General features: G+C 55.2%; 5 protein-coding genes and 1 long non-coding RNA gene across 9 annotated transcripts; 4 read left to right on the forward strand and 2 right to left on the reverse strand.

Annotated features, from left to right (window-relative positions):
• The first annotated feature begins 2,959 nt into the window (after window positions 1-2,959).
• On the forward strand, window positions 2,960-11,992 carry Ppp1r1b (protein phosphatase 1 regulatory inhibitor subunit 1B). Its single transcript, XM_016007206.3, has 7 exons — window positions 2,960-3,095; window positions 4,387-4,447; window positions 4,689-4,711; window positions 5,057-5,132; window positions 9,299-9,502; window positions 11,004-11,126; window positions 11,212-11,992. The coding sequence occupies exons 1-7, from the start codon at window positions 3,015-3,017 to the stop codon at window positions 11,247-11,249; spliced, it is 606 nt and encodes a 201-aa protein (XP_015862692.1). The 5' UTR covers window positions 2,960-3,014; the 3' UTR covers window positions 11,250-11,992.
• A 557-nt stretch (window positions 11,993-12,549) lies between these two features.
• Stard3 (StAR related lipid transfer domain containing 3) lies at window positions 12,550-37,175 on the forward strand. Of its 3 annotated transcripts, none has more exons than XM_076543296.1 (15): window positions 12,550-12,699; window positions 27,748-28,020; window positions 30,715-30,792; window positions 31,157-31,234; window positions 31,356-31,409; window positions 32,316-32,433; window positions 32,596-32,694; window positions 32,925-32,980; window positions 33,385-33,477; window positions 34,156-34,218; window positions 34,335-34,430; window positions 34,712-34,791; window positions 34,886-34,990; window positions 35,997-36,090; window positions 36,504-37,175. In XM_076543296.1, exons 2-15 carry the CDS (start codon window positions 27,799-27,801, stop codon window positions 36,606-36,608), a joined length of 1,341 nt encoding a protein of 446 aa, XP_076399411.1. In that variant the 5' UTR covers window positions 12,550-12,699; window positions 27,748-27,798; the 3' UTR covers window positions 36,609-37,175. The 3 variants fall into 3 exon arrangements, with proteins under 3 accessions (XP_076399411.1, XP_076399413.1, XP_076399412.1); XM_076543298.1 differs by having other exon boundaries at window positions 12,585-12,734; XM_076543297.1 differs by lacking the exon at window positions 12,550-12,699 and adding an exon at window positions 26,974-27,503.
• LOC143267007 (uncharacterized) lies at window positions 28,379-38,228 on the reverse strand. The gene is made up of 3 exons (XR_013041898.1): window positions 38,094-38,228; window positions 35,977-36,237; window positions 28,379-31,495 (listed from the first exon to the last, which is right to left on the reverse strand). It is a non-coding gene; the product is annotated as an uncharacterized LOC143267007 (long non-coding RNA).
• Window positions 38,229-39,066: 838 nt separating this feature from the next.
• On the forward strand, window positions 39,067-40,198 carry Tcap (titin-cap). The gene is made up of 2 exons (XM_006971840.4): window positions 39,067-39,199; window positions 39,372-40,198. The coding sequence occupies exons 1-2, from the start codon at window positions 39,090-39,092 to the stop codon at window positions 39,763-39,765; spliced, it is 504 nt and encodes a 167-aa protein (XP_006971902.1). The 5' UTR covers window positions 39,067-39,089; the 3' UTR covers window positions 39,766-40,198.
• A 1,422-nt stretch (window positions 40,199-41,620) lies between these two features.
• On the forward strand, window positions 41,621-43,555 carry Pnmt (phenylethanolamine N-methyltransferase). Its single transcript, XM_006971841.4, has 3 exons — window positions 41,621-42,116; window positions 42,725-42,932; window positions 43,039-43,555. The coding sequence occupies exons 1-3, from the start codon at window positions 41,912-41,914 to the stop codon at window positions 43,481-43,483; spliced, it is 858 nt and encodes a 285-aa protein (XP_006971903.1). The 5' UTR covers window positions 41,621-41,911; the 3' UTR covers window positions 43,484-43,555.
• Window positions 43,556-44,249: 694 nt separating this feature from the next.
• On the reverse strand, window positions 44,250-56,189 carry Pgap3 (post-GPI attachment to proteins phospholipase 3). 2 transcript variants are annotated; one of them, XM_006971842.4, is made up of 8 exons: window positions 55,571-55,927; window positions 54,316-54,413; window positions 53,288-53,440; window positions 47,257-47,319; window positions 46,670-46,731; window positions 46,273-46,409; window positions 45,950-46,154; window positions 44,250-45,769 (listed from the first exon to the last, which is right to left on the reverse strand). In XM_006971842.4, the coding sequence occupies exons 1-8, from the start codon at window positions 55,749-55,751 to the stop codon at window positions 45,706-45,708; spliced, it is 963 nt and encodes a 320-aa protein (XP_006971904.1). In that variant the 5' UTR covers window positions 55,752-55,927; the 3' UTR covers window positions 44,250-45,705. The 2 variants fall into 2 exon arrangements, with proteins under 2 accessions (XP_006971904.1, XP_015862675.1); XM_016007189.3 differs by lacking the exon at window positions 53,288-53,440 and having other exon boundaries at window positions 55,571-56,189.
• Window positions 56,190-62,254: the final 6,065 nt, after the last annotated feature.

The raw sequence follows: 62,254 nt of genomic DNA on the forward strand, positions 1-62,254 counted from the left end.
GGAAGGAAGTCAAACGAGGACTTGAAATTGTTCTTTGGACCTAACCGCCTGTGCTTCCAACTCAAGAATAATAACCCAGGAGTGACATATTATTTTTACATCTCATTTGCATATGATTAATTCCCAGCCGAAGTGAATGGAAGTCAGTCACGCTGGCTTCTCAGCCCTCCCACCTGTTTGTCCAGCCCCCCTCCTCTAACTCTTGCTGGGCTCCGCCGCCGCCCCCACCGTCCTGTCCTGTACCCACTCCTCGCCCCTGTCCCTCCCTCCCTCCCTCCCCAGTTCCCTGTTCCCTTCCTCTCTGTCACCCACGCAGCCTCCGCCACCTGGCCGCCCACCGGAAAAACTTTTCCCCAAGTTCCTGAGAAGTCGCGTAGGATCCAGGAGAGAAAAATCAAAGTAATAAAACCTCATTTAATTCCTAACGGAGGGCAGAGCTGTGAGCTGCAATTATCTTAATGCGGAGCTATTTTTACCCTCTCTCCATCTCTTCTGTCATGAGGCTTTCTCCTCTCGACTTCCCTTTGTCTCTTCCTGTCTCACATGGGTCCTCTCTCCTTTCCACTCTCTCCACGACCCCCTCCCCGGCCCTCCTAGCTCTGTGTCCCTCCCCTTCTGCCTGTCCCCCATGCACCTATCTCCCTACCTTCCATGGTTCCAGGATTGAGGAGCCAGAAGCATTACACCCAGGCACAGCTGGGCAAAGAGGTGAAGACCACTGCTGTCCCCAAGGACCCATCTTCTGGGAACAAACTGTGCTCTTGTCTCCCTACCCAGGCACCTTGGGAGGGGGACCCCTTCCTAACTGTTTAGGTCAAACCAATATGCCTCCATAAGTTTCCAATGGGCACTGAGCTATACTGGGGGGGGGGGCAGAGCCTCATCCCTGCCCTTGGGTCCCTTCACCACATACCCTTCCTCAAGTGCCCCAGCAGGGCGGCTCCAGTCTCTTCCGACTTTGGCCCAAAGGCTGCCCAGGTTGCTGTCTGGCCATGTACCTCTTTATCCTCCCAACACGCTGACAACTGACCTTTGTTGTTCTCCACCACACCCCCCATCTGGAAGAGGGGTCCTGGGCCAAGCTAGGGGCTGGCAGAGATGCCCATGTCCTGGGCCAGCAACCTAGCATGGGCTGCTTCCCAGAGAATATATGTCAACAAGCTGTGGCCAGGCTTGGGCTGGAGGACGTGGGGCCTGGCCACCAGGACATCCTATTCCCAAGAGCAAAGCTTGGCCCCTGGCACCTTCTCTCCCTCTCATCCCCCAGAGGGCACGGAGTCTGGGGCAGAACAGCATGCCTCTGACCTCATTTCCATAAGACTCCTCATTCCACCGGAGCCACAGCGCTGGGGCTGGGAGTGGAAAAGTTGCTGGCGGAGTTAGGGGTGTGGTGAGGGGGGCCCCTGCTGTTCCTGGCCCCGAGAGTGACCAGGAGAGAGGACAGCCAACACAAACAGAGCCCCAGGAGGGCACACACGGGCACAGGTCCACACACACCCCTTCTGGGCGCTACAGAGAGGCATTCAGTCTTTCTTGCCAGCCCCACAGAGGGTAGCGCCAGCTCCTGCAGAGACTCGAGGGCTTGGGCAGATAAACAGGGCCACTTAACCCACAAAGCAGCCCCTCTCTCTCTCCTCCATCACACACACACACACACACACACACACACACACACACACACACACACATCTGTAGAAGAGGCTGGCACCTCAGAATGATCACACACCCACCTCTCTCCCCCAGCTCTGCTCCCCAACGCTCCAAGCCCACACACGTGATGGCACGTGTACTGCCGAAGGCAGCCCCCCAACCCTGCCCCCTGGTTGGTTCTGTCCCCTCCCCCAGAAGATGGGGAGAAAAGGCAGGAGACACGTGAATGCTGGGTACGTGGTGGCGGGGACGCATCCCCCTCTCGCCTGGGGAATTAGCTCTCACATTCTCAGCCTCAAGCCCCTCTCCGGCACAGGCGCCCCGCGAGCTGGCACCCGCCTGCCCATCACCTTGACAGCCTCTAACATCCTCCTCCACACCCACACCCTCCCCCGCACACACGCGGTCCTCCCACACGCTGCCACTCACACCCGCGTCTTTGACACTCTGACACACTTACATAGACTCACACACTCACACCACGCCGACCCCCACCCTCCCCAGATGTAGCACTCCAGGCCTCTGGCACTCACTTGCACATACTCCCTACCACGATGACTGACAGGTGTCCTCCCCCGCACACCTCTCTCACACTCGCTTTCTAGGACACCCCCCATTCACAGCGTGACATGCTGGCACTCTCTTCTCGACCTCACAGGCCTCCCTTGAAACTCCACGTCCCGGGGGGCCCCCTCGAAGTGGTTAAGGCCAGAGTCCCAGATCCAGCTGCCCCCCCCCCCCCGTCCCTTCCCTTAGCCTCGCGGCTGGACTCCATCAATAATGCAACGCTGAGTTCTGGGGAGACGGCAGGGGGCCCCCCCAGGCCGCTCCCCCGGCCCTGGCTCGCTCTCTGCACCCTCCTCCCATCCCCGGGAGAACACGCTTCTCGATGCTCATTGGCCGCTTTCTCCTAAGCCCTCCCTCCGAGCGCCTAGGCGCCAGTCCCTGGCGGAGGGGACGGGCTGGGACCCCAGGGTTGGGACCTGTGGGGTGCAGCCAGCAGAGGCAGAGGCGCGGAGAGGAAGAAGGCAGAGGGAAGGTAGATAGAAGCTGGTGGAGCGAGGCCGAGGGCAGCCCACCGAGACCCGCGGGGAGCGCAGGCCAGGAGCCGGAACCCCGCGCTCCAGCCGGGTAGCGCGCAACCGAGGCGCGGGGACCGCGATCCCGGGGCAGGGGACGCCGAGCCCGGCGCCGCAGGCGAGCCCCGCGGTCCAGCCCTCCTGGCCCTAGAGCGCTTCCCTCGCGGGTCGCGGCGATTTTCCTGGGTGCGGGGACAGCGCTCCTTCTCCGCACAGCTCGCGCCCCCCGGCAGCTCCCGACAGCGGAGCAGGGATCAGCCCAACACCCTAGGTGTGCAGCCCGCCATGGACCCCAAGGACCGCAAGAAGATCCAATTCTCGGTGCCCGCGCCCCCCAGTCAGCTCGACCCCCGCCAGGTGGAGATGGTAAGGGGTTCGCGCCCCATCCGCGTAGCGCCCTCAGCACGCATCCCCCGCGCAGCCCAGCTGTTCTGCTGGACCGCGCCTGGGTCGCGGCCGGGCACCCCACAGGGCGGGAAGTTCGCTGGAGACTCTAAGCAACTTTTCCCCAGACCTCTGAGCCGATCTTGGGCAGGAGGATTCCGGCAGTGGGCGTCCGGAGACAGTCCGCTCGTGGGATTGCCCTCTTGGCCCTTACAAAGTCCCGCTAGGCTAGACCTTTTCCCACGGGGACCAAGTTACCGTGGCGGCACCCCCCGGGGACGCACACAGTTTAGGCGTCTGGGGCTGTCATTTCAACTTCATGGTCTAGTTGACCACAGTTTCATCCTATAGGCCTGGTCTGGGGTCCCCAGAACCTTGTTCTGACTACTTTTTGCTATCAGGACCTAGAGCCGCAACCCCAGGGAGGTGAACTGCCTCCCTTGGGGGTTGGGAGATCTACGAAGACGTGAGGGGGAGGTGGTGGAGGCAGAGGTCTGTACTCCACGACCTAGCAAGGACACTTGTTGCTGAGATGCCACAGGCTAGCTCTGAAGAGGGCCGTTTGAATTGGGCAAAACCCTGCTTGGGGTGTTTGGCTGGGGTGGGCTGAAGCCTGGGCCTAAGCAGCGTTTTTGGCAGCCGCTGTTTTAGCTTCAATTACCCGGTCCTTTCTGCATCTCCCTGGAGCTCCAAGGGGACCTAATTAACTGACGGTTGGTCTGATTGCCAAGCTAGGGGTGGGCAAGGAGAACGAGTTTACATTTTTTCATGAGAACTGGGTGAAGAATCCCACAGCTTGGGAAAGACTGTGCCAGGGGCCCAGACTCCAACCTCCCAAGACTCCAGCAGACCACTGGGTGGCTGCGGCCCCGATCCCTACAGCTGAGGCCGGCTGCTTTGGAGCCCCCAAGCTGACCTTTGGTGGGTAGAGCCATGGGTACCTCCTCCTTGAGAGGGTTCAAGGGGGCAGCGGGAGTGTAACCAGCTCTGGCTTCTGGAGAAGGTTCTGTAGCAGCTGTGCTGGGCCGTGGACCGTCTGGGCGTCCGTGGACGGCTTCTCCAGTCTTTTGGACCCGGGGTGCCATGTGACCTTGAACACATTGCTAGGCCTCTGGGTGCTTTTCATCCCTGGAAGATAAGCGAGTGAGTTGAGTGAGCTGCAGCTGCCTTTGATCCCCAGGCTCCCTGAGGACTCCAAAGCCTGGCCTCCAGCTGGCTCAGAGTGATGGTGAGGGACCCTATCCAGTGTTTATCCTGTCCTCCCTCTCCCTAGATCCGGCGTCGGAGACCAACCCCTGCCATGCTGTTCCGGCTCTCAGAGCACTCCTCTCCAGGTAGGTAGGGCCTGCTCCCGGCTCTCTGTCCCAACTCTGGTGCCTTTCATGAGAGGGGGACAGGCTGGAGGCTGGAGACTCTGCTGGGTTGGTTTATTGTCTTGACACCTGTCGGCACCAGGAGGGAGGGGCACACTTCTGTCCCAAAGACTGAGGCTTTGGGGAAAGTAACCTGATTCTTTTTCTCTTCCTCCTTTTCCTCCTCTGTCATGGTTGGTGTATGCCTGGTGACTTCTCTCAGAGGAGGAGGCCTCTCCACACCAGGTGAGTTTCCTGGGGTAGGTGGAAGGACACTTAGCTGAGCCATCTGGGGTGGGGTAGACTGATGCCTGCTGAGCCAGCCAGCCACCGGGGCCACCACAGGACGTGTTAGCACATCAGTTGCATTTCCCTGGAAAGATCCTGTTCTGAGGGTCACCCTTTCTCTGAGTTGGGTGGGGTGGGGGGTCCATGACTCTGGGTCCTGCTCCGAGTCAAGCCTCTGCCAATGGGGACGGGGCTTGGCCTAGGTGTCCCATGCTTGGTCATCTGTCAGAATGGTGCCATTGGAGGGAGGGGGGAGGGAAGGGGGTCTCTGGGAAGCCTGATTCAACTGCCTCTTCCCCATAGAGAACCTCTGGAGAGGGGCACCACCCGAAGTCGAAGAGACCCAACCCCTGTGCCTACACTCCCCCCTCGCTGAAAGGTACTAACCTCACCCCTGCATCTGTCTTGTGGTCTCCCGGAGTCCTGCAGCTGGGCTGACGTAGGGGAGGAAGAGGAAATGTAAGCTGGTGTCACCGTCACTGGGAAGGTCTGCCACCAAATCACTGCCTGACTTGGGAGACTAGTTCTTTCTTAGGCTCCCAGATGCAGGGAGAGGGCCGCCCTTGGCTTCACAGTAAGTTGAGGGGGCAGAAGGGAGAGCTGAGCTGGCCGGCCCCACAGGATGACAAGCACTGAAGAGAGACACTCTGGAGACGTCTCTGCTGGGCCAGTGCTCACCCCTCAGGTCCCACTCCCACGTGCAGGTCTGCGTCCTAGACTCCCCTTGACCGCTTTTCTGTCGAGATGAAAAGATGTCATTCCTGTCGCGTATACCAGGTCTCGTTGGTGGGAAAAATACGATGAGGAAGATCTGGGGGCTCACAGTGTAGCTCAGTGGCAGAGCACTGACATGCAGAGGTCAGGCCCGGGGTTACAGCCCTAATGCTGACGGACAGGCAGTGTGGTGGTGGCACACAGGTCTGTCAACTCAGCCTTTTGGAGACAGAGAGGCAGGTTTCTGTGAGTTCAAGGCAAAGCTGGTCTGTAGAGAGAGTGCCAGGGCCCACCAGAGTTGCATGGTGAGATCCTGTCTCAAAACACAAACAAACAAACAAACAAAAAAACCACTCAAAAATAAAATCCCCTACCATACTTGGTGGCTCATGCCTGTAATCCTTGCACTAAGGAGGCAGAGGCAGGAAAATTGCTATGGACATGAGGTCAGCCTGGGCTGAGCAGTGGCCGCCAGGCCAGCTAGGACAGCACAGCAAGACCATGTCTCACAAAAAAGTGAAAAATGGTCAGGCGGCAGCAGCGCACGCCTTTAATCCCAGGGGAGGCAGAGCCAGGCAGATCTCTGTGAGTTCAAGGCCAGCCTGGTCTACAGAGTGAGATCCAGGACAGGCACCAAAACTACACAGAAAAAGCCTGTCTCAGGGGAAAAAAAAAAAAAAGTGAAAAAGGAGGGACTTGTTCCCCGGTCCCGGGACCCTCGCCTCTAAGGGTCAGGGAGAGTTTGCCAAAGGGACAAGGCTAAGAAGGCTGGTGGAATCCAGGGGCCAGAAAAGACAGGCAGAGGAAGGAGGTGTGCAAGGGGCTGGGAGGAGTGAATCAGGATTTTCTGGACAGCTGGAGACTCGGTTTCTGGCCAGGGAGCTGTGGGGGATGTACCTGGAGGAGGAGCAGGTGCCAAGGGGCATGCCTAGGGTCTCTTCCTAACGAGGTGCCAGTTGCCTCCCACCCCCGCTGGAGGCCTTCCCGCCTAGCCTACCCCTTCTCCTCCGAGGGGGTGGGGGAAAGGTGTGCTGTGACCTCCCCCCCCCCCCGGGGGGGGGGGAGGTTAATATGGTTTCCCAGCACCGGCCAAGGTCAACAGGTGCACCTGGCAGCCCCGCCTGCCTGCCAAGCCCGGGGACAGAGGAGAGAAGCTGCGAGGCCAGGAGAACGGGACGACAGGAAAATGAAGGAAGGAAGCCACAGCGAGTGGCAGGGTGAAAGGACTTCCTGTGGGGACGCGTAGAAGGACCGAAGGCAGGCGTGAAGACAAGTGGCACATTTCCAAGACGGGGTACAGGAACTTGGCCTTGAGACTGGGGACGAGAGTGCTTGTATAGCACACACGAGGCCCTGGGTTCGATCCCCATCACCACATAAGCCAAGCGTGGTGACACACGCCTGTAAACCTAGCGCTCGGGAGGTAGAGGTTGGAGGATCAGAAGTTCGAGATCATGCTCAGTGAGTTTGAGATGAACTTGGGATCCATCAAGAGACTGCCTTTTTGTTTTGTTTTTCGAGACAGGGTTTCTCTGTGTAGTTTTGGTGCCTGTCCTGGATCTCGCTCTGTAGACCAGGCTGGCCTCGAACTCACAGAGATCTGCCTGGCTCTGCCTCCCGAGTGCTGGGATTAAAGGCGTGCGCCACCTCCGCCAGGCAAGACTCTGTCTTAAATGAAATAATCTGCTTGGTCTCCACTCTAGGCTGGGGGGAAAGCAGCCCCGCCCCCGAGTCTTTTGAGAAGGTGCTGGGGATGGAAGCCGGGGTCTTCCACACTGAGCACACAATGTAATGCTGAGCTACGCCCCCCCCACCCCACCCAGTTCAGTCCTCCCTGGCTTGGGTTATGCACTTTGGGAGTAGTGCTGAGGTAGGAGTTTAGGGCCAGGAAGTTTCTTGTGTACCAAAAGATGACCAAAGACGTACCTGTCCCAGCTTCTGGGTAGGGAGAGCAGGGATGCGGAAGGAGGAGTCAGGAGAGGGCTGTACTGGGGCTCTTGAATTTTGAAAAGGAAGACTTGGGGCAGGGGGATTTAGGGTCCCAGACATGGAGAGGTACAAGAAGGAGACAGTGTGGTAAGGAAAGAGTAGTCGATTCTAGAAGGCCCAGCGAGGCATGAGAGACTGAGTGAGGCGAACGGGAGCTCAGGGGGTGCCACACGGGTGCTGTACACACCTATCGTCACGGTGGATCACGAACCAACTCTCCTCCCCCGCCTGCCTGCCGCCTCCTCTCCCCCAGCCCAGAGGCCTTCTGTACCGAGATGGTTCTGTTTGGCAAGCTTAGCCCTTTCTGGGTAAGGGCAAGTGTCTGGCAGGGTTTGGGTTTTGTAGGGCAGGATTCAAGAGCCCTCCAGGAAGGGTGGACGGCGCTAAGCCTCAGGGGAGCGGGGATGGGGGGTTGGGGGGGTGTAAAGGGTGCTCCTAGGTCAGAGCTCTCTCAGTTGGATCAAGGTGAAACTTTGCCGGGTCCCCAAGGCCAGGGCAGGGCAATTTATTGCGATTTTATTGCCTGGGTAGCATGCCCACAGCCAGCGGGAAGAGGTAGGATTGGAGCTGGGGCCAGGGCGGGGCACTGGGCACACACAATGCGCCCTCTGTGCCTGTCCCTGAATTGGCAGGAGTGCAGGGGCCTGCTTGCTGCACCGGAGGTTTCCAGCTTACCCCCTGGGCTGTTAAGGGGAGGCGCCACTGTTGGATTAGGTAGCCAAGAAGCACTGACCACTGCAAAGAGTCTAGACTGGAGGCTGTGGACCGAGCGACTCACCTGCTCTAAAATCCTGATAGCCCCTGGTCCCTTGCTGATTCTGCTCTGGTGTCTTGTTTTGTTTGAGGGGGTTGTTTATGTAGCCCAAGCTTAGATTAGATCTCACTATGTAGCGGAGGATGCATTTGAACCCGGGATCCTCCTGCCTCTACCTTATGTGGGTGCTTTGATTGCAGGCCTCTGCTAGGGGCTCTCTGTACGTGCTAGGCAGGCGGTCTAACTGATCTGCATCCCCGCTCCCTCCATCCCAGTTTTAACCTAACAACGTTCCCCAGAACCCCCAGCCCATCCCTTCCTCCCCCTCCCCCCCCTTTCCATCTTGGGGAAGCCGCCCACACTGTTCCTTTCCTAGGTTGCATCTGAGCAGGTCTTCGTGGTGGTGGTGGTGGTGGTGGTGGTGGTGGGCTGTTGCTGCTTTCTGGGTCACCGCAGAGGGAGCTGGGAGATTAGGGATATGGGTCAAGACTGTGAGGGCTGCATCTGAATGGTCCATTTGCCCGGCAAGGACTGGACTGGCTGCAGAGTGCTGTGACCTCAGGCTCAGGATTGTCCCTGTTTTGGAAGCCTGGGGGAGAGGTGCAGTTTGGTGTCTAATGCTGGCAGTATTGGGCAGGGAAGCCCAGCAAGGTGGATCTTTGTGAACAGCGTCAGGGAAAATGGCTCTGGCCCATAGGCCTGACACTTTCTGTCCGGGGTTAGCCCTGGTAGACACTCTCCAGGCCTGGGCACCTGGCTGTGTAAGCTCCCTGGCCAGAGAATGTTAAGCTGCTGCCATGCTGGCCTGGTCTTGCCCAGCCAGGCGTCCTGTGGTGTGGGGGGGTTTTCTGGTGCCAGTTTCGGGGGGGGGGGAGGCACCCAGCATCTGGGAACAGCTTAAGAGCCAGTAAGATCAAATGTACCCCCTCTTGCTCCCACCTTGGTTTGGCTCCCCCAGTGAAGTGAACTGGGGCCCTTTACCCTTGACCTTGGGCTCCTTAGGGCATCGTCTCTGCTTCAGTTGCATGCGTGGGCTGCTCCCGCGGCTTGGCTGACCCTGGCCTCCCTGGGTCCCCTCCCCTCCCCAGCTGTGCAGCGCATCGCCGAGTCCCACCTGCAGACCATCAGCAACTTGAACGAGAACCAGGCCTCGGAGGAGGAGGATGAGTTGGGGGAGCTTCGGGAGCTGGGGTACCCAAGAGAAGATGATGAAGAAGACGAGGATGAGGATGAAGAGGAGGATGAAGAGGAAGACAGCCAGGCAGAAGTCCTGAAATTCAGCAGGGGAACTGGTAGGCTGAAGGGGCTGTGGTCTGTGGTTTCGCTCCCATGGCTCAGACATGGCTCTTCCAGAAGTAGCCCGTGATGTCCTTCTGTGGCCAGATTTGGGGAGACCTGGCATCCTCTAGCCTTGGTTAATCCTTCACCTGACTAGGTTTTTCCCACTGTTCATCTCTTTCTAAAAATTAAGGCAAGGCACATGACAGTTGAAGCTAGACTCAAAAAAGAACTTCCTATCCATAGAAGCAAACTGTGAGGAGGTTCAGGGATAGAGAGAGAGCCCAGCATTCCCTTTCCTGCATTTCTGAATCCCCCGCTGTGCTTCGGGAGGCCGGTTGGTTTGCCCTCTCCAGGACCCTTGAGACTTTTTCCTTCCTAGTATGGGTAGGGAGAGTGCCCTCTAGTGTCCAGATACAGAATCAAGGATTTAAGACCTGATCTGGTCAGCACCCCTTACCCTAACCTCAGCAGCCTGGAGATAGGGCGCCTAATGCCTGCACAGAAGGCTGCCGAGCCAGAACACCCACAGAAGACACCGACACCGAGACAATTGGGCAGAAAGACCTCACCTCTCCTATGGCTGTAGCTTCCAGGCCTGGCCACAGGAGGCTATGCTGTGTCTATCTCGCCTGGTGCGAATATCAAACGATTTGAACCCCTTTTTTGGACCTTTTTCTTTTTTTTCCCCACTGGGACAGGGTTTCTCTATGCAAAAGCTCTGGCTGTCCTAGAACTTGCTCTGTAAACCAAGCTGGCCTGGAACTCACAGAGATCCGCCTGCCTCTGCCTCTCCAGTGCTGGGATTAAAGGTGTGTGCCACCACCGCTTGACTTAGATCCATTATTTATGGGAATGACAAGCAGTCTCCCACTTAAAACTTTCAGCCCTTGGGCCCGGACAAGATGACTTGGGTCTCCTGTCTGCATCTCTGGCTGTGAGGGTGGGAGAGGGCTTCGTAGGCTGCCTGAGCTCCCTCTGGGATGCCACCAGAACAGGTGGAAAATTGATGAGAGATGCTTCCTTAGAAGGGGAAGAAGTCCCTGGGTCACATGACTGGACCACCAAGGATCAACATCAATTTCCAGCACTCCTGAGTGACTCTAGGGTACCACCAGTTCTGGGTCCTTGTTTGTTTGAGCTAGGGTCTCATTCTGCAATCTAGGTTGGCCTGAATCTTAACTATGTATCTCAGGCTGACCTTGAACTCAAAGCAATCCTCCTGCTTCAGCCTCTTGACTGCTGGCGTTACTGGTGTAAGTCTCCACACCCAGCTTCCCATCGGGTATAATCTTATCTAAGGTAATCTACATCTATCTTCTTATATAATATTTCCTTCAGAAAAGTGCCTATGAGTTAAGTCACATGGCCAGTCATAGGGAGAGTTGTCCAGTCCAGTGTTCGACTCATTATTTGATGATGCCTCAGAAACTTGGCTACAAGGCACCAGTCGTCACTCACGCTGCAGGGCACCAGATGGGCACTCAGTCTGTGTTTGTATGCCCTCTTTTCCAGTGGGGCAGAAGCTAACTTGTGGCCAGGGTCTGGAGGGACCCTGGGAGCGTCCGCCTCCTCTGGACGAGCCCCAGAGAGATGGAAACTCTGAGGACCAAGGGGAAGACAGAGCAGCACTAAGCGGTGAGCTTTGGAGTGTGGGGTGGGGAGGTGGGTGGGAACCTCGTGGACCGAGCCAGGCCTTGAGTCCTCTCTGCTTGTCTTTCAGAGCCCGGGGAGGAGCCTCAGCGCCCTACCCCCCCATGAGCCTGGTACATAAGCTCAGAGTCCTGCATCTCCAGGAGGAAGTGCTCCCCAGAAACCCACTCTGTCCCCACCCTACTTTGTACCCTTTCTTTTACCTGCTAGGGCTGCGGCTTCTGACTTCTAGAAGACTGAGGCTGATCTGTGTTTGCTTTGGCTGAAGCCCAGAGTCCCCGATGCCTCTCCCTGCCAGTCACTCTTCTATTTACCCGGTGGGAGGGGGAGGGGAGAGAGCCCACACTGGAAAATTCAGAAGACCAGAAACAAATATTCCCTCTTCACAATTCTCCTCTCTAGATCCACTCCGCTGGGCACAGGAGACCCACAGGGCAGGACTCTAAGGTCTGGGGAAAGGAGGTACCAGAGCCTGCAAGTGCCCTGAAATCTCCTCCTCCATCCCCTCTTCCTGTGTGTGTGTGGGGGGGGCTTTGAGTCCCTACCCCTCTCACCAGGGGTCCAGGTCTCAGACATTCTTTTCCACAGCCTCAACATTTTGAAAGTCTTCCCCTATTGTCCCATTCCTGCTGGGTGCCTGCAAGTTGGACTGGCAGAGGCTGCTTGTTGCGTTTCCTTTCGTTTGTGCTTTGGTGCCAGGAATGCCACTTAGTATCTATATGTCCTTAGAGGGGCCACACAGTGCGGGGAGCTTGGTTCTCCTTGTCCTCCAGCTGCTTGGCTCTCTTCCCCTTCTTCCCTGACTCCAGGCCTGAACTCCTCCTATGCTGTAATAAATCTTTGTAAATAACCGTCCTGAGACTCCTCTTTTAGGGGAGGGAGGAGAGACCGGGAAGTAATGGCATGTTCTGACAGGGAAAACGGTGGTTATCCAAGGGTCAAGATCTTGACCCTGGTGTCCAGGCCTCCCCAGGAGCTTTTCCTGCATATAACAGGCATTAAGCATGAGCGTTAAGCATACTAGCTCCTGAGGGAGATGGCTAAAAGCCGAGGAAGAACAGAAATCCTTTAAAAGTGTGTGATGGACGCGGTGGTGCACGTCTGTGATCCCAGCACTTGAAGGCTGAGGCGAGGAAAGAGGATTCTGAGTTCGAGGCCAACCTGAGACTCTGTCGCAAAAACCAAAAAATGTTATTTCTCCAAGGGATCTGTGCCCACAGACCGCCCCTCACGCAGTTCCCCTTTACTCCACAGTGCCAGGCCTGTACGGTCCAATAACCACGACACCCTAGAGTTCCTTGCCGTTCCTCCACGCTCAACAGCCTAACTTTGGCTGCCGCCCGACTTCCGGCTCTTGTCTCTGAGGCTCCGGGTGGAGAGGGGCGGGACTGGGGCGGAGCTGCAGATCCACACGATTCCCGGGTTGCTTTTGGGGGCGGGCTGAGCGGCGGAAGTTGCGCCGCTAGGAGATCTCCTTCCGCTCGGAGGAGTTTCCTGGGCCGTGGAGCGGGGCTGCAGCTGAGGCAGGAAGAGTGGGGGCCGTGGTGACATGAAGCAGGTGGGTCCTGCAGCGGTCGCTGGAACCGGGTGATGGTACGAGAGCTGTCCCTAGCCAACGGAATCCGCTTCCCTGCCCGGTGTCCGTCTCTGGTTCCGTCCGACCCTTCCCACGCCCCTCGCGCTCCGGGTTCCGCCCCCTTTCTCTCTGCCAGCTGCAGCTGCTCACGCGGGGTTGGGGAGGGGGTGTTTTCGTCCTTAACCACCCTCGAGGGCTTGGGAGACGTCTGTGGTCGCTTTCCTAAGCATTCGTCTTGATAGCGAGAGGAGAGGCGAGGGGTCGGTATCTAAGTATTATGGGGAAACGGTTGGGTGTGGGAAGGGGTCAGAATCAGAAGGAGAAAAACATACTTTGCAATAGTCTGTACCTCTGCCCTCCGCTGTTTTCTCTAACTTCGGTCGGAAACATTCGCGAATAACTTCCTAATGATATCAGAAAGGTTCTTTAAACTTTTCTTGGTTCCTCAGAAGTGCCTATTACCATTGACTCTAATTCCTGACATGCTCTCTCACCCTTTGACACTCCTATATTTCCTGGTTGTTTTCTTCCTGTCTCTCTGTCAAGAGGTCAGAAGTACCGCTTCACATTCCCTCTGGCCCAGCCAGCCTCTCTGCACTCATCCTGGATGGCCTCATCCCCTGTTGTAGCTTCAGGTCCACGTCCACTAACTATCCAGATTGACGATGCCAGCACATCCCTTTCCAGGGTCTCCAAAGTGTCTGACTGTCCAGATGCTTATGGGTACTTCCACTTCAGATGGAGCTCGTATGTTCAAACCTGAGCTGATCTTTTCTCTGTCAATTCATTCTTCCGCTTTTGTCTTATCCCAAAGACAAACTACAGAATTGCCTTGCATCCTTTACAAATCAGTTTGCTCAGAGCTGCCAGTATAGCTAACTCCCCCAGCCTTCTCGGTTACCATCCTTCTCACCAGTCCCAGCAGCTTGAGGTCCTAACGGCTTGCAGCCCAGTCTCCAAACTCTAGCTCTTGCAAACACTTAGATCACAAGTCTGATTGTGTCATTTCCTTCCTTAGGGCTCCCTGCTTGCTTCCCGTTGCCTGTGGGGAAAGGCTGAGTCCCTAGAATGAGGAAGGCGCACTATGATTGTGTTGCTCACTGTAAATCTCAACAGTATGGTCCTGTAGGACGTGCCTTACCACAAAGGGTTCTTCTTGTCTCCATGCTTCTGTACACATCAGCACCTCTTTCCTCTGTGATCTGCTGGGCTTCCTTCTAAATTGTGCTTCAGTATCCTGCTCAGACAGCACCATCTCCACACCCCCTACCTCTACCCCAAAGGTTGGATGCCCCTTTGTGTCCCCTGAATGCCCTTAGCATCATGGCTGAGGATATAGACCCCAGCACCAGACCCAGCTGGGTTCTGATACTGTTTTGAGATCTTGATGAAGTCAATACCTCACTTTCCTCATTTGGAAAGATGGAGATAGTAAATGTGTCTACCTTGTAGAGTTGTGAGGGTAAATGAAATAGTATATGCATAAAACATAAAACTACCAGGTCACCGGGTGGTGGTGGTGCATGCCTTTAACCCCAGCACTCAGGAGGCAGAGGTAGGCAGATCTCTGTGAGTTCCAGGCCAGCCTGGTCTACAGAGTGAGTTCCAGGACAGTCAGCTATACAGAGGGACCTTGTCTTAAAAAAACAAAGCAAACAAACAAAAAAACTTGAGGCCTATGAGTGCCCAATATGTACACATTAGTTAACGTGGCATATAAGAACACGCTAGTTCACTGGTTATGACTTTTAATTTCATACATTGCTTGAGAATGATTGATGTGGCTTACTTCTCATTCTGTCCCTGGGTCCTAAATGAAGTCTTGGACTGGAAGGTCCTGGGAACAGGATCTGGATTTACTACGTAAAGATTCAGGGGTGAAAAGAGCCCAAGTGTAGAGACCACAGTGGACTCAAGAGAAAGGAGAGCTGGGTCCTCCTCCGTGGAGTGATTCCTTTCCATGATTGGCTATGAGAAATGTCCCCTTGACTTAGGAGTGGGAAGGGTTGATACCATGAGGATGTCTGAAATGTTGGTGTTTGGGGTCGTTTTGGATGTATTAGTGCCAGGTCCTGACTTAGACCAATGTCTAGGCCTTTGTTCCCCACCCCCCCTTTTTGTTTTTCAAGACAAGGTTTCTCGGTGTAGTCTTGGTGCCTGTCCTGGATCTCGATCTGTAGATCAGGCTGGCTCGAACTCATAGAGATCCGCCTGGCTCTGCCTCCTGAATGCTGGGGTTAAAGGTGTGCGCCGCCGCCGCCGCCGCCGCCGCCGCCGCCGCCGCCGCCGCCGCCACCACCACCACCACCACCTGGCCACTTTTTTTTTTTTTTAAAGAATTTTTTTGTTTGGTTTGGTGTTTTAAAACAAATTTTTCCCGTGTGACCCTGGCTGTCCTGGAACTTGCTCTGTAGACCAAGCTGACCTTGAACTCAGATCCTCATGCCTCTGCCTCCAAAAGTGCTAGGATTAAAGGCGTGTGCAATCACGCCCAGCTTTTCTTTTTTCTTTCTTTCTTTCTTTTTTTTTTTTTAAAAGATTTTTAAAATTTTATTTTATGTGTATGAATGTTTTGTTTGCATGTAAGTCTGTACACCATGAGTCTGCCACATGCCCTTGGAGCTCAGAAGAGTGTTGGGTTATCTGGAACCGGCACTGTGGGTCCTGGGTCCTCTGCAAGAACGAGTGCTCCGGACCAGTGAACATCCCTCCACTCTGTTGCTGCCTTGCCTTAGGGATGCCCAGCCCCCTTCCCTCCTCCTGAGGCAGATTCTTCTAGGCCCGAGGTCAAGGTCGTGCCTCCTCCTTGTGGCTTCCTGACCTCTCAGCAGCCCCAGGCAGAGGCTTCCTTCTCTGGGAGATGCTCAGTTCTGAAAACGCTGGTCACCTCGGGCCAGCATGGATTTCTCTGTCAGTCTTCCTCCTTGAACCTGGTGACCCTGACAGACTGAGCCAGTGTGGGACACGCTGTGACACACCGCAGCTCTCCTGCGGCCTGCTGTAGCTCAGCCCTCACACACCTGGGCTTTCTGGAGGACGGCAGTGTCGGTATGACCGGAAGTCCTGTGACTTGATGGCTCGTGCTTCTTCCATGGAATGGGAGTGCTTGTGGCCTCCATTCTCCAGGGGAGGAAGCTGAGCCTTTGGGGGGAGGTTGGTTCAAGGCCACTCAGTAGAGATTTAAAGACTTTACCTTAATTTCAATGCGTAGCTATGTCCCAGGCACTGCCCCTGTCCCAGCATCCGAGAGAGCCGCTGGCACCTCGGTGGGACAGAGGACAACGGAGAGCGTGCCTTCTTGTCAGTTGTGTGTCCCTCTGAAAGTTTTCTGTCTGGAGTGAGGCAAATGGAGGCGTTTGGTCAGAGCTGGGCCCGGGAGGAGCCTGCGCAGTCAGGCCTTTGTTTTTGAGAGAGAGCTGAGAGCCCTGTTCGGGACACTGGCCCTTTCCAGACTGACTTTGGGAACTTGACCTCCTCAGCCTCAGTTTTTACCCAGTATCCCTAAAGAATCGAGTGGACTCGGACGCACCAGCCCGCGAGGGTCAGAGGTCACCGAGTCACTGAGCTAGGGCCATCCTGGCAGGGCAGGACGGGGGAGGGGGCTGAGCAAGCCTGTCATGTGGTTGGACTTTCCAGTTACTGTGTGGTCAGAAACCATGTCTAGGAAGGAGTGCTATTCCCGTGCTAGCCTGACGCTTCTTCCTGCTTCCCCCGGAGGAAAGGGGAAATGGACTCCACTCTGGGTTTGCACTTGTGTATCTCACTGCTGCTGTATGCTCTGTCCTCCTTAAACGTCCACTTCCCCAGGGCCAGGGAACTTCCCCAGCCCTCTGTGGGTGTGTGGTTGGGGAGGCCAGTTATTCTTAGGCTGAGGGCAGGAGTCACCGAACAGAACCATCCCTGATAAGCTGCCTGAGGCAGAGTCCTCCTGTCCAGTAGTCAGGTGGACCTTTAGTTCGGGCACAGTGCCCTGCTGCGTTGTGTGGTAGGACATAGTAGGGGAGCTCTCATTAATTAGGCACAGACACCATGCACGTGGAATTTCTCATTCCTTCAAGCCCTGTTAAGTAGGTACTCTGAGCCGGGCAGTGGAGGCGCACGTCTTTAGTCCCAGCAGTCAGGAAGCAGAGGCAGGCAGAACTCTGTGAGTTCCAAGACAGCCAGGGCTACCCAGAGAAACCCTGTCTTTTTTTTTTTTTTTTCTGGTTTTCAAGACAGGGTTTCTCTGTGTAGCTTTGCGCCTTTCCTGCGACTCACTTGGTAGCCCAGGCTGGCCTCAAACTCACAGAGATCCGCCTGGCTCTGCCTCCCGAGTGCTGGGATTAAAGGGTGCGCCACCACCGCCCGGCGAGAAACCCTGTCTTGAGGGAGGAAAAATAGGTACTCTTTGATGTCTATTTACAGAGGAGGAAACTGTGGATAAGACTCAGTGACTTGGTCAAGGACACACAGCCCAAAGTATTTCAGGTCCTATGCTGACCCCAGACCTGCTCCCTCTCTGCAGTTCCATAGAGCAGCTGACTTCATAGGTTGCCACTGTGACCTGGGCAGCCAAAGCTCAGGTCTAGCTACGAGATAGGGGTGATCCTGAGGTCAGAGGAACCCAGATGGTAGGGGAAATCTTTGCCTAGGAGGTGACATTTGAACTGGTCTCTGAAGGGCAGGAGTTCTCTGGTGGTGGAGGAGGCTGTTCTGGAATGAGGAAGTAGGCAGCTTGCTGGTGCTGTGTTTGGGAGCAGCCCACAGTCATGTGGGGTCAGGTATTAAACCCCATGTCTAGAGAGAAATGCGAGGGTCCTTCCTCCCTCTTATGGTTCCTTATCCAAGGGATTTAACTCACCCGGGGTCTTTTCCTTGCACTGCTGTAGGGCAGCCACCCTGCCCACCTGTGCCTGGGAAGTGAGCCCCTGGTTGGTTGTGGGGGAGCTGTCTGGGCTCTGAGCAGGGCAGGATGCCAGACGGGCAAGATCCAGTTTCAGGAAGGTTGCTTTGAGGGCTGGGCATGGGTGGCCCTGTAGATCCCGGTACGTGTCGGGAGAGAAGCCTGTGAGGAAGGACTCGTCCGCACATTTCCTGGTGTGCTTCTCTGGGCATTCAGCAGTGGACAGGGCCGGGGGCTCCCCGGTGTTCTCATGGAGTTTAAGTTCCAGTGTGAGAAGACGGCAGGAAACAGAAGACCACCATGTTAGGGCAACAAGTGCTGTGACCCAGAGGAAAGCAGAGGAAGCGGGTGGAGCTTAAACAGGGGGCTTAGGACAGTCCTCTCTAGGGGATGTTTCCATGGAAACCAGACTGGAGTAAGGGGAAGGCTGGGCAAGAGTCTAGGAGTTGGGAACACGGTTGAGGTGACAGCAAGGGACCAATGTGGGTGACGTGGAGAGTTCAGAGGGGAAGAGTCAGAAGAAGGGGTGTGTGCCGTGAGCCAAAGTGGGGCCTTTGGCCTTCATTCTGCTTGAGCTGGAAGCCACTGAGGATTGGGCGTTTGGGAGATGCCATCTGACCTAACAGGCTTCCTGCGGTTGCTGGGTTAAGAGGAGACTGTGGTCCAGTACAAGGAGGAGGGAAGGAGGCAGATGTGATCCGTGAGAGATGCCTCAGGCAGGGTGACGTGGCGGTCACTGAAAAGAAGGTGGATGCTGGCTGGATTTGGAAGGACGAGCCTGATTTTGTTGGATGTGGTGGGAAGGCGCGGGCTCCCCAGGTGAAGGCTGAGTGGCCCCTGAGCTTGTTGGGGGCCAGCAGAGCCTCCCATTGCTAGGTCTCGGCTCAGTGGAGAGGCCCCCGGGCTGGGTCAGCTGTGCTCTTCTAGAAGGTAACAGTGGGCAGGTTTGGGAACTCGGTCTCCTCCTTCCCAGGCGGTCATCCTTGCCTCTCCTGTCGGGGGTGTGGTGAGTGAGGAAGGTGGTGTGGACAGGATGGCACCAGGGCCGTTTGCAGCAGGACACAGGCTAAGACTGCTCTCTTTCATACCCAGAGCCCGGCCTCAGCCCCAGCTGCTGCTCACTTTTAGCCTGGGCATCCTGTGCCTTCTTCACTCAGTTCTGATCCAAAGACTCACGGACTCTTGCTCTGCAGAAGAGGCAGACGCGTCGGGAATGTTGTAAGCCATTGTAGCGAATGGGCCCCTCCCTCCTTGAGCCAGCTCTGCCGTGCTGGGAGGTACTGAGGTTCATCCCAGTCTGCAGAATAGCGTGAGATGCCGGTGTCTGAGCCTTTTCTCAGCTTGGAGCCCACTTCTCATCTGGCTCCCCTGACTCCTCCCCTTTGCACCAAGTTAGAGTCTCCCATGTCAGACCCAGAGGCTCACATTTCTTGGGGCACATGGAGCCTCCTGGGGTGGACTGCCTGCCTGCCTGTCCTCAGGAAGTATTTGGGATTTATTTGTAGACCTTGGACCTCCAGACAGTCAAGGCCAACACTGTCCCTGGTGGGCAGGTACAGTAGCCGATAAGTCACAGGAGTCATGGCACACACTTGCCTTGGGTAGGAAGTGTCCACTGGGAGCTGGAGTCCCAGGATGTGCGACTGCAGGCAGGTACAGGCAGGTGGCCGCGGCCTCTGGCCGGCCTGGGGAAGAGAGCCATAAGAACCTTGTCTGTACCCCTTTCACCTAAGGACCTAATTTTGACAGTTGGGGTCTTCCTATCTGCTTCCCCATCTGCATGGAAGGGTGACAGGAAGGGCCAGTGCTAAAGAGCCATCTTGGCACACTCCCTAAGGCCCTCTACAGGGAGCCAGGACAGACCCCAACTTCTGCCCCTACCCTAGCCTGGGAATCGACCTTTGCCTGGAGCTGGAATAACCTGGCCCTCTGTATGACCAGGGCACCAGAACGAGGAGCTGGGGAGCTTGCTCTGTGCCACCCAGCAGGTTGATTGTAGAGCACGGCTTTGAACCCAGGCCTTTCAGAGTGGCTCTTACTCTCTGTTCCCGTAGCGAGCATTAGTCTGCACACAGCAGTGACTAAGCTCTGTTTCCCCTTCCTCAGCTACACGTGCAGCTCAGCCTCTGACCAAGCCTGCCCCCCCCCCTTAGACAAATAGCATCCCTGTGGGGTAAGAAGTCTAGTGCTTCCAGGGTTTGTAGAAGCGAGGCTGTAAAACTTGGGGGTGGGTATGGGGAGGAGCCGGTGGGCAGGAGAGAGAGGAGTCGGTGTGTGTGATAAAATATGTAACCAAGTTTGCCAGTTTTAACACTTTTAAGTGTGTAGTCCAGGTGTGCCAAGTGTGCTGTTGCTTTAAATATATGTGTGTGTTTATAGCTGGGGGCTGGAGAGAGGTGGTTCAGCAGTTAAGAGCATCGGCTGTTCTTTCAGAGGCCTGGAGTTCATTCAGTTCCCAGGACTGATTTACTCAAAACTGCCGCCGGTAACTCCAGCTCTGGGGCTCCAACATCCTCTTCTGGCCTTCAAGGGTACCCACACGCAAGTGTATACATCCACAAAGACATACACATAAATAAATAATAAAAAATGCTTAAAAAATACAACTTAGGAGGGGCTGGAGAGAGGGCTCAGCGATTAAGAGCACTTGCTGCTCTTCCAGAGGTCCTGAGTTCAAGTCCTAGCACCTGCATGGAGGATTGCAGCCATCAATAACTCCAGTTCTAAGCCGGGCGGTGGTGGCGCACGCCTTTAATCCCAGCACTCGGGAGGCAGAGCCAGGCGGATCGCTGTGAGTTCGAGGCCAGCCTGGGCTACCAAGTGAGCTCCAGGAAAGGCGCAAAGCTACGCAGAGAAACCCTGTCTCGAAAAACCAAAAAAAAAAAAAAAAACTCCAGTTCTAGGGGATCCAGTGCCCTCTCCTGGCCTCTGAGAGCACCACACACGTGCGGTGCACAGATGTACGTGCAGGCAAAACACCCACACACATAAAATAAATCAAAATCAAAATAAAACCAAAAACCCAGCTTAGGCCTAGGGATCCAGCTCAGCTCAGTTACAGACTGCTTGCACGTTCAGTCCCCAGCGCTGTGGAGGCGGGTGGCACTTACCTGCCATCCCAGCACTTAGGAGGTAAAGGCAAGACGATCAGAAGTTCATTGTCATTCTTGGCTGAGAGGCTGTGGCTATAGTTTCTCAGTGTAGCCCTTGCTCAACACGTACGACTCTGGGCCCCCTCTCCTGTACTGAGAAAAAGGAAAATGATGAAGCTGAGGAGACAGAGTCTCAGAAAGGTTCTGCCTTGCCCCGGCCGCAGGGCTGGGAAGAGGGCCAGCCAGGCTTTGAACTCTGTCCTCGGCTCCATTCCATTCTTCTTATTAATTATTTTGGCCGTGGTGCTGGGTTTTGAACCCAGGTCCGTGTGTACCGGGTAGTTGTGCTTTTCCACCGTACTGCATCCTGCGTCCGTCCCTTGTACCACCTCCAGGGTCTGTAGCCCAGCTCAGCGGCCCACTGGGTCCCGGGAGCCGGTTAGAGAAGCCTTGGGCAGCGGGTGAGGCTGCAGCGACGCTTTCCTCGCCTGGGAAGCCGCAGAACTCATCCACTGTGCTCATGGACCTGCCACGCCCATCCATCCCCCACTTCTTCCTCTTCCGCCCCAGGGTGGGTGGCAGAACTTCTGGTCCCCTCCCCCGTCCGTCCCCCGCCCTGCTCTCCGCTTCCCTACCACTCTCCCAAGCCTTCACAGCTCAGCTCCCACAAGCACACAGGTGTCAGCCAAGTCTGCAGCCATCCCGGGCGGGCAGGTGGCTTCCTCATGCCACATGTGCTGTTCCCCTCCTGACACCTCTGAAGGTGCTTGGGAGGGGCCGGTGACAGCAGGCAGTGGGCTTGGGGGTGGGGTGCTGCTTTCAGGGGCTCATTTCTGTCTCCAGCAGGCTGTTCTTCTGGTGGCTGGCAGCCTCTGTGTTCTGGGCTGGACAAGTGCTTGGAGGACTTCTAAGGTCCAGGTCGGGGTGGTTTTGATTGTGAGCCCTCGGGTGATCTGGCTACCAAAGGCCTTTTTTTTTTTTTTTCTATAATTTTTATTTTATTTATTTATTTATTTTTCTATTATCAGCTTGATACAGTACATCTTATCCTAATAGTGAAATGTTTCACTGAAGCTTGCCCAGTGATTGGGTAAAACCAAAACTTACTATAAGCCACAGTCATCCTAGGGTGCCCCCCCCCATGTAGCTTTTTACTATAGTTTATTTAACTTTATTTTATGTGCATTGGTGTGAAGGTATCAGATCCCCTGGAACTAGAGTTGCAGACAGTTGTGAGCTGCCATGTGGGTGCTGAGAATTGAACCCAGGTCCTCTGGAAGAACAACCAGTGCTCCTAACCCCTAAGCCATCTCTCCAGCCCTACCAAAGGCCTTTTGAAGTCACCTGGGTGAACTGAGCTTCATGCCGTGTCCAGGAGGTCTCCAGGATGGTGCTGGGACTGCAGGAAAGCTGATGTGTGGGTCTCTCACAGCCACTACCCATAGCAGACGACTGGAGTTTGGTTTTTGTAGGATAGGCCCCTGTGCATGCTAAGTATGGCCTCTACCCCTGAGCTACACCTGGGTACCGGGAATTTGACTTTGGTCTTTTTTATCTACCAAAGATTCAGATAAATTTTCATTCATTTATTTATTTTGAAGTTTCCCTTGCTTAGAAGTTTGTAAACAGGCCTTGTCACAGTGGCTCAGGGTCGGCTGTGGTCTCCTCTGGGGACTGGTGCTTCAGCGCTCTGGGGACTTACTTGGAGCTGCTTTTGTGAGGAGGGTGGCTCTTGGCCAGCCCCTCCCTGGCCATTCTGTAAGCCCCCCACCCCCCGTGCATGGCTCCCCCACACTGGCATCTTCAGCTCTCCCAGGCCCCCAGCACCTCTGTTCTCAGCTCCATCTGAGTCTCTCGCCTCCACAAGGATGTCTGGGTGTGAGTTTCAGGGTGGTTGCTGCTCCAAGCGCGTCTCACACCCAAGCTGCTGCCACCCAAGTCCTGTGCCCAGGGAGGGACGGGAGAGCCAGGGACAGTCAGACAGAGGAGAGGACCGTGAGTGGGGAAGCCACGGCACTCCGAAGTGGGATAGGCAGAAGGGGGGGTGGAGAGATAAGAGATGGGAGAGGCCCGGAGATGACTGGGGGTGCAGAGAGAGGCCCCTGAATGGGGGAGAAATGGAGATGAAGGCCCAGACAGACATGGGCGACAGTGTTTCCTGTGGGCTGTGGGCAAACAGGCGTTCTCATACATTACGCTAGGCATGCCAACTGCCAAGGGAATCTGGCAGCGCCTAACCAAACCACGCATGCAGGATGACCCAGCCATGCTGCTTCTAGGGAATTCTGATCTGGAAGATACGCTCCCAGCAACGTGAAAATGTACACAGACCACGTAACTCAGTGCAGTGTTTCTGCTCGTTACAAATATAACTGTTTGTTCAGAGGACATGGATTCAGGAAGATATGTCTCATCCGTCAACTGCAGTAGCAAGGGCTGGGAACACAGCTCAGCAGCGCGGCGCTTGCCAGGCATGCGCACAGCCTCGCATTCGATCCCCAGCACAGGGTGGGAAAACGGGATATAAATAGGGTACTAAGGCTCATGTGGTGACTTGACTGTTAATCCCAGCTCTCAGGAGGCAGGGGTGGATTTTGAGTTTGAGGTCAGCCTGGCCTAGTAAGGGAGGGAGACCTAGTCTTAAAAAAAAAAAGTAACGATCAGTTTTATAAGCAAATGAAGACGTCTTTTATAAAACTGATGGGACGGGCTGCAGCTCTGTTGCTAGGGTGTTGCCTAGCCTGCATTCAGCCCCATCGCCACACACAGCATGGTGGTGCACACCACGAATCTTGCAGGTGAAGCGAGAGGATCAGAAATTCAAAGGCTTCCTAGCTAGCTACATACAGAGTTCAAGGCAAACCTTGGATGCATGAACCCCATCTCGAAACAACAAAATAGGGCCCATGAGGTGGCTCAGTTGTTAAAGGTGCTTGCTGCCAAGCCCGATGACCTGAGTTCAATACCTGGGGTCCCCACTTGGTAGAAAGAAAGAACCGACTCCCACTAGTTACCCTCTGACCTCCGCATGCATGCTGTGGCGTGTGTGTGTGTGTGTGTGTGTGTGTGTGTGTGTGTGTGTGTCCCCATGAATGTGTGCGCATCCAAAAGAAATAACAGGGCTGGAGAGATGGTTCAGAGGTTAAAAGTATTGTCTCCTTTTTAGAAGACCTGGGTTCAGGGTGGGCATAATGGTGCACACTTTTAATCCTAGAACTTGAGGTAGAGGCAAGAGGGTCTCTGTGAGTTCAAGGCCAGCTTAATCAACATAGTGAGTTCCAGGACAGCCAGAGCTACGTAGTGAGATACTACTTCAATATAATAAACAAACAAACAATAAATAAATAAGGGGCTGGAGAGATGGCCCAGCAGTTAATGGCTCAGCGGTTAAAAGCACTGGCTGCTCTTCCAGGGGACCTGAGTTCACTTCCCAGCAACCACATGTGGCTTACAACCATCTATAATGAGATCTGGTGCCCTCTTCTGGCCTGCAGGCATACATGCAGGCAGAACACTGATATGTAATAAATAAATTTTTAAGTAAATAAGTAAGTAAAATAAAAATAAAGGACTGGGGTTCAATACCCAGAACCCATGTGGCCGCTCACAACCTCAGTTCCAAGGGATCTCACATCCTCTTCTGGCCTCTGTAGTCACCAGACATGTATGTGATACACAGACACACGTGTAGGTAAAACACCCACACACATTAGAATAATAATTTTAAAAATAAGGTATGGTTATGGATTGTATTGTGTCCCTGAAAAGGGATGTGTTGGAGTTCTGACACCCCTGTACTTCAGGATGTGACCTTATCTGGAAATGGGGCCGTCATAGATAAGATGCGGCCACCCAGGAGCAAGTGGCCCCTCATCCAACAAGTGGTTCTGTGTGACCAGTGTCCTTATGAGTGAGACACGGGCAGAGTGTGGAGCTGGACAGCCCCAGCCAGGGAGCGCCAGATTGCCACGCACCACCAGAAGCAGGAGAGCCGAACTTGGCAACTCCGCTGGCCTCGTGATTTTAGACTTCGGGACTCAAAGCTGGGCAGGGCGCTCGTGATATTTCTTTGTTTTAAAATTGTTTTGTTTTCTTGTTCTTTCCTTCTTTGTTATGCTGGGGGTTGAACTCTGGGCTATGTCCTCACCCCAAATTCCTGTGGAGTTCATTCTGGGTTTGGGTTTTTGTGGGGCACATGAGAGGGAGTTTGAGTCTCACTGTGTATCCCCTCTGGTCTTGAACGTCTTCTTTTTTCAGTTGGATTACAGACATGCATCCCTCTACACAGCTCAGGATTCTCTTTTATACAAGCTGGCCTGAGAGCGTAGCTCATCTGGTGGAGTGTTTGTGTGCACCATGCATGAAACCCTGGGTTCACTCCCCAGCATAAACCAGCGTAGTGGTGCATACCTTATTCCCAGCACTCAGGAGGTGGCAGGAGGAGGGTCAGAAGTTCAAGGCTATCCTTGGCTCCATAGGCCTATGCTACATGAGACCCTGTCCTTCAAACAAACAAGCTAACAAACATCTGGAAGAAAGATGAAATGAAAGAGAAAAATAGCTGGGTGGTGGTACATGCCTTTAGTCAGACAGAGGCAGGCGGATCTCTGAGTTCGAGGCCAGCATGGTCTACAGAGCGAGTTCCAGGACAGCCAAGGCTACACAGAGAAACCCTGTCTGGAAAAAACAAAACATAAAACCAAACAGAAAGAAGGAAGGAAGGGAGGGAGGGAGGGAGGGAGGGAGGGAGGGAGGGAGGGAGGGAGGGAGGAAGGAAGGAAGGAAGGAAGGAAGGAAGGAAGGAAGGAAGGAAGGAAGGAAGGAAGGAAAAAAAACAATACTGGATTCTAGGCCGCTCTGGTCATAGCGTGCTCTGTCACTGCAGCAGACTTAGAGGTGGGAAGTCACTTTGTGGAGGAGACAGGAGGAGATGGAGCGAGAGAGGAAGGGAGACAGTCGGGGAGCACACAAGGAAATGTCACTAGCCCTGGAGCTGGGGCACCTCACAGTGAGGGGTGTGCTGAGGGTCCCGTTTGGCATCAAGCCTATGATGGATGCTGGGGAGCCCCATTGCCCCTGGCCTGTCACATCCTCCAGCTTTCTCCTGGAGCTGAGCCCAGCCTCCCCCCAGCACTCTCAAGGTGGTCACGTACAGGGATGTCTTTGGGTCCTTCGGTAGCTTTGAGATCTCTGCTGGGAACAGTATGCCTCTGTTTGTGGGGTTTGCTCAGAGGCAGAGGGATGGACCTTTTGCTGGCCACAGATTGGGTCCTCTTTAGGACCCAGTAGGTGTAGAGGGGAAAGAGGTTTAAGAGAGAGAATACCAGGGCTGGAGGAATGGCTCAGAGGTTAAGAGCACTGCTTATTCTTCCAAAGGTCCTGAGTTCAATTCCCAGCACCTACATGGTGGCTCACAACCATCTGTAATGAGATCTGGTGCCCTCTTCTGGTCTGCAGGGATACATGAAGACAGAATACTGTATACATAATAAATAAATCTTATAAAAAAAAAAAAAAAAAAAACAAAAACAAAGAGAGAGAGTGAGAATACCAGCGGATCAGAAAGGAGGTGGCTCCATCCTGCCTTTGTGAGTGGGGCCAGATCTCCGGACCCCCCTCCTCCACTACCCCCCCCCCAGCTGCTGTGTTGATTCCTGCTGGAGTTAGCTGCTCTGCCTCCCCACAGGCCTTCCTGTCTCTAACCCAGCGGCTCTTGTAGCTCAGCAGACGGGTGTAGCAGGGACCCTCGGCACCAAAGAACCCAGACCCATTTGTCTTCCGAGTTCAGTGGAGTCCTGTAGTTGCATAGAATACTCGGGGCTAGGCAAGTCCAATGGCCCCGGAGCCTTGGCTGTCTGACCTACACGAAGACCTGCCCTGTCCTGCTTGGGCACGAACGTGGCCATGGCCACGTGGACTCTGGACAACAACACTAGATTAGATTGGTTGTGCATCATGGATCTGAGGGCCAGGGGTCCTTCTGGGGTGTTCATTTATCCAACAGTTATGAAGCACCCGCTGTCTGCCAAGCGTAGTGCCAGGCTCACGGGAGACAGCAGCGACCAAGTCAACCAGAGCCCTGTGCCTGCCCTCGGATGTCAGCGTCTGGTGGGAGAGAGGGTTCTCGTCGTGAAGACGAGATTTCAGAGAGCAGTGAGCTCGCGGAAGAAAGGAAAGGTGGTGGGAGGTGCCTTACTGTGAGCGGGGGCGCGGGCTGGGAAGGGCCACTGCGTGGGTGGGCAGAGCGTTGGGGCTGGGGAGGAACATTCCAAACAACGGAAGCCCAGATCCAAGGGCCACAGACGGACAGGGCTGCCACCTGGAGGGACTTGACTGAAGGCCTGAGGAGCTGTGATAAGTCAGGAGATGAGGGTGCTGCCCAGTGAGAAGAGCTGGGCACAGTGCCCACCCTCCCTCACCCTTCTGCCAGGGCTTGGGGAGCCGAGGGAGGGCGGTAGGTGGGAGACTGGCAGGTTTCTGCTTTGAATACTCCCCCAGCTACCTTGTGAAGGAGGGCTGTTGAGGGTGAAGAGTTGACAGTTGTCGTCTTTGGGCCTGGGGTGGGGTGTTAGAGCTACAGAGAGGGACCCAGATATCTGCTGTCCAGACTTCTGAGAACTGCTCCAGAGTCCCTCCCAGCGGCCATGGATTGGGGTGGAGGGGCCGGCGGGAGGGAATGTGCCTTTGTGCTGTGAAAACAAAGAACAGAGCCTGGGGGTGGGGCAGGGGCAGGCCAAAGGCTGTGGACAGGACCCGAGGCCGAGCTCCAGTCTGTGCGGGAACAGGCCATATCCCCGAGATTCCAGAGGCCAGTAAGTGTCCCGCGGGGGGCATCCCAGAACCTGCAGGCTCCAGGACAGAGCAAAGGGGGTGCCCAAGTCTTGCCATCCTGTGGAGCTCGGTTCATGAGGGGATTCGAGCAGAGCTGTGGGCCTTGGTGTAGGACAGGGGAGCCCAGATATGTTTTAAATAAACAGGGTCCCTGGGGGTGGTGTGGAAAGGGGTGGTATTCCTGGGGTCACCAGGACCCTGACAGCCACTTACCTCTTCCCCCAGCCCTGCCCCTGAGGCCACATTGTCCCCACTTCAACGTGGGGGCCCACCAGGATGAGCAAGCTGCCTGGTGAGCTGGCCTGTGACTTGGAGCGCAGTCTGCCAGCCCTGGCCTCCCTGGGCACCTCGCTGTCCCACAGCCAGAGCCTTTCATCACACCTCATCCCACCACCTCTGGAGAAACGCAAGGCCATCTCTGACGTCCGCCGCACCTTCTGTCTCTTTGTCACCTTTGACCTGCTCTTCATCTCCCTCCTGTGGATCATCGAGCTCAATGTGAGTGGGGGCCATGTTGTGGGGGAGGGGAGTCCCTAGTTCGCCCACTTGCACCTTGGGAGGGTTGCCTCACCCCTGGAGTTTGATCTGAGTTAAGTGGAGACCAGGAAATAAGAATAGTTATCTTCCACATAGAGAGAGAACGGGACCTGGAGGGTAGGGGGACCAGAGGGGATGTCGTCCTCATTTGTCCTCGGCTCCCCAGCAAGAACTGAACAGATCTCTATACCCAGAACTGTGCACTTAGCCTCTGCACCATGCTGCCCCCTAGTGGGGACTCCGCGAACAGGAGGAGATGCACCTCTAGCTGAGCAGAGGACGTTTTTTGCCTTCTTTACGCCTTACTTTGCTCTCTGGCTCAAGTTCATCCATTTATTCATCAAACATGCTCGGAGGCCCTGAGGTGTCCCAGGTGCTATGCTAAAAGCAGAGAATACAGAGGGGCGAAAACTCCCAGTTCCTGGTTAGTGGCCCTGGTTTTGGGGGCTGCTACCTGGTGGCCTGGAGAAGGAACTGTCTCCGAGTGCAGTGTCCACACCTCCATAATGCTTAGCCCACCCTTGAGCCTGATCTGACCGAACCTCAGCATCCACAAAGTCAGGGGCCCTGGAGCAGGGTGTCCCAGGCCTGGTCCCGCTCAGTTTTTTCTCTGTTCACTTGTGATCAGTCACCAGGGCCTTGTGTGAAGTATGGACTCACAGTCCGAGTTACAGTTGGCAAGCATATTTTTTCCAGGTCTCAGGCTTGCCTTTCTTGATAAAAGTGAAGAGTCTGGGAAGGGGTTAGTTAGCAGCAAGATGCTGAGCTGGAAGGGTAAGGCAGGGCTCTGCGGGTGGGTGACTGCCTTGTGTATCGGAGGGGAGCTGGTCCCCGTGGGGTGCTACAGGCCCCACTGAAGAGGACATCGGGTTATCTTCCTGATAAAGGCCTGAGTTTCTGAGGTCGGAGGCATCTTCCTTTTGAAGGTCCCAGCTAGCATCCAAGCATCCCTACAGCTCACCCACACCCTCATTCAATACATATTTTATAACCAGAGAAGAGCTGGGAGAATGTTGATAATCTTGCTTTTGAAACTCTGCTGACAGCCGAGATTGCTCAGCAGTCATCGTGCGGCTTTGAGAGTTCCTGCGACGTGATAGACTCTAACCCACAAACAAACGGCTTTCCGAGGGAGTGAAGAGTTTCAGAATACTGGGTTTAACTCTCAGTACAGTCAGTGCGATGTTTCGCTTGACAGAGGGAGAGAAGAGGTGCGTGTGTAGCCCAGGCTGGCTTTGAACTCAGGGATTCTCTTGCCTCAGCCTCCAGGCTGAAATGTTCATAATTTCCAGGTGGTTTTTTTTTTTTTTTTCTTTTTTCTTCTGATTTTGAAGGGTGGGGGAGTAAGTCGGGGAGCACATGCCTTGTGGAGTCAGTTCTCTTCTCCCATTCTCACCTGCACTGGGGGTCAAACCTAGACAGTCAGGTCTGCACCACCAGGCAGCAAACACCTCTACTCACTGAGCTGTCTTGCTGGCCCCACTTGGAAGATTTCTAAATGTTGGAAGGTTCCTAATATTGGCCTGAGCTTTTAACAAGTATCCCCAAACTGGGTGTGACACACACCTGTAATCCTAGCACTTGGGAGACAGAGGCAGGAAGACTAGGATTTTTGTTTTTGTTTTTTTGAGACAGGGTTTCTCTGTGTGGCTTTGGAACCTTTCCTGGAACTCACTCTGTAGCCCAGGCTGGCCTCGAACTCACAGAGATCCGCCTGGCTCTGTCTCCCTAGTGCTGGGATTAAAGGCGTGCGCCACCACTGCCCAGAAAGACTAGGATTTTAAAGTCATCCTTATCTGCACAGTGAGCTGAAAGCCACCCTGGACTAAACAGGACTCTGTATCAAACAAACTCCCCTAAGAAATCACTCCAAAATTTAGATGACCTGCCAGAGTAGGAATCCTCCAGTCTAGCTGATCATTAAAGGTCTTTTTGGGTTCCATTACCAAAATCCTACCTTCTCCCCAGGGGCTGGCATCTCCATCCCTTCTGAGGAGTTGGGATAGAATCTGGCATTTGGAATCTGTCCAGATCCCCAGACATGGGGGTCTGAGCCAAGGTGTTAAGGGTCTTGGTGAAAGTCTGTGGTGGCGTGGGCAGGGACAGGATCAAGCACCAGTGGGCTGACTCTCCACGTGGTTTCTCAAGGTCCTGAGGCAGCAGCAGCAGCATTGTGACGGATCTCACCCATTAAGTCCAAGCCTAATTGATTGATCTGCCACCTGGGGCTCTGTCTGGCATCACCACCCACCCCAGCCCCCCTCATCCCGCATGGGTAGAGGCTGGGAAGATGGAGAACCAGAGTGCTGGGAAGGAAATGAAATTATAGAAGAGGCAGTCTCCAGGACCCATATACTAGCTTTGCGTGGGTCTACCCGCTCCCCGGCACAGCCCACAGGCCTCCAGGCCTGTACCTTCCTGGGTGGTGTACTTGAACTGAGTTTAGCCTGTGTGGGCTGCCTGGATCCTTGACGGACCACACTGGTGCCTGGGGTCTTGGGCTGCTGGTTCAGCTCTCTTTGCTTCTGGGGCCCTCTTGGGTGGTGGCCTATCATCTCCTCCAGGTCCCCTTGGCATGGGCTCCTCGCCATTCTTTGAGAAGGGGCAGTCTTGAGCTCGGTTCTGCCCTCAGAGCCCTTCTGTCTTCCTCTCTAGACCAAAATCGGCATCCGGGAAAACCTGGAGCAGGAGATCATTCACTACAGCTTTCAGAGTTCGTTCTTCGACATCTTTGTGAGTGACCTCAGGCTCCAAGACAGTGCAGTTTGCCTGGGTTCTCCTTCTACATGCCACATCCAGCCCGGTAGGGGAGGGTCAGCTCTAGATGGGGCTCTGGCCGCCCTGAGTCTTCACAAAGCTCCCAAGTGGGGCCCCACCTTCGGAGAGCCGAAGGCAGGGCCAGGGAGACAAGGCTTGGGAGTAGGAGGTTTACATGCAGCTTCTGCCAAGGAAACACTGAGCCACTGACCTCACACCCCTGAGGTGTGAGGGCACCCCTGTCGGGGTCTGGAGGGGCAGCAGTAGAGGGGTACCCTGCAGCAGAGCTGCGGACGCCAGCCGGCGTCTGATGTTACGCCGCCTCCCATCTCCACACCAGGTTCTGGCTTTCTTCCGCTTCTCTGGCCTGCTCCTGGGCTATGCCGTGCTGCGGCTCCGGCACTGGTGGGTGATTGCGGTAAGATGCCTTCTGTGGCAACTCTGAGGCCTTCCCTGGTCGGGGCTGGCGTGAGGGCTCCATGGAGAGGACCCACTCCCCAGCCTCGGCCTTCGCTCTTGCCCCGCTGTTTGCCCAGCAGGTCACCACCCTGGTGTCCAGTGCATTCCTCATCGTCAAGGTCATCCTCTCTGAGGTCAGTGGCTCAGGCTCTAGCGTCTCTGGTAGGCCTCTAGCCTGAGGGTGGGCTTCTCTCCTGGACGTTTGGGGTATCTGCTTCTGCTGTGTTGGAGAGAAGGGAACCTTCATTATTTGCAAGGAGTCGTCCTTACTGGCTTCCCTAACTTACACTTCTGCTACCCGAGGTTCCATCATTCTCTCTCTCTCTCTCTCTCTCTCTCTCTCTCTCTCTCTCTCTCTCTCTCTCTTTCTCTCTCTCTCTCCATACACACACACACCTTGTTTGTTTGTTTTTTTGGGGGTTTTGGTTTTTTGAGACAGGGTTTCTCTGTGTACCCCTGGCTGTCCTGGAACTCACTCTGTAGCCCAGGCTGGCCTTCAACTCTGCCTACCTCTGCCTCCCGAGAGATCTGCCTACCTCTGCCTCCCGAGTGCTGGGATTAAAGGCGTGCACCACCACCACCCATCTTGAGACAGGGACTTACTATGTAGCCCTTGGCTGGCCTAGAACTCACTGTGTAGACCAGGCTGGCCTCCAGCTCACAGTGCTCTTCCTGCCCCTACCTCCCGAGTGCACCACCACACACGGCTCTCTTTTTCACTAAAACAAGATTTCATATAGCGGTAACCATGAGCTTATGATCTTCCTGCCTCTCCCACCCCAGTTTGGGATTGCAAGCAGAGCTCTGTCCACGTTGGGCAGGTATTCTACTACCCCAGATACCCCCTCTAGCCAAATCAGTTTTTCCTGGCACACATACAATTCATCTTAGAGACATGTGCCATAGCCAGTTCCTAAATAGCTAGCACCAGACATAGGGCATATGCCAGTCTGGCTAGACAGAGCTGGTGGCCTCAGGAGGGGCCTCTAGGCTTGGGGTGCCCTCCTGCCGTGGGATCCAGTGTTCTCCTTCTGTCTCAGCTGCTCAGCAAAGGGGCATTCGGCTACCTGCTCCCCATTGTCTCTTTTGTCCTGGCCTGGCTGGAGACCTGGTTCCTTGATTTCAAAGTCCTACCCCAGGAGGCGGAAGAGGAGAGATGTGAGTGCTGGGGGTCAGGGCCTGGGTGGGCTGGGCTCTGAGGAGGTCCTCTCAGCGCCCACAGAGGGGCGTTGCTTGCCTTGGTCAGTCTGAGCCCGAGGAGGAGCCTGAAGCGGGGGACCCTCGGTCTGGGATGATGGCTGCCTGTGTCTCCTTGTACAGGGTATCTTGCTGCCCAGGCTGCGGTTGCCCGTGGACCTCTGCTCTTCTCCAGCGCTTTGTCTGAGGGCCAGTTCTACTCTCCCCCAGAATCCTTTGCAGGTGAGAGCGGCTGGGTGGGGAGCTGCCTCCAGGGAGGGGCCGTGTGGGGAGCCAGGTGGGCTGGGCCTGTTCTTTCTGTTCCTTCGCTCAGGCTCCCTGGGGAAAGCCAGCAGCCCTCTCCCACACACTCTGCGCCCCCACATCCTTGCACTCATCCCTGAACCCCCCACCACCTCCTCCTCTCTCGCTCCCCACCCCTCGCCATTGTCACCTGCCCTTGTTTCCCACAGGGTCTGACAATGAATCAGAGGAGGACGTCCCCGGGAAGAAAAGTTGCTCTGCCCAGGTATTTCGCCGCCCACCTCCACCCGACCCTGGCAATGGGTCGGTGCTGTGGCTCTGCCAGGCTGGACAGAGTTCCCCGCAGAGGGAAGACCTCGGCCTGAGTGCCAGTTAGTGCCCGTCTATTGGGGTATCGGCCCCATCACTGACTGGTCAGGCCCTTTGGCCCGCCCCATGCCCGAGGACACAGGAGCAGCGGCCAGTCCTGCAGACCACAGACAGCATGCAGGGTCAGGGACACCAGCCTGAACCCCACATCCAGCTGGGCTGCTCTCTGGAAGAGTTGTGGACTGTGTGGGGGAAGGAACGGGCTTGGAGCAGGGAGGGCACAGGCCCCCCCAGCTGACCCCTTTCTGCCCCCCCCCCCCCGCTCCCCCCCCCCCCCCCCCCCCCCCCCCCCCCGTTCAGGAGCGTGAGTACATCCGCCAGGGCCGCGAAGCCACTGCAGTGGTGGACCAGATCTTGGCCCAGGAAGAGAACTGGAAGTTCGAAAGGAGTAATGTAAGGAGCCCCTGCCCCCCACCTGGCCGATCTGCATGTGGTAGCAGTCTTCACCCCTTTTTCTGAGCCCCGGGAAGTGAACCTGAGGGCTGAGTAAAACTGGAATCTGCCCCCGGGAGGTGGTGGGTAGAGTTGGAGCTAAGCCTCAGCCTGGGGTCAGCCATTCAGTAGGAGGCCAAGCTGGACTGGACTCCGTCTCCAAGTCTCCCACAGCCCAGGCCTCATCTCCCTGATGTTTGGTTTCCTGGGATTCAGGTTTTGAGGGGAAGCCAACCTGTGTCCCGTGTGTGGTGTTTCATTTCATGATCAAAAGAACATTATCTAAAAAAGATTGCTGAGAGCTGGGGAAACAGGGAAGCGTGCCCGGGTCCTTGCTGGCCAGTTCCTCTGGCAGCCCTTGGCAGCCTGGAGCCGTGGTTCTGGTTTGTCACGGCTGCGGTCACAGCCGAGCTCCTGCCTTCCAACGTGAGTGCAGAGCTGCCCTCGGCACGTGGTCCTGCTCACCAGGACCGACCGCCACGTTCTGAAGTCTGCCCCAGATGTCCCCAGATTCCCGGAGTTTCCACCTCAGGCTGTTGGAAACCTACCTGGCCTGCCAGCCGTTCCTAGGCCACAAGTCCCCCCCTCCCCACCGGTGCCCTCCACCCTCCTCCCCGTCACTCTCTGCCCTTGCCACAGGAGTATGGGGACACTGTGTACACCATTGAGGTTCCCTTCCACGGCAAGACCTTCATCTTGAAGGTGAGTAGGGAAGGGAGTCCCAGAGACACCTGCTCCATCCGGGGTGCTGCCGCCAAGTCTCCCAACTAGAGGGGGTCGTTTCTCTGGCACCACCCAGCCCTGACCCCCTCCTGCAGACCTTTCTGCCCTGCCCTGCTGAGCTGGTGTACCAGGAAGTGATCCTGCAGCCCGAGAGGATGGTGCTGTGGAACAAGACAGTGACCGCCTGCCAGGTGAGCCACCCGAGTCCCGCTCGCCACCTCTGATACCATGGATCCGGGCACGGTCACACCTTCTCATAGCCATTTTTCCACCAGGGGACCTAGCTTCTCTCTATAAAGTGGGTGCTGCTATGGTTCCTTTGGAGAAGGCCAAGAGGCAGGAAGGCTTAGTGTGCTTATCTTACACCCAGCCCCGGGCCTGTAGGGCCTGTAGGCCTGGTCTGGAGTTCCCGAGGTGCCGGGGCCATGTCGGGGCTTCCGCTGTACCTCAGATCTACCTGGTTGGCCTTTAGATCCTGCAGCGGGTGGAGGACAGCACCCTCATCTCCTACGACGTGTCCTCGGGGGCTGCAGGCGGCGTTGTGTCCCCCAGGTGAGCACCCAGGTCCTCTCCTCTCAGCCGAGCCTCCCACACCTGGGACCTCTGTTCTAACCTGCCTCCACCCTCCCCCCCGCCCCCCCACCAGGGACTTCGTGAATGTCCGGCGTATTGAGCGGCGCAGAGACCGCTACCTGTCGTCTGGGATTGCCACCACGCACTGCGCCAAACCCCCCACGCACAAATATGTCAGGTGGGTCTGGCCTCCCTCAAACCGTGAGCAACACAGGGTACAGTGTGTGCATCTGGAACACACACACACACACCCCATGTCTGAGAAGCCCTGTTCTGTTCCCTGTCTACCAGCCTTGCCCATCCCAGCCCTAATCCTGCTAATCTTGCTGCTGGAACCATGCCACCGCTACCGAGGCTGGAGGGGGTGGGGTATGCGTAGTGGGCAGCTGGCCGAGATCGTCCTAGGAATGGGCTGAGGGGCAGGGAGGCAGCGGCGCTGGGTTTCACCTTTCTGCCCTGTCCTCAGGGCCTCCTCTGTGAGGAGGGGGAGTGGAGTTCAGGCTCTTTTGCACCCGGAGGTGGGAGTGCTACCCCAGCACCCCCCCAACCCCACCCCCACGGCTGATCCAGAGACCCCCGGGGTGCCAGGTAGACCTTAGGCCTCCAGGAGGTGGCTGCAGCAGAGCACTCTTGAAGACCTTGAGGTTAGGGCTCTGTCTGGGTCCTGCGGTGGCCTTGCTCGGGGACAGGCGGGCCATGCCCTCTGCGTCACGCCCTCTGTGGCAGTAGCTTAAGCGTGCTCGGCAAAAAGGCCACTGGAGGTGAACTGTGGGCCAGCTGCCTCCCGAGAAGGCGCCCTCTTCTGGGGCCATGCCACCCAGGGTTGGATGGGCGGCAAGTGCCACCCGCGGCCACTTCTCTCCCAGTTACAGCTTATGTTCCCAGTCTGTCCAGAGTGATAAGACTGGGAAAGTGTGAGCTCGCTGCCCCTGTGGGGTGAGAGTAGGCATCAGCAGGCCGGGGTAGGCGGACTTGAGTGCCAAAGGGCGGGTGTGGGTGGAGGGCAGGTCCTGCTGCCCCTGGCACCGGCTCGGAGCCGTACTGAGGCAGGGAGGTAGTTTCTAGGTTGTCATCTGTGCCCCCTTTTCCTCCACAGTTCGGCTGGGCCAGGAATGGGGCCAGGCAGGGGTGGCCAGGGGACTTGCTTTGGGCAGCGCCCCTCACCTGTGGCTCTTCCTCCTCAGGGGGGAGAACGGTCCTGGAGGCTTCATTGTGCTCAAGTCAGCCAGCAACCCCCGAGTCTGCACCTTCATCTGGATTCTAAACACAGATCTCAAGGTGAGGTCATGGCCGGGAGCAGGAGGCAGGGCCTGGGGAGTCCTGGTTGCTGTGTGACCTTAGCGCCTCCCTGCCGCCATTCTCGGGGACTCCCACTTTTAGTCTTCTTTACTGGATCGGTGGCAAGGTCCAGATGGCCTTCCAGTCCTGAGTTGTGAAAGACACGTGATGCCCTTTTTCACTCCTGACTCCTAAGTTCCCGGCAAGGCTGGCTGGCTGCCAGCCCACCCCCACCTGGGTCTGTTTGTGTGGCTAGTGCCAAGACCTGAGTACAACATGTTCCTCCCTCTACGAGTAAGGGGAGAGGGGGGCCCCCCTCCCTGGCCCAGGATAATACCCCTCCTAGTGGGGGCTGCTGATGGGAGACCCTGTTGAAGGCTAGCCATGGCATGACTTTTTCCTGCCTCGCCTAGGGCCGCCTGCCTCGGTACCTTATCCACCAGAGCCTGGCAGCCACCATGTTTGAATTTGCCTTTCACCTGCGGCAGCGCATCGGAGAGCTGGGGGCCCGAGCCTGAACATGTTCCCTCGCCACCCTGCGGGCCAGGGTTCTGTCGCCATAGCCGCGGGAGCCGGATAGAGGGCCTGTCTGGGCTTCCCGCTGCCCATGAAGGACCGTGTGCTAAGCAGCAGGTGCCTCCTCGTTCCCTGGCTGTATCCTCCCACTAAGCCGTGGAACATGGTCCTGAGCAGTGGTGGGGTTGAGCACGTGGACTCTGGGGTGCCCCAGGCTGGAGGAGCCAGGAGTGGCCTCCAGATGTTGACACAGAGTCCCTGCCCTCTGGAGGAGGAGACTCCTCCCCATGCTTCCCTAGGGGATCTCACTTGGTCACAGAGGACCTGGGCTTGCCCCCTCGCCAGTGTGAAGGTGAGGGAGCTTTCCATTCCAGCTGCTAGGATGGTTTTGTACCGTTAGTGGGAGGGTCTGTGACCCTTCTCCATACACATTGCGGTGTGTAAGGGCCGGTGATAGGGGATGGCACTCCATCTCTGCCTCTCCATAGCCTTCTCCCCTCCAAGACCTCCTTGGGGACTTTTGTAATAACTTGAGCCAATTAAAAACATGAGATTAAAAAAATAAAAAAGCTGATGGTGGTGGTGGTGGTGGTGCACGCCTTTAATCCCAGCACTTGAGAGGCAAAGGCAGGTGGACCTCTTGAATTTGAGAGCGGCTTGGTCTACATGGCAAATTCCAAGGTAGCCCGGACTACATAGATCAACCTTGCTCCCACGAAAATAAAATACTTTTTAGAAAGCAAATAAACAAAAGCTTTGCCTGCTGTGGGGCCTTGGCCTAATCCTCACTGCAGAGCTGAGCCTGGCAGCCCTTGAAAAAAATACCACCCAGTCCCTCCCCAGCACCCAGGGTGAGCGGTTTCTAGGTTCTCTTTTCCTGAAAGCTTCTACTGAGATGGTCACAGGCCCAGTGCTGGAGGCTGGGGAGAAGCCCACAGATCCACAGCAGGCCAAGCCACAGTGGCACCTGGCTTCAGGGTTACTGAGGTACCTGTGGCACCCCAGACACAGACCCTGGGTCTACAAGGCTCAGACTTGTCGCTGTGTCCCACTGCTCTCACACCAGGGAGCAGCTTGGAGCCTGGGTTCCAGGCCCGGCTGCCCCCCCCCCCCCCCCCCCCACTTTGTACGGGCTTCTAAAGGAGTCTATTAGCTTGGAGCCGGGTAGATTTTTCTTGGTTCTGGCTGGGTCCAAGACCCTGGGCAAACCTTCCCTGAGCCTCCATTTTCTACCTTGTCGAACAGAAGGGATCAGTGCCATAGGGCTGTGAAATGGATCGTGTACTGAGCGGGCAGAGGCCTCAGCAATCAGTAATGTGCTGTTCTGCATCTGATAGCAGCTGGGCGCTCTCTCTGCTGTCCCCAGGCGTCCTCAGCCTCTGCCGCTTCTTCCGGTGCCCTTTGCCTACTCCCCCAGCAATGCCCTCCTTCCTGCCCCTCTCCCCTGCCCCCTCCCCTAGCCCACCTCCCTGTTCACCAGCTTGTACCGTGAATTGCTCCCTGGGTTCTTGAGTGTTCTCTTGACATCTGTTTCCTCTGCTCCATGTGAGAGAGCTAGTCCCCTCCCAGGTAAACCACGGAGCTGCCAAGTCCATGAATTCTCCGTGTCATTCCGCTGTGGCCAGAAAAACATGGAAAGTGAGACTTAAGGAGACAGGGACTGTGCTCCCCGGTTACATAAGACAGCCAGCTTGAGGCGAGCGCTGGGTCTCCCGGCTGCTGCTTAATGGGCCCTCTAGAGTTTCTAGCTCACCCCGTTTCTCCCCACGTAGGCCTCCTCGGGGTGAGTGCCACCATCCACGCCTGCCTCCTTCACCCTGACCCGTGGCCCTTAGGAGGCTTATCTAACCACTGGCCCTGGGCAATCAAAGCACAGAAATTCATACCCAGGGGTCTTGGATGGCGATAGCGCCCCCTGGCCTGCTGGTATGTTGCGGGTTAGGAGCCAGGCTTTGTGTAGACGCCTGAGGACTTGGTTACATGATCCTTCTTAAGTCAAGGGGCCTTACTAAGGTATGTGCCCTTGAGCTCAGGAAGGGGAGACGGCAGCCCTGGGCAGAGTGAGGGGGGCATCCGTTCCCGCTTCTCCTGTTCTGTTTACAGACAAGCTGCTTTCCTCCCTGGACAAGGGGGAGCAGGCAGGGCAGAGGACGGTGCCAAGGTGGCACGAGGCTGGGCATGTGCCTGGTCTGAGATGGCGTTTACAGAATGCCAGATACCTGGCGGCGCCAGTCCGAGGACCCCAGGCCCCACAGGAGCATCTTCCTTGCTCTAGAAGCTGACCTCTGACCTGGGAGCGGCCAGAATCTAGGTACCCCAACCCCCGCCCTGGACTCAGAGCCCCACCACCACCAGTGAGTCTTGGCTCTGCTTATAGCATCTGACGCCAGAGGGGCTGAAAATAGTCCCTGGAGGAGGGGGAGAAGGGGCTATTTAAAGGGCTCCAGAGGAGCCAGGCACAGCAGAGGAAGCAAGAAGGGATCATGGCCACTTCAGAGCTGAGCTGCCAAGTGTCCGAGGAGAACCAGGAACGCCGGGAAGCCTTCTGGGCTGAGTGGAAAGATCTGACCCTGTCCACCCGGCCGGAAGAGGGGTGAGTGTGATGGGTCCTCTGGAAGTTCTTCCTCTGCTTCCCCAGAGTACCCTCTCCACACCAAAGTGCAAACGCCTACCCCAGGGACCTGGCCATCCAGGGAGACCCCACTCAGCCTGAGCCGGGAGAACAGCATCTCTCAGGAGTTCATCACCCTTTTCTCTACTTTCAGATGCTCCCTGCATGAGGAGGATACACAGAGGCACGAGACCTACCACAGGCAGGGACAGTGCCAGGCAGTGGTGCAGCGCTCGCCCTGGCTGGTGATGCGCCTGGGCATCCTCGGCCGCGGGCTGCAGGAATACCAGCTACCGTACCAGCGGGTGCTGCCACTGCCCATCTTCACCCCCGCCAAGGTGGGCGCTGCCAAGGAGGAACGCGAGGAGACCCCCATCCAGCTGCGGGAGCTGCTGGCACTGGAGACCGCTCTGGGCGGCCAGTGCGCGGAGCGCCAGGACGTGGCTGAGATCACCAAGCAGCTTCCCCCCGTGGTCCCTGTCAGCAAACCCGGGACCCTGCGGCGAACCCTGTCTCGATCCATGTCTCAGGAAGCCCAGAGAGGCTGAGATGGACTGTGGTGACTCAGGCTCCACTGTGTCTGCCTTGGGCCGGGCCCTTCCTGGCTAGGACCACGGAGGAGAGCTGCTGGCCGGGGCTGCTTTGTAGTTTGCCCAGAAGTGGGGGCTATGGGAGGAGGGAGCAGAGGCCAGGATGCTTAGTTGTCCTGAGTTCCCGAAGGGAGGGCGTCAAGGATGGTGGGCTGAGGTGGAGAGCTGAGCACTCTCAGCCCCAGAAGAAGGGACAAGAGATACTGGTGAGGCCGAGAGGCCCCCGGCAACGGTGACCTGTTCGGTTACAGAGACGGAGTAGGACGTGGAAGGGATCTGGAATGCTCTGGGGAGGAAGCTTGAAGACTAGAGGGAGGGGGATGTGGAGAGGGCAGAAGCAGGGCAGGCCCCCAGCACCCTCTGTTAGCACTGCAATAAATGCTCAACCGTGTTCCAGGCTTCTCTCTCTCTGTCTTTGTGGTTGGGGATGAGCACTAATGTCTCCCATGCACTTCTGGGAACAGCCGTGCATTTGAGCTAAATATGGCACAGCCAGAGGGTATTCTCCATGCTTAGGGGTGGGGTACAGGGGAAGAGCTGTAAACAGGGTAACTGTCTGGTCCCCCTTCCTGTGTCACTGCCCAGTCCTGGCTTCCATGTCCACTCCCTGGCACCGGAGAGCATGTAGCAGGCCAGCTGGCATCGGGGGTTGTTTAAATGCTATCTGTGAAGGATATGGAAGGGGCTGGCACAAGGGTTGTTCTTGGCTGTGCCTTGGGGTGTGGATGGGGTCAATGACCCAAAGGCCTGTCGGTTGTAGATCCAGACAGAATCAATCCTTGGCTGGCATCAGGTGTTCCGCCCTCCCTGGCCTGGGTGGGAGGGCAGGGTCAGGTTCCTGTATGTGACCCCAGCAGCTGTTACGATGATCCATGTCCCAACCGGGTGTCGGGCCTAACAAGGAGACTGTCCCCTTGGAATAAGGAAGGGGCACAGAGGAGGACTGGATCGAAAGAGGCCAGGGCTATCTTAGCAGAGACTGGTACCCTACCCACCCCGGAGGGCACAGGCGTCATTCAGAGGATTCTGCTTTCGGAAAGACTGGAGATGCTGTTGGCAGAGTGGTTTGCCATTTTGAGCAGATGGGAGGAGAAGCTTGTGTGCCAGCTACCCGGAGCACCAGGCAAGACCTGAGGCCAGGCCCTGCCAACTCCCCAGTAGGGCCAGGAGTGATGACTGGGGGAGAACCATCGGGGACCTGCACCCTTGGAATGCCAAAAGTGTGCCATGAACCCCTCTAGTGGCCATGGCAGTACCAGGCCTGTGCTCAGTACTCTTCCTTCCGTTCTTACCTGAGGCTGGTGTCCCGATGTGGTAGGAACGTCCTGAACTGGCTGTGCTTATTGGCCCCCAGATAAGCAACATGCACAGCCCCGGAGGCCCGCAGGGGATGCCCGGATGTTCTGCTTGCTAAAAGCATTAGTCGTGCTCACCTCTTCTATCTCTGCTACCATCGGATGCTCAGGGCAGAAAACTACCTGCTCAGGGGCTCCCCCAGGCCACCAAGACCGAGGCCAGAACAGAGTGTTCTTTCTGGAGGAGGGAAGGGGCACTGGAGGAGAGAGTTGGGATCCAGGCCTGGAGGAAGGGATGGCATTATTAAGAAGGGGAGTTTGTAAGGGGTGCCCCAAGAGAGGGGAGGGTGTCTGGGGGGACGCTGGGACTGGGAACCTGGGCTATCCAAACCTTGGGGAAGAAAAGGGATGGGATGCTGGGCAGAAGTGTCTGTAGGAGGCTGGAGAGGAGCTGGGGCGCCTGGCAGGGGATCTGGAACTGAGTTTGGGGGTGCAGGGTAGCACTGGAAGGGGTGAGCAGGGGAGGGTGTGTATGGGTGGAGGGTTGTCAGCTCAAGTGCAGAGCGAGGGTGCCGCAGAAGCTATGTTCTAGAGGGTGCCCCCATACACTCCTCCCTGCCCTCTGCGTCCGCTGCTCCGGACATTAACAGAGATGGATGTGGTGACAGAGACGTAGTGGCCCCAGGCGCCTCATCTCTCAGCTACCGCCTCCGCCCTCGAGACGGAGGGAGTCAGGGCGGTGGGGGGGGGGCAGTGGTAGATAAAGGGATGGTGAGTCTAGATGGGGAATAGGAGGCCCCAACAGAAGCATGAGCAGTGGCACAGATCTGAAGCACGCTGCAGGGATGGCCTCTGACTCGGACCCTGGCCGGGCAGCTGTCGCCTCGGCTTACCAGCGCTTCGAGCCCCGCGCCTACCTCCGCAACAACTACGCTCCTCCTCGTGGGGACCTGAGCAGCCCTGATGGCGTCGGGCCTTGGAAGCTGCGCTGCATGGCACAAACCTTTGCCACGGGTGAGGACGGGAAACTGAGGCATGAGAGAGCAGAAGTCATGGGGAAAAAAATAAAAGGGAGGGAGAGAAACAAGAATGTACACTAGATGGGGAACCACGAAACAGAAACATAGGTGGATAGCTTGTGCAATCAAGAGTCAGCAAGTCAGCAAGGCTCAGTGGTGGTGCCGGCCTCTAGATCCAGATACTAGGAAAGCTGAGGCTGGAGGACCGCTTGAGCCCCGGAACTGGAGGCCTGACTAGACAACTTAGACCCCTTTTCTTAGGAGGGGAGGGTGCTTAGGATTGAGAGATGGGCAGGGTGGGGTACAGGAGAGAGACAGATCAAGGCTGAGGCAGAGGTTGGAGACTCCAGAGGGAAAGGCTAGGTGTCTTAGCATCTCCCCATTTGATCGTCACTGAAGCTAGTTTTTGAGTGGTGGAACCCGCGTTAGAGGAGCCAAGCTTCTCTCCAATGTAGTAGGTAGCCCAGGATGGCCCCAGCAGAACCTGGTTTCCATGGGCGCTTGCTCCAGGCACTCACACTACCTCGAAGAGCTGGGAGAGCAGGGGAGGGAGGGGTGGCTGAGGCAGGGACTACCTGGAACTCCCGTTCTCGGCTTCCCCAGGGGAGGTGTCTGGACAGGCCCTCATAGACATTGGTTCAGGCCCCACCATATACCAGCTGCTCAGTGCCTGTGCCCACTTTGAGGACATCACCATGACGGATTTCTTGGAGGTCAACCGGCAGGAGCTGGGCCTCTGGCTTCGGGAGGATCCGGGAGCCTTCGACTGGAGTGTGTACAGCCAGCATGCTTGCCTCATCGAGGGCAAGGGGTGAGTGTCGGGCTGCAAGCGTCTGAGGAGTGGTGGGCGGGTGGTGGAGGGCAGAGAGGACAGAGCCTGGGGTAGTCTCGAGCCCTGCCTTGTGCCCTCTGCACAGCGAGTCCTGGCAGGAGAAAGAGCGCCAGCTGAGAGCGAGGGTGAAGCGAGTCCTGCCCATTGATGTGCACCAGCCCCAGCCCCTGGGGACTTCAAGCCTGGCACCCCTGCCTGCCGATGCCCTGGTCTCCGCCTTCTGCCTGGAGGCTGTGAGCCCAGATCTCGCCAGCTTCCAGCGGGCTTTGCATCACATCACCACACTGCTGAGGCCTGGGGGTCACCTCCTCCTCATTGGGGCCCTGGAGGAGTCGTGGTACCTTGCTGGGGAGGCCAGGCTCTCTGTGGTACCAGTGTCAGAGGAGGAGGTGAGGGAGGCCCTGGTCCTTGGCGGTTATGAGGTCCGAGACCTTCGCACCTACATCATGCCTGCCCACCTTCGCACGGGTGTGGATGACGTCAAGGGCATCTTCTTTGCCTGGGCTCAGAAGATGGGGGTGCAGGTGTGAGGGCCCCACATGCCAGGTGTCCTCAATTTCCTTATTATCTGAAGTGGCACCTAATAAAGCAACAGTCCCTGCTGGGTTGGTGTGGTTTGTGGCTCCCCTAGAAGCAAAGAATATGCGGAGGCCTCTGAGGTTTAGAAGGGATCAATCCTAGCTCTTCTTTTTTCCCTAGAAGCCTCCATGAAGGCTGTTTTCTGTACCAGCCATTCTCTCCAGCCCAGGAAGGTCAAGTTCAGGAGGGTCCAAGCGGCACCTGCTGCATGCCAGGCACTTATGTGGTTCTAGTGGCCCGTCAGTTTGCCTCAGTTCAGTAGTAGGGCCTGCCAGCTTGTCTCCAGGCAAAGCTCAGAAAGCCTGAGTGAGAAGAGCCAAAGCCTGAGGGCCTGAAGTGCCCACCTCTGCATGGGTGTAGATGACGTCGAGGGCATCTTCTTTGCCTGGGCTCAGAAGATGGGGGTGCAGGTGTGAGGGCCCCACATGCCGGGTCCAGACACAAATACAGGTTGAGAAATAAGAAGGCAAGAGCCAGTGGTACTAGCTCCCCACACCACACACACACACACACACACACACACACACACACACACCACACACACACAACACACACACACACACACACACACACACACACACACACACACGCGCGCGCGCGCGCGCGCCTCGGGCTCTGCTGGGATCCATGCCACCCTCACTCCCATGTGCCCAGGTAGAGATCTGCCACTGGCCAGCAATGTCAGCCCGCTTTATACACAGAGGAGCAGAACCAGGGTGAGTGAGGCCAGGAATTGGTTTATTAAGCATGTCCTTTACTGTCTCCGGCCTTAAAATTGTTCTTAGTATCAAAAAATCCTAATAGGCTGCCCAGGTATCTGAGCTGGAGCCCTGGCATAGCTACTCTCCCCACAAAAAGAGGGCAGGGGTAGAGGCAGGCCCAGCTGCAGATGGCCTTCCTGAGGGACTGTTCAGGACACAGGCTGTATGGGTCCTGCCTGCCCTGGGATTACCCTGGGAGAGCTAGCTCCTTTATGGAGGGCAGAGACCACAATCAGACAAAGGCTCCACATCCTCTTCCCCCTTTGCCTGATGCCCCCGGAGTCCAGTTGTGACCAGGGGCTACAGCGGGGAATTGGAGTGGGAGGCACACCATGCCAAGGTAAAGAGATTGGAGGCAAGGGGGGGCACTTCCCCCCTTCCCCTCTCTGCCCCCCAGGGGCTAGTTCTGCAGAGTGCTCTCAAGACCTGTGGGTGGGGGTGGGGGGTGGGGGGGCTGTGATTTGGAGCGGAGTGCAAAGGGCATTGGGCAGGCATCCACACTCACAGCCCCCGTCAGGTCCTGTGCACACACCAGCAGCTGGTTGGACTTGGGGTCTTGAGCAGACTTGGAGCTCAAATGATTGCTGGTGATGACTTGGTTTCCCCATTCCACTGCAGGCTCCTTCCAGTGTAGCCCAGGCATGTTCACCTCAGACACATGCCTTCCCAAACCCATCCTCACCCACCTGCCCCCTGAACACACGCCCTCTCTGCACTCTAAGTGAAGGCCCACAATGCCCCACCCAGTCCTGTCAAACCCAGCTCACTGACTATCTGGTCATCTCTGCTCGTGGCTTGGTCCATATCCCTCTGCGTCAGTGTGCCCCCTCCCAACCAGAACAGCAGCCAGGGTTCTAATCCAGAGCCCCCTGGGGTCCTGGGCCTGAAGGCAAGAATGGCTGGTGCAGGAGGCAGGGTGGAAACCCCTCTTTGGAACCTGCCCAGCAGCTCAGTTCCTCAGGCCCACAAAGAAACTTGGGCAGCTGAAGAGCAGGCCTCCAGTGCCACCTAGTGGCTCCCTGACAAAAAGAGGCCCCCCAATGTACCCCAAAGGCCTGTGGGCGTGGCACTTAGGGGTAAGTGGCTTGGGGTGGTACTATCGGGGTGAGTGACGTGGGAAGGGAAAAAGGCTAAGGAGACCAAGGCAGCACTCTTCTCTGTGAAACTCCAAAACCTGCTCCCAGTTCAGCCGCGGCCACAGGAGGCTGCCTATCCCCTGCCCCAGACCTGAGGAGGCCACCCCCAAGACAGGGGGCTTGCCCTGTGAGAGCCAGCCAGGGGCAGGCGGCTAGGATCCCAAGCCCATACCCCGCATGTTCCAGTTCAAGAAGCTAGAAGGAGAAAAACAATCATCTCAAGGGGGAGCAGGGAGGAGCCTCGGGAAGGAGGCAGATCGACCCCTCCCAGGGTCTTTAGGCCAGCTTGAACTTGGCTTCAGACTCCTTCAGGAGGTACAGGCTGTCATCTTCCAGAAATCTGTGGGTGTAGAGAGGACCCCACTGAGGCAGTCACCCCGTCCTGAGGACCCCCCCCAGACAGTGGGGGTGACAGAAGTCAAGTGGGAAGCCCCAGTGGGCACAGGGGGCCCCAGTCTGCTCTAGGAGCGGGCGAGGAAGGGCGCAGGGGAGGCCACCCCGAGGCTGGGGTGGCACTGACCTGAAGAAGAGGATGTGGACGGGGATGGTGCTGATGTGCCAGATGGCGTGGGCATCCAGGACCCAGAAGAGGGGTGGGAAGTCGAGCAGCTCGAGCAGGGACAGCCCCTGCAGCAGCAGCACCACTACCACACACCTGCGCGTGTGAGGCAGGTGCCGGTGGTTCCGGAGGCACCAGGCCAGCCACCATGCCAGGTTCACCAGGCCTGGGGGCCAAGGACAGAGACGTTGACTCACTCACTCGATGTCCTCCTTGACTCTAGCTGCCTTGCCCCGCCTCCACCCCCAACCCCCCCCCCCCCCTGTCTCTGCAAAGGGCCTCACCTATAGCCACATTGGCCATCATGTTGTAGCCGTAGTCGAAGCGGATGAGGCTCAGGTAAGAGATGTGTACTGTCAGCAGCAGCAGCAGCAGGGCTCCAAAGGCACTGGCCACCGATGGGTACCTCAGTCCCACCGTCCTGTCCAGCCGCCCAGAGCAACGCAGGTGGAGCCATGTTCCTCCAACGATCTCCTCACCCAAAGGGCCAGGGCTTGCTGAAGCCACCACCCTCTCCCTGGTTCCACCACACCAACTGTTTCCCAGAGACCAAGGCCACAACTCCTGGGGAAGCCCTCTAACCCTAGCATCCCCCACCTAACACAGCCCTGCAGAAACGTGTTCTGGCCAAGGAAGAACGCTCTGGGCAGTTCCCTCTCTGCTCACAGCCCCAGGACTCACCTGACACAGCACAGGTAAACAGAGTACAGGATGACAGCGGAGGCGCAGAAGTAGTCCATCTTCTGGGGGTGGGGAGAGCCCAGGAGGGCCAGGTGAGGGGAGCAGAGCATGGCGCAGGGACGAGGCAGGGAGGGGCCGGAGTCTAGGCTTGCAGTCTGCAGGAGCCCCGTCCCGCGCTCCCTCTGCCTCTGGCTGCCTCACTGTGTCCACATTACAAAACGTGTCAGAGTGTCTCGGCAGCGAGACAGTCATGCCATCCAGAAGGGCCTCACTGTGAGGGCATGCCGTGGCACTCCAAATGTCACCTGGGGTGTGACAGACTTGGACCCCAATCCTGACTACATTAGCTGGGCGACCCTGGGAAAATGACTTCATCTCTCCCAGGCGCAGTGGCCTTATAGATCAGAAAGCCGATGACAAAAGTCTCCTGGCCAGACCCAGGTAAGGCTGTGTGTGCTGCCAGGCTTGGGGTGCCAGGCAGAGATGTGGGCTCTGCCACTGGGGCAGCCTTCCCTCTATGGAGCCTGCTCTGCCCTCTCCTGGGCTCCTCTGGGACTGTCTCATGCAGGGGGCTGGGAGGCGCTCACCTCTGTGAGGTCAGTGTCCCTGGTATGGAAGACTGTGGACCAGAACCAAGCATTGAGGGACACCTGAGGAAGGAGAGGTCAGTCAGCATGCTACCCAAGGTGGGGGAGACCTGTAGGGCTCTGCTGGGGGAAAATGTGTTTCCTGTGCCCCCAAGAGCCTTCTGAACAAATCCAGGCTTCACTCTCACCTAGCCAGTCCCCACAGGAGGATTTCCCACCACTGCAAACCACCACCCAAATCCCCTAGGCCAAAAGAGCTGCAGCTTCCACAGGTTCTGGCCTGGCCAGGGGACCAGTCCTGGCAGAACAAGCTCCCAAATTACCCAATCTCTAAGACAACAGCCCCCAGGGCCCTGCCTCCTCCCCCACTGCCAGGTGATGACAGCCCCGCCCGCCTGCCCCAGCCCATGGGAGCCTGTGACCTCAGCTTCTGGGGGCGGGAATGAGGTGGGTGGGTGGGGTGGGGGCTTGAGCTAGCTTGGGGTGTGTCCGGAGGAGCAGCAATCCAGGAAGGGAGATGTAGCAGATCCCACTGGAACCTAGCCTCCGAGGAAGACTGTGGCCAACCTAGCCCAGCTTCCTCCTGGCTGGGCCAGCCTAACCCGCTGGGCCAGTAGCTGCTCTGGAGTCTAGGGAGGAGAAGGGGCAGGATTGAAGAGGCAGCAGCCGGAATGGCCCAGGGGAATGCTGGGGGCCCTCTTCCTGGAACAGAGCAGAGACAGACTTGCAAATACACCATCCTGTGGGAGTCGGTGCTGGCATTTTCTTCAAGGCCTGCGTCCACAGCAGAGGCCCAAGTTTACTGAGGGAAGGTTACCGGAGGAGACAGGGGCTGAGGAATCAGTGGCAGCTAGTCACAAAAGGAAGAGCAGGGCCGGGCCTGCCATACCAGGAGTGGTCCACAGAGATGCTTTCTTTCGGGACAGATGCCTGGAGGAGCTGCCCGCTTAGGTACCACAACAAATGGCCAGTCAGGAGATACAGGGGCAGGTCAAGAAGCCAGTCTGTAGGGTCCCACAGCAGGAGGGCCAGACATAGCTGGGCTTCTGCACAGGCTAGGAGCTGAGGGTGACAGAGGGCAGGGTGGAGGCCAGGCGGCGCTTAGAGCCAGGCGGGTACTCTTGGTGCTGGGATCCGGCCTGGGAGCCCTCTGCAGCCCCACCCGCACCCCGCACCCCCGTGGAGCCCGGCTTTCTCTGCCAGCCAGTCCCATACAATGCCTTCTACTTAGAGAGGGCCACCTAAGGAATGGCCTCTGCAGCCTTGACAAGGCTCTGCGGTATGTCTCATGGTAGGTAGGCCTCCTCTTCTGGCCCTTTCCTCAGACTTGGGAGGCAGCTTGACTGTGGGTACCTGGCTGTGCCTCAGCCGCCTATGGAACCTGAGAGGGGAGGTCACAGCCTGTGTCCCAAGCCAGGTTCAGCCCACTCATCCTCAATAAGCTGGCTTCCCAATGTGGCCCCACTGAATACATCTCCCCTTTCTGCTTTCCACTCTCAATCCGGCTTTTCAAATTGGCTTATTGAGGATGAGTGGCCAACCCTGGCTTGGGACACAGGTTGTGAACCCCAAGTTCAGAACAAGTCCCTCTCTCCTCAGATGGGGCAGGCATAAGTGGCCCTCATCACCTCCCTCACAAGGCCTATGGTGAGCTGGGTCGGTGTGGGGAGAGGAGTGACCCCGGGCTGGAGACAGGACCAGGCAGGCCAGGTGCAGGGACATCTTAGGGAGGATGGTGGCCCTGGAGCCAGTGTGGGAGGGAGGAGGGGAAGACAGCAGGCACTGGCAGCCAGCCAGGCCTCCTTGTCACCCACAGCAGGAAGGGGGAGGTGACAAGAGGGCTGAGCTAAGTGGCAGTTGAAACTCTGGAAGCAGAGGGTAGAGGTGTGCTGGGCCAGCCCTTAAGCCCCAGGCGCAGGTGGGGGCTGCTGGGCTCTTCATCCGCTGCCTCCCAGAGGCCATCCACTTACTGAGTCCTGTCTGAAGTCTGGACTCTGCACCCCGAGATGCCCATCTCTTAAGGAGAGTCCCATGAAGGGTGGGGTCTTTCAGATCCTTTTCTCAAACTCAAAGGCAGTGTCCTTAGGAATGTACGCCCTGGAGCCAAATCTAGGGCCTTTCCAACAGGCAGCATTTCCTGTGTGTTCTCAGGCAAGTTATTTACCCTCTCTGTCTCAGTTTCCCGTTACACAGGGATTTTCCTGCCGCTACTTGGTACACAGGTGTCCCATGAACCTTGGTTTCCGTCGTCACGTCCACCAGGCTGACCCCACCGCTTCCCTTAGTTGACCTCTAACTTCTCTTTCCTCAAGGGCCACCAAGTTCACGATCAAACCACGGGGCGCCAGGGGCCCTGGCTCCCGGGGTGCAGACAGCTCAGCTATGGGAAAAGCCTCTCTTCGTGTTCCCAAGGCACCGGCCCATGAGTCTGGTCCCAGCAGGTGCTGTTTCTCTTCAGAGGCTGGAGTCAGACAGAAGCAGAAGACAGATGGGCGGGCAGGGAGGGGAGGCCTGTGCACAACTGCTCTGCACCCCTGGGTCGCACTCAGCGTGGTGGGAGGGGCCAGCGGGATAGGTGAGGGTTTTGTGTAAACACTGAGACTGGGGGGGGGGGACGATGCAGGGCTGGGGGGGCAGTAGTGGCAGGGATGGGGACAGGAAGGGTGGAGGGAGGCTGGAGGCTGTTTCAATCTGCTGGCAAATACTAAAACAGACAAAAATATCAGCCATGAAACTGGTTGGATGCCAAGAGAGCCAGATCTGTCAGGAATTTGACCTCAGTGTTAAGCCCCAGTGCTCCGGGCTGTCATTGACACCATCATGGTGGGGACAAGTGGATCTTTAAATAGCTTGGTGTCTCAGAAGTGGGGGAGGCAGAATGTTAAATATGATGTCTCCTGCCCCCTCCCTGGGGCCACAGTCCAGCAGGGCAAGACTGCCTCGGGTTCACTCTAAGGGGAGGTGGGGCTTTTTTTTTTCCATCATCAAAGAAGGATTCCTGGGCGGGTGAGATGGTTTGGATGAAGGCACCTGTGCCAAGCCTGGTGACCCAAGTTCAAATCCCAGGACCTACACAGTAGCAGAGCATCAACTCCCCTGAGTTGTCTCACCGCCACATCAAGCCATAGCGTGTGTCTCTGCATGCCCAGGCACACAAATAAGTAAACAAATACCTTTAAAAGGTTTTTTTTCATTTCTTAACACTGTCTGCTTCACTGGCTTTTGTCTGACAGGTGGGAAGTCCTTCCTGAACTCTAGCCATCCTTCTGCTACAGTTTCGGCCTGTTTCTTCTCTTGCCGTTTCCTCAACAGAGACGCTACAGCCAGTTCCCGCCATTTCATCTCACAGCTGCACCTGAGGACTTTTCCCTGCTAGGTGGAGGTGGGGACCTGGCTTGGCCTCCGAGCTTTGGCAGAGGGCCAGGCCCCCCACTCCATGGAGTCAAAGGGCTTGAGCATGCAGACCGCTGGCAGGCTCCCCAGCCCTCCCCAGTACCTGCCCAGGCTGCACCTGGGTCTACACAGCAAGACAGGGCCGCCTTCTCCGGCTGAAGTGCCACGGGTTCCACCGAAGGACAGAGTTATCAGAGAAAAGACACCCCTGGCCCATGTCAGAACCTGGAGCTGGCAAAGGGCCCTCCCATCCACACCCCAGCACAAATGAGGGCCACACTTGTTCCAGAAGACCCGGCCCAGGACAAAGTCTGCTGCCACACCCTCCGGGCAGAAACACAGGACTCAGTGGCAAGTGTGAAATCCAAACTAGACAAAGTGTGGTGGTGCCTGCCTACCACAGTAACACCCAGACGGTCGAGGCCGGAGGAGTGGATGCTGAAGGCCAGCCTGGGCTACACAGTGAGACCCTGTCTCAGCAAGGCAAAAACTAAATCATCCAACCAGAGCGGACCCTGTGTCCCCGAAAGATCTCATAAAGGCAAGAAGGGATTCCAACAACCTTGGCCACCTGTCCCTTATCAGAGGACCTGTGCCCCGCTTTCCAGCTCTCCAGCTCTCTTGGGAACATCTAGTCCTTCTTTCCAGGCTGACTGGGCCTAGGCCCAGGCTTGGCTCTGGAGTCCTGGGTCACGCAAATGCAAATCCTGGCTCTTGCTCAGCCAGTGTTTATTCCAGCGAACACTCAGACCCTGGAGCCCAGTGGTGCAGTGCCAAAGGCTAGCCTTATCTTCTCTGCTTGCTGACTTATTAGCTGTTATCTGAGGCTAATGCCCTGTGTGCCTGAGTCCTACTCAGAGAACACAGGCACATGACAAGGACCCCATGAGGAAACGTAGGTCAAATGCTGGGGACAAAACCAGAACCACATGCACGTGATCTTCCTCCATAGTGCTTGCTGTTCTAGAGCTCACTGTGGAGTTCAGGCTAGCCTTGGAATCACGTTGCATACAGCTTCAACTACTACTTTCAATTTTTAAAAAATTGCTTTGCTTTCTTTTCTTTCTTTCTTTCTTTCTTTCTTTCTTTCTTTCTTTCTTTTTTTTTTTTTTCGAGACAGGGTTTCTCTGTGTAGCTTTGCACCTTTCCTGAAACTCACTTGGTATCCCAGGCTGGCCTTGAATTCACAGAGATCCGCCTGGCTCTGCCTCCCAGTGCTGGGATTAAAGGCGTACACCGCCGCCCAGCTCTTTTTGTTTTTCAAGACAGGGTTTCTCTGTGTAGCCTTAGCTCTCCTGGAACTCATTCTGTAGACCAGGTAGGTCTTGAACTCAAGAGATCTGCCTGCCTCTGCCTCCTGAGTGCTGGGACTAAAGGCTAGGACTAAAGGTCACCATATCTTACAAAAAAAAAATTATAAAGATAGGATTTCAAATATGCAGTGTATGGTGACATCAAACTCAAAGTCCTGCTTCAGCCTCCTGAGTACTGGAATTACAGGCTTGGTCACTCTGCCCAACTGCCCCAAACTCTTACCAACCCCCACCCCCCCCCCCACCCGCCACTGCTCTGTGAATCTCGGCACACCTGTGCATCTCGGCACACCTGTGCTATCAGCTATGGTCAGAGTCCTCCAGCCACGAGATCCCGGAGCTGCCCTCTCTCCTTGTCCTGCCTTGGGACTCCTGGCTCTTCTGGCCTACAGATGCCCTTTGCTGTCTTTACACTGTCTGTCTTTTGTCTAGAAGAGTCCCCTGCTCTCCCCATGTTTCCCCAGACACCTCCAATCCTCCTGTCTGTCTCATATCCCGGGAAGTCTTTCCCTGTTGCCCTGTCGGGTACAGCCCCATCACATGCCCCAAGCTCCTCCCCTTTTCTGTGTTTCTTCAAGGCTGTAGGTTGACATCCTTTGTGTGACTGTGAGATCAGTACAGGAGGGCAAGACCTGTGTGTTTTCACATGTTTGGGGGCCTCCAGTACCTGGTAAAGTACCTGGCATGCAGCAGGTGTCCAATGGACACAAAGGGAGGCTTTCACAGCTGGAAGGCGAGTTGAGTGGATGTTTTTCCCCTTAAGATCTGTCAGAAAAGCTCTGCCCCACAGACATCCATTGCACCTTCTTACTGTACCCAGTGCCTCTCTGTGGTCCGCAATTCTCCAATGATCCCAGGCCCCGGATTCTAGTTCCTCAGACCAGCCATAGTGGTGAGGCTGAGAACTCTTTCCTACTCAGATGGACCCACCTGAGTTCTCCAGGTATAGACCAGTACTAGGCTGAGCTCTAACAAGACCTCTGGGCCAGAACAAAAGACATATCAATGCTCCAGAGAGGCCTTGGAAAAACCAGCAATTCCAGCACATGATCCCTACAACCCACTTCCCATCCATGTTAGTAAACTGCCCGACTGAGTCTTTTTGTAGTTTCCTCACTTAGGACAAGAGTGTGCATCACTCTTGTGACCAGAAGACTGGCCTGGTAAGAAGGAAGGTGTCACACCTTCCATTTCCACTGTGCCTGACTACCACACACGTTAGCTCTGGGAAAGAGAATGGCTTGTCGCTAGAAGCCCATGGTTGGGGATGGGAGAGCTCCTCTGTTTGGAACAGGGTGTGTAGAGTGTTCTGCCAGGCTACCTACCCAAGCGAAGGCCATGCAGGTATGGTACATGGGGGAGGAGGCTGGCACAGAGGCGCGGTAGCGGCAGAGCATCACCAGGCTGGCTAGGCCATTGAGGAGTGAGGCCACGGCAGAAGCTGGCTCTTGGATGAACAGGAACCGGGAGAAGGGCCACTGAAAAAGGAGCACAGGGAGGAGGCCTGAGGGGAGGCAGCCCCTACCTGCCTGGTCAACCTTTCCTTGACAGCTGCACCAACAAGTCTCCAGCTGGTTCCTCAGCTCGGGATTTTGGCCAAAGCCTTACATCCTTTCAAGTCAACGAGAATCGCTCCAGAAGTCCCTGGCTAAGATGAGTCTTTCCCTGGTCAGCAAGCATTGAAATGGGAGCCTGACTCTCAGGGGACAGCAGACAGGCCAGGTGAAACCATACAGACTTGCCATCCAGATCTGGGTCCCATCTCTCCTCAACTACTTCCTATAGTCCTGTGAGTGCGGGATTACTTTGTGCTAAACTGGGAAGAGTAATTCCTGCCAACAGGCCAAAATGAGATAACATTGGGTCAAACAGCACAAAGAAGCTGGCCGATCTAAGGGGTATTTCTGATGATCTAGACTCCTATTGGAGAAGCTACGGGAAAAACACCTTATTCAGGACGAGTGGATATCGCAGGCAGCCCTGAGAAGCTCAGCACTACTGTGAGGGGACACAGACCTTTTTGTTTGTGTGCTTGGTTTTGTTTTTGGAGAGAGGGTCTCACTATGACTCTCTATGTTGGCTACATAGACTAGGCAGGCCTCAAATTCTAGAGATCCACCTGCCTCTGCCTCCCAAGTGCTGGTATCAAAGGTGTGCACCATCACACTTGGCTTGAGACACAGGCATTGTTACTCCAAATTCAGAAGCAGGACACACTGGCACCACTGGAAAAGCAATTCTGAGCACAAGTACCTGTCCCATGCCTCCCTCCCTGTGACTCCCACCTCAGACTGCTGGGCCCCCTGGGGGCTGGCGGCCACCAGCACACACCTTCCCTGACTCTCTAACTCACCTTGCCATGGAACTGAGGCACTCTGTGACCCTCCTGAAGGTAGAGGCCGACAGTGACCCACATGCATTCATACTTGCAGTCGTCCCGACAGGTCCAGCCTGCAACAGACAGACAGGACTGCAGATAGCTTAGCTTAGGGAGGCATACACAGACTGGTGCAGCCCAGGCATGAATGGAGGCCAGGAGGACCTGAAGGCTGGAGAGAACCAGAGGAAATCTCAAAATCTTCCTTCCCATTTGGACAGAGAGGAGAGGGCAGGCGCACACACAGGGGGAAGGAGGGAGGAGGGCATTTTAGCAGTGGGAGCAAAGCAAATAGTATCTTTTCCTTTTATACAAGATAAAGGCTCTTGGCATCGAACAGGCCCCTCTATGGAGACCGGGGTTTCTACTTCTCCATTCTGAGTCCAGGGAGGTGTCTTTCCTCAACCAAGCTCAGCCCCTTGACCCCGACCCCTCAGGTTCCAAGTTGTCTTTATTCCCTATTGGCACTACTCATCATGCTCCCTGCTCTCCGGGTAAACCAAGCTGCTTTGTGTACCCAGATCTTCCCAGGCCTCCAAGCTCTCTGTTCCCTCTTTCTGGAATGGAAAGGGTAATAATGGGGATGAGCTGTTGTTCAAACAGTCAGAACTGGAAATTCTGCTTTACCACTTTATAGACTGTGTGACCTTGGGCAAGGTATTTAATCTCTCTCTCGAGTGTTCCCATCTGTAAAATAGATTAGGGACACTAGCCGAAAGGCTTGTGGTGAAAGTCAACTGACCTGCCGTGAGGCCTGTCCAGTGCGGGGGCTCAATATGTCGGTTCATATCAATTCCCTCCTCTCTAAATTGTTCTATGGGGACCCCTGCCTCCACCCCTTGAGGCAGACGCCATTCTTTCCTGTTCCAAATGCATATAGTGCTTAATGTATGGGTCTATTAGGGCTCAGACCCTCTTTGTGAAGGATACTATTCACCAACTTGGGGGGAATATAAACCGGAAGGGCAGGCCTGCCTCCTGTGTTATTTCAGGTCTTGCACGCCGTGTTTACCAAATAGTGGCTTGCATAAAATATAATGAAGCCTCTGGAAAGCTGGGACAGGCTGATAAGACCTCCCCGCCCCCCCCGCCACACACAAGAGGTTCCATACATAAACACTCGTGAGAGAACCCACAGGGAAACTGAGGTTCTGAGATTCCAAAGCAGAAGGGCACAATGGGCGGGGCTAAAACCAGTGGGCGGGACTCATCCGGGGAGGGTGGGGCTTACCCGCTAGGCTCATGTAGATTGGCTGGAGGGAGCGGAAGTGCTTCAGTGCGTCCCCCGAACAGTTCCGTTCCTCGCACCGGAGCACGCAGTCGCGGTACACCGGCTCGCGGTCGCCCTGGGAGCCCCACGCAAGCCCCAGGGCCGCGGTTAGCAGCAGCAGCCGCGCCGCCTGCTCGGCCATCCTGTCACTCTGCCCGGCCGCCGAGGGAGGAGCTTGGGAGAGTGCGAAGTCCTACTTCCGTAACAACCGGAAGTACCTGTGTTCATCGTTGCACCCTCCGCGGACGACCGCCCACTTTAAATAGAAGTTCCCGGATTTTAGTGGGCGGGGAGCCCCGCCTCTAACCCGCTGTCTACTTTTAACACAGCATTCACGGGAAGGGCTGGTGTGTATTCCGGAGCAAACCGGTGTATTTTTCTCTCTTCTATCTCCACGGCCTCTTTGTTTCAAGCGGCCCCTTCTGTTACTAGCCCTCCTAGATTGCAGTTCCCAAATGATCCGGGCTCTCCACTTCCATTTCATGTGCCATCACCTTGATTAAAGACACTGCTGTTAAAGTAGCTGCAGAACTTCTTAATAGGTGTCCTTGTCCCTACTTTGGTCCTCTCCAGTAGACATTTCTGCCCTAGTTAATTTTCTGTTACTGTGATAAAGACCATGACCAAAAGCAATTTGAGAAGGAAAGGGATTATTTGTCTTACAAGACCCGATCACAGCCCATCATTGAGGGAAGCCAGGGCAGGAACCTGGAGGTAAGAACTGAAGTGGAGGCCACGAAGGAATGCTGTTTTCTAGCTTGCATGGTCCCTTATAGCACTCAGTATCACTTGCGCAGGCTTGGCACCGCCCACAGTGGCGTGGGCCCTTCCATATCAATTATTAATCAAGAGAGTGTCCCCCAAAGGCTGCCTACAGGCCAATCTGATGGAGGCATTTATTTTCTCAACTGGGGTTCCCTTTTCCCAGATGACCCTACTTGTGTCAAGCTGACCAAAACAAAACAAAGAACTCAAAAACTAATCACAGCTCCATTTTCTAAAATTCAAATTTGACCCATCACTTTCTTAAAAATTTCTACTAACTTCTCAACCCTGCATGACCTGGCCTGCTGGCCTCTACCCCATTGCTCCAGATGGACTCCAAAGGTCCATGTCTCCGGAGCCTCCATTGCTCCAGATGGACTCCAAAGGTCCATGTCTCCGGAGCCTCCTGCTCTTGACTGGTTTATATCATGTCATTTGTTCTTTTGCTTGCATGTTTTTCTGTCATCAATTAAAGCCACCTGTTGAGGATAATTGTTAACATGGGCAGGATAATATGCAGTGGCATGTTTTTCCTGTAAGGCATGGAGACCTTTCCTCCTGTCCTGCTCACCTTTGATACTAAAGCGAACTTTGGCTTCATGTGAGACACTTCAAGAACCTTTTCTTTTTTTTTTCTTTCTTTCTTTCTTTCTTTCTTTCTTTCTTTCTTTCTTTCTTTCTTTCTTTCTTTCTTTCCTTCCTTCCTTCCTTCCTTCCTTCCTTCTCTCTCTCTCTCTCTCTCTCTCTCTCTCTCTCTCTCTCTCCCTCTCTCTCCCCCCTCTCTCTCCCTCTCTCCCTCTCTCCCTCTCTCTCTCTCTTTCTTTTAGATTTTTTGAGGCAGGGTTTCTCTGTGTAGCTTTGGAGCCTTTCCTGGAACTCACTCTGTAGCCCAGGCTGGCTCAAACTCACAGAGATCCACCTGCCTCTGCCTCTGAGTGCTGGGATTAAAGGTGTGTGCCACCACTGCCCGGCCCCCTTTTCCTTTTTTTAAGTGAATGAACAACTTAAAACTGTCTGGCCAAAAACCAAAACAAAAACAAAAACCTGTCTGGATGGGCCAGCCAAGTGGCTGGCTCAGTGAGTGAAGGAATTTGATTCACAGTCTTGGTGACCTGGGTTGGATCCTCAGAACTCACATAGAGGTGGGAGTAGAAAACCAGCTCCATAAAGTTGTTCTCTGACTCCATGTGCATGCGCGTACATAAGCATGTGTGTACTCGTGCATACACACACTATGCACACACATGCACAACAACAATAATATAAAATTTCCCAGGGACTGGAGGATGGCTCAAAAGTTAACAATGAGCATTGCTCTTGCCGAGGACTGGAGCTCAGGTCCCAGCATCCACATGTGGCAGCTCACAGCACTTGTAACTCTAGCTCCAAAGGATCTGATGACCTTTTCTGGCCTCAGCAGGCACTGCACTTATATGCACATACCCTGAGTCAGACACTTGGGAATTAGAGGCTTGCTTTTGTGACCCCCATCATTCTGCCCAACCAACAGCATCCAAATCTCACTGTAGTTTTGAAGTCATGTAACTAAACCCTCCCCCCATCTCCATTCTTTTCATTCATGGTCTTTTTTCCTCTATACCCTGGAAAGGGAACTGGGGTTGGAGGGTAGGATTTAAAGGTTATGAAAGTGGGATGTGGAATTCACAAGAATTATCATGGGATTATCTTCATTCACCCAGCAAACAGCTCAGGGGTGCATCATTCACCCTGTATTTTCTATGAATGGCACTTCTTCCATTTAAATATAACATAAATAGTGTCCTGGAAGTTGCCCATCCAGTTGGTAGGGATGAGGAAATTATTACTTTCTGTGGAGATAAAGTCTCAGGGTGGCCTCCAAATTGGAATCTTCCTGCCTCTGACTCCTAAATGCTGGGAGTATAGGCATGTGCCACCTCAGTTCACTCTGGGAAACTGAAATAGAAAGGAAGCCAGGTGTGGTCACACACACCTTAAATCCCGGCACTCAAAGGGCAGAGGCAGGTGGATCTCTTTGAGTTCCGGGTCAACCAGCCAGGGTTACTTGGGGAGACCTTGTTTCAAAACAAACAAAACTTTTTGGTTTCCATTTATTTTTTCTTTTCCTGTTTTGGGGTTAGATCTAGAGCTTGCAGCTAGTGTGCTATCACACACCTACAATTCTAGCACCAGGGAATGGGGATATAGGAGGATTAGAAGTTCAAGGCCTGCCTCAACTACATAGGTCAGGGCTAGCCTGGGCTAAATGAGACTTATTTTTTTTTAATGAACTTAAAGTCTACTAGGCAGTCACTGTACTAATGAACTACATTTCTTGCTTCCTAGGTTCCTGTTCTATACAAGATATTAAAATGTGGGAAATTCCACATTAAATATATAATCATAAATAATATAGTTGAGTTGCTCTTAATAATTGAAATATTACTATATTTATATACATTTAATAAAAAAATTATTGTTTAGTACCTGCAGTGGCCCATGCCTATAATTCTAGCACTTGGGAGGTGGAGACAGGAGGATCATGAGTTGAAGGCAAGCCTGGGCTACACAAGACCCTGTCTCAAAAAACAAAGACAGGGGGCTGGAGAGATAGCTCAGAGGTTATGAGGACTCACGGTTGATTCCCAGCACACACATGGAAAGTTAGAAATGGAGATTTAAAAAAAAAAACAAAGACAGGGACAGCAAGATGGTTGAGTGGGTGAGGCTCCTGCCACCAAATCTCATGGCTTGAGTTCCATCCCTGGAGTCTACTCGGTGGAAGGTGAGAATCAACTCCCACAAGTCGTCCTCTGGCCTCTACACAGGTACCCTCACCATACACACAGAATGTGGTGGAATGTTAGCTTAAGATGTGTTGCATTCGTGTATGCTGTGGAATATTTGTTTAATGATGCAAAGATGTGTTGCATTCTTTCATGTTGCATGTATTTAACTCTGTAAAGCTGTGTTACTTTGCCTGTCTAAAACACCTGGTTGGTCTAATAAAGAGCTGAATGGCCAATAGCTAGGCTGAGAAAGGATAGGCAGGGCTGGCAGGCAGAGAGAATAAATAGGAGGAGAAATCTAGAGAAGAGGGAGGAGAGAGAAAGGAGAAGGCGAGGAGGATGCCAAGGGGCCGGCTACCCAGCCACACAGTCGGCCACAGAGAGAAGGAAAGCAAGATATATAGAATAAAGAAAGAAAAAGCCCAGAGGCAAAACATAGTTAACAGAGAAATGGGATAAATTAAGTTAGAAAAGCTGGCTAGAAATAAGCCAAGCTAAAGCTGGGCATTCATGAGTAAGAATAAGTTTTCGTGTATTTATTTGGGAGCTGGGTGGCAGGGCCCTAAAGAAAGAGAGAGAGAGAAAAAAAACTACAACAGAATAAATAAATAGTTGTAAAACAATTAAAGAGAAAAAACCAAAACAAATAAAATTTATGTTCATATTTTGGAGCTCAGTGAACATTTTTGCAGCGCCCTAAACACCTATGCCTATGTGCCTGGTGGAAAAAAATAATTCCAGTGGAGACTTCTGATCTTTATTCAGCTGGAGGGCCATTGTTTGGACTCGGCACCTGCATAAGGCTCTGGGAAACCAGAGCAAGGCAACATGGAGTATTTAGAGACGCAGATAGACCCCACGGTGGACCAGCTGCTACCAAAACAGAGGGTCCTGATCTTGAGTCATCGTACTAAAGAATTCTCTGTCTGCTTTGAGCCTTACAAAAAGGAAGCAGAAGTGGGCTGGGAGTGTAGGTGAGTCCCAGTGCTCTTGCTTAGTGTGCCCAAGGCCCTGGGTTCAACCCTAGGACTAGGACTAAGGAGAAGGGATTCGATCCTGATTTTCTCTTGTTGGGTTTCCTGGTGCCCACTTTACGGTCAGCATTTTCCCCTTTGTTCTATTTCTCCGTTTCCACTTTACAAGACCTACGGTGTTCTGCTACTACTGGTGTGAGTCTGCATTCTAGTTATGGAATGGGGGCGGTCTGTTTATGAATCACGAAGGAAAGCAAGTCAGATCTATGAGTGACTTTGTTGTTATTTTGTCTGGGAGGTGCACATGCTATGGTATGTTGAGGCCAGAGGACAATGTGTGGGACTTCCCTCCTTCTACCTGGTGGGTGCCAGGGATCAAACTCAGCTGGTCAATCTTGGCAGCAGGTCCCTTTACCCACTGAGACATGTCTCCCTGGGATTTTTTTTTTTTTTTTTTTTTTTTTGTCTGTTGGCAGGGTGTTGTCCCTTGGAACATTTTCCCTGGTAAGACTTACTGTTGCCCCCTTTCTCAGGTTTTCACCCTGGAGTCCTCTCTCTCTCTCTCTCTCTCTCTCTCTCTCTCTCTCTCTCTCTCTCTTTCCAGAGCTGAGGACCGAACCCAGGGCCTTGCACTTGCTAGGCAAGCTCTCTACCACCGAGCTAAACCCCCAACCCTGCCCCTTTTCATAATGCATTCCATTAGCTCAACCTGCTTTCGAACTCACATTTGGTTTGCTGTGTGAGCCACAGGCTGGAAATTCATGGACTCTTCCTTCAGTTTGAGCTAATCGAGCCCCACCGTGTGGCGGCCATTCCATCAGTGAGAGGAGGAAAGGTGATGAATTGAAGCGGCTCCTTGTGGGGAGCAGAGTAAGCCCCGAGTGAATGTGTAAGGAGTGGACGGAGTCAAGGAAGTTCGGAGTGAATCTGCAGTGTTGACATGGCACAACAATGCCTCGGACCCATGGAAACTGGCAAAGCCTTCCTCCCCATGAGGCTCAGAAGAATGGCCAAGCTTTTCTCCGGTCGAAATACTAGTGTTTGCAAATAATTGAGCAGTGTGTGCAAAGGCTAACAACCGCGGCTTCCCTCCTCAGAGATGCCTGCAACCTGAGGCTGTTCCCCACCTAGGCCTTCTGGTGAGGCTAAGTCAGTCCTTCTCCTGTGCTTAAGGGACACATGGAGCTTCTTGGAGTTGTGTAGTTCCCGCCCACCACCAGAGCAAGCACAGCGCACCTGATCCCAGCTTTTCTGTAAGTGTGTCTGTGTGTCTGTCCTTTCTTCATTCCCTCATCACCCTAGTCAGGTTTCTAGGACCAAAGCCATGGCGGACGGACGCAGTGGTTCCCAGCACTCAAGCCTCCAGGTCTTATGTTCAATCCCTTTGAACTTTGCCCTCAAAGAGAACTGTTCTTCTGAGTCCAGGGAGAAGAAAGACAGCTGTACAGTGTGGTGAGGGCTCAAGGCAAGCTGGCTGTGTTCTCAGCGCAAACACTGGGAGACAGTCCACAGTAAGGGTGCCTTATTTATGGTGCACAAGGAGCCGAGGGTTGAGCAAGGCACGGTGCGTGGTCAGAGAAGGGAGAGAAGTAAACAAACGTCAAACAAACCACTGAAGTAACTCCGCTGCTAGGTTAATAGTATGCGGGGCAACTGCTCTGTAGAATAACTTGACTGGAGTGCACACACACCATCTAACCCAGCCTCTCCACTCCTATGAATACCCAACCAAGTGTAACGTGGCAGAAGTCTAGGCATGCTGGCGCACACCTTTAATCCCAGGACTCCGGAGGGAGGCAGAGGCAGGCAGATCTCTGTAAATTCAAAACCAGCCTGGTCTACATTAGCAGGTTCCAGACCAGCTAGCCAGAGCTACATAGTGAGATTTTGTCTCAAAAAGGAAAGAAAAAAGGAAGAACCAAATATTTGTCAATAGACAATGAATTCTGAGTCAATTGAAGTGATCTCTACAATGCAATGTGAACTAGAGATTCATAGTAATGGGCAATAGGTGTTGTGTACTGACATACAAAAAATCTTCACAACAGTTTCATTAAGTGAAAAATGCAAAATGCACACACACACACACACACACACACACACACACACACACACACACACACACCTATGTATATACA

Source organism: Peromyscus maniculatus, chromosome 8 (genome assembly GCF_049852395.1).
Source record: "Peromyscus maniculatus bairdii isolate BWxNUB_F1_BW_parent chromosome 8, HU_Pman_BW_mat_3.1, whole genome shotgun sequence".
Taxonomy (NCBI): domain Eukaryota; kingdom Metazoa; phylum Chordata; class Mammalia; order Rodentia; family Cricetidae; genus Peromyscus; species Peromyscus maniculatus.

Excerpts from the sequence above, each read along its gene's own strand:
- Ppp1r1b (XM_016007206.3), top strand. The coding sequence starts at position 3,015 with ATGGACCCCAAGGACCGCAAGAAGATCCAATTCTCGGTGCCCGCGCCC. Across the intron at positions 4,448-4,688 it reads CTCAGAGCACTCCTCTCCAG|AGGAGGAGGCCTCTCCACAC; the intron begins GTAGGTAGGGCC and ends GACTTCTCTCAG. Across the intron at positions 9,503-11,003 it reads GAAATTCAGCAGGGGAACTG|TGGGGCAGAAGCTAACTTGT; the intron begins GTAGGCTGAAGG and ends CCTCTTTTCCAG.
- Stard3 (XM_076543296.1), top strand. The coding sequence starts at position 27,799 with ATGAGCAAGCTGCCTGGTGAGCTGGCCTGTGACTTGGAGCGCAGTCTG. Across the intron at positions 31,235-31,355 it reads GGCACTGGTGGGTGATTGCG|GTCACCACCCTGGTGTCCAG; the intron begins GTAAGATGCCTT and ends TTTGCCCAGCAG. Across the intron at positions 34,991-35,996 it reads CCCACGCACAAATATGTCAG|GGGGGAGAACGGTCCTGGAG; the intron begins GTGGGTCTGGCC and ends CTTCCTCCTCAG.
- Tcap (XM_006971840.4), top strand. The coding sequence starts at position 39,090 with ATGGCCACTTCAGAGCTGAGCTGCCAAGTGTCCGAGGAGAACCAGGAA. Across the intron at positions 39,200-39,371 it reads TCCACCCGGCCGGAAGAGGG|ATGCTCCCTGCATGAGGAGG; the intron begins GTGAGTGTGATG and ends CTCTACTTTCAG.
- Pnmt (XM_006971841.4), top strand. The coding sequence starts at position 41,912 with ATGAGCAGTGGCACAGATCTGAAGCACGCTGCAGGGATGGCCTCTGAC. Across the intron at positions 42,117-42,724 it reads GGCACAAACCTTTGCCACGG|GGGAGGTGTCTGGACAGGCC; the intron begins GTGAGGACGGGA and ends CGGCTTCCCCAG. Across the intron at positions 42,933-43,038 it reads TGCCTCATCGAGGGCAAGGG|CGAGTCCTGGCAGGAGAAAG; the intron begins GTGAGTGTCGGG and ends CCCTCTGCACAG.
- Pgap3 (XM_006971842.4), bottom strand. The coding sequence starts at position 55,751 with ATGGCCGAGCAGGCGGCGCGGCTGCTGCTGCTAACCGCGGCCCTGGGG. Across the intron at positions 53,441-54,315 it reads TGCCTCAGTTCCATGGCAAG|TGGCCCTTCTCCCGGTTCCT; the intron begins GTGAGTTAGAGA and ends CTCCTTTTTCAG. Across the intron at positions 46,410-46,669 it reads GTTTACCTGTGCTGTGTCAG|GACGGTGGGACTGAGGTACC; the intron begins GTGAGTCCTGGG and ends GCGGCTGGACAG.